This window comes from Protopterus annectens, chromosome 6.part0 (genome assembly GCF_019279795.1).
Source record: "Protopterus annectens isolate FY-2018-M chromosome 6.part0, PAN1.0, whole genome shotgun sequence".
NCBI classification, from domain to species: Eukaryota; Metazoa; Chordata; order Ceratodontiformes; family Protopteridae; genus Protopterus; species Protopterus annectens.
In genome coordinates this window covers 683,736,009-683,808,097 of record NC_056737.1, presented here as the reverse complement: position 1 = coordinate 683,808,097, position 72,089 = coordinate 683,736,009, and positions in this window count along the sequence as shown.

Here is a 72,089-nt window from a genome sequence, read left to right as displayed (position 1 = left end):
CTCTTGTTCAGCATTTATTTCTCAGATGTTAAAGCAAACATGGGAGGGTTGTGGCTGACAAAGTTCGCAGATGACTGCAAACTAGGCGCCATAGTCGATACACCAGCGGACACATACATCCTACAAAAAGGCCTCACAGAAATGGGCAACTGGTGCCGGAGTCATGGCCTTATACTAAATGCCAAAAAATGTATAGTCATCCCCTTTGGGAAAAACAAAGTACCCACAAATTATCACATAAACAGCAACCCACTGAATACGGAAAAAGTAATCAGAGACCTAGGGACCCAAGTCGACAGTGACCTCTCATTTGACTCCCACGTTTACAAAGTGGTTAGAAAAACATTCTACCTTGCACACCTTATCATGAAGGGATTCACATCCAGATCCAAGGATGTCATTGTACCCCTATACTCCTCCCTCATCAGACCCATGATTGAGTACAATGCCCCATTTGGTATGTACCTCACCCGGCATTTGCAACAGCTGGAGAGACCACAAAAGTACTTCACCAAGAGGATCAAGGGTCTCCAACATATGTCTTATTCTGCCAGACTAAAGAAACTCCAGCTCTATTCAGTAGCATACCACCTGCTCAGAGGTGATCTCTGCCTGACGTACAAGGCCATGTCCAATCAGGAACTGATGGACATGCTCCACCTCAAAAAATCCAAATCCATCAGAACCACAAGAGCTAAAGACTTAAACCTCGGCACAAGTATGAATAGGACATGCTGGAGGGATAGATTCATAACCCAGAGGCTTCCCATGCTCTGGAACAAGATCCCAGTTCATGTTAGGCAGAGCCCCTCACTGACTCTTCAAGAGAAATCTTGATGAGCGGATGGGAGATCATAAGTTTACCCCAGGGGTCACATCTGTGTCACTACTAGACAGGGGCACAGTAAACTAATTCTATTATATAAGGGGACCTTCACTGTGTCACTACTAGACAGAGGCACAGTATTCTAAATCTGTTCTGTGCATTTTGTACCATTTTATGGGGTGGCAAAAGCCACATCACTATGGCTAGGTTAACAAATGCCCCAGGGCAGATAGCCTAGTACTAAACTATAAACTATAAGGGCTTTGGCCAATGGCACTGTGTTCAGGAGTTTTTCCTAGCTGCATTCTCTGAAGCTTCCAGATGATGATAAACATGCACATTTACTTCTCCATTGGAAAGAGATTTAGTTTTTGTCCCCTCTGCTGTAGAAGTGATCAAAATGTGTGATGAGAGGGGTTTACATGGTGGCTGCACACTGAGCAACAGCTTAATTTCAGCTCTCACAGTGTGAAAAAAAGAAACTGATAGATAATGGCCAATAATTCTGCTAGATTTAGTAAAATTCAGTTACTGGCTAATAAGTGCATTGCCTGGATGCCAGCAAAGAAGAAACTTTGGGAGCCTAAAAGAGCATCAACTAGAAAAAGTGAAGAGAAACGCTTTATTGACTGGTAGGAATCCTGCAGCTGTTCAGCAAAAAGCATTTCAAACTCCAGCTTTGGTGCACGAGATGGCTTCAAGTAATTTAGAGGAAAAATAAGTCAAATATACTCTGAGTTGATTAAAATAAATGAAACATTAAATGAGTATATCAATTCAAATAACAAAAGGCTGGAAGAAAATTTAAACAGCTATGTAGATGAACTAATAAAACTGCAAAAATCAGAGGTCAAAATGCAGAAAAGGTTGACTTCAGTATGGGACTGCTCAAGAAGAGCTGTTTCAAAAAATGGTAGAGTTAGAGGACAGAGCATGCAGAGAAAATCTGAGATTTTCTGCTGTATTAGAGAAACTAAAAGGAACAGACTGTATTAAGTTTATGAAAGCTCAAACGAATAATAAATGGACTGGTATTCCACAACAGGATTTGTTAACTGAAAGAGTACATTGTGTGCAAGATCCAAACCTGGCCATGGGAAAGCAGACAAGACCTGTATTAGTAAAGATGCTATCATACAAGCAGAAAGAGTCAATCCTTACAAAAATGTGGCAGAAGGGCAAAATATTAAAAATTGGAGACAGTAGAGTGTTTGTGGAAAATAATTATTTGCTGTGCACCAGACAGAAGAGAAGAACTTTATCTCAGCAGTAAGGGATGTTGAAAGCTAGTTGAGAGATTCAAGCTGCTGTATCCGTCTTCAGAATGTTTTCTTTTTCTTTTTTAATTTTTTTTCCTGAAGTATCAAAGGTTAAGGAGGAAATAAAAAAGTTTGTCCAACAAAAAGTGAGCCATCAAACAGAGGGAGACTCTGCTTCACATTCTTCACATAATAAAGCTCATAAAGAGACTTTGCCAGTGAAATCTAAAGGAAAATACTTGAGGAACAGAAAAAAAAGCACATGAGTTGACTAGAAGAATTGGGAGTACCTTGGATTTGAACTGGAGTCAGGGATTGGGAGATGGCGATGAAAAGGAAATGCAGCAACACAAAAATTACTTTCATACTTTATTTCCTTCAGAAAATTAATGTTAACACAAATCCTGTTATTTAAATTACTTTTTAATTTTTTAAGTATAACATTTAAAATCTGTTCCTATTTTGGAGCCTTTGTTCCCTGTTTATTTCAGGCTTTACCCTCATTTCTTGAGCTTAAATGTCGAGAAGTACACAAACCTCTTATCTGCTGTTGCCCGCGTTCCATTGATCTCACTGTCTCTCCCTCTGCCACAGAGACACATACCTCCATACACACCTGTACTTCAGGAAGTGCATGCTAACACAAGTCCTATTATTGCAGCCACTTTGTGATTTTTCAAACAGGAATATGTTCCTGTTTTGAACCTTTGTTCCCCCTTAAGTTAACTGAATAAAACATAAAATAATCTAAGAGGTGACAGGTACAGAACCCTCTTGACTGCTGCCAGTGTTGGATCGCTCTCACTCTTCAGTCTCTGTTTCTTATTTACACACACTTCACTTTCATGCATGCAATCACACATACAGACAGAAACATAAACACACACACAGAAACAGAAACACACACTTTTTTCTGTTATAGTTAGAGTTTACACTCACTAAACAGCAAAAGCACTGCTTTGGAAATGTAAAATAATGGCTTGATCGCTCTTGCTTTCCCCTCACATGCACGCATGCACACACACTTCTGTTTTTCAGTTTTCTTATTTTTTGTTAATATATTTTACACTCGTTAAACAGCTGGAGCATTGCTTAGTAAGCATAAAATAATGGCAACCGTTCATTTTTTGCAGTCCGAGCTCCACGGCACCTTGATATGCTGATGTGTAGCAGTGAACTTGTTTTTCAGCAGGCATTACTTGTACATTAATATCCTGCTGGAGAACATCCATTCTCCAATCAGGGTGCTGATGTACAGTTTGCTCATTTTCTAAGGTTATCTGTGAACGGGGGAGGGGGGGTTGGAACCAGGAACTAAACCTGAAAAAGCTCAGTCAGACTCTGCCACAGCTTGCTGTGAGGGAAAAGTTAGCTTGCTTTATTTCTTGTGTTTTGTATTACTTTATTGCCTTTTTCTGTTTTGTATACTGTTATTTGTTTTCTTTACACTGGGTTTTACTTGTACTCTTTTTTTATTGCATATTAAAACTTGGAAAGAGACCACAGCTGTGTCTCTTGTGAGTCAGATAGAAATTAGAACAGGTCAGTTAAGGAGTCACACAGACATTAGAACAATCAGTTAAGGTTAATTATCTGTGAACTGAGGGAGTGGAGTTAGGAGCTAAACTTTCTATTTAAAGGATAAAACATTTCAAAGCTTTACTGGAAAAGCTCACACAGACTGTCACAGCTTGCTGTGAGGGAAAGGTTAGCTTGCATTTGATTTCTTGTATTTTGTATTAAATCTGAGAAAATGTGAAACCAATGCCAAATAAACACCAAAAAAAAAAAAAACAGTAGCAAAGGTACCAAAGGTCAATGAAGACTGGAAAGTGAAAAGCTTTAGCGTATAAAAAACTTTATTCAGCGCTTTTGTCTCAGCAAGACTTCTTCAGAAAAACAGTACATTCACCAAAAGTGTTGCTTATATATATATATATATATATATATATATATATATATATATATATATATATATATATTGCAAACATCCAATAAAAACAATTAACCAATAGAAACTTGGTGTCAATTAAGAAACCACAAAATTTAAAAATCATACTTTTTCATATAAATCAATACATTTCATGTAGATGTGAACAACTAAATAAAAAATATTAAAAACTAGCATGAACTAATGAATCATTTCATTCAAAATTTCCTAACTATTAGTTTTATATGTTTCAAGAAACATTTGATGTTAATGGCCTCATTTAAGCCAGGTTTTTTATCAGCTCCCAGTTTAACCTGCCATAGTGTTTCTCTGTGCTCTAAATAATTTTTATAATCCCCTCCTCTAGGGTCAGAATTCACAACTTCTAATATAGAGAATAAAAATTGTTTATATTTATTGCACTCCTCAATATGTTTGTAAAGGGCATTATTAACATCTTTATTCCTTATGCTGTAATTATGTTCTCTCATACGTGAATGTACTGTTTTTCTGAAGAAGTTTTGCTGAGATGAAAGCATTGAATAAAGCTTTTTAATACGCTAAAGCTTTTCACTTTCCAGTCTTCATTGACCATCAGTACCTTTGCTCTTGTTTTTTGGTGTTTATTTGGCATTGGTTTCATGTTTTTTGAGGTTTAGTTTGATTTTTGTGATTTCTGATGGCCGAGATGGAAAGTGATCCATTACTGGATATGACTCTACATCCTACACCCTCAGTTGGTGATAGTGGTTGTTTCCTATTTTGCTAACTTCGTTGAGTGAAATACAAAAAAGTTTAAAAGCCTTGGTTACTAAGCAGAATACTACTAGTGAGGTGGCACTTAGCTCGGATGAGGAACAGTCAACAGTTACCGATTTAAATTTACAGAGTGGTTCAGGTGAAAATAGAATGTCTGCTGGGACTAACATGAAACCTCTTCAGTATAATGACATTCAGTCCATATTGGACAATAGGTATGACCCTTTTCTCAAAGCTGAGTATAAAGTAACCAAAGCTAAGACAGACGAATTTAACAACAAATGTGAAAGTTTATGTAAATTATTGAAAAAATTCCGGTCTTTAGATATGGAGATCCGGTATTTTCAAAGATGTATAGAACTGGAAATAGTGCCAAAGGGCTTGAGATTTTTAAATGCCCTAATGACACAACTATTTCCGATCCCTTTTTCGAAGAGCTTACCCATTTCTTCAACAACGCAGGGTTACAATTATTGAAGCTACTTATAGACAATAACAACAAGAAAATGGCTTCATTGAAACAAGAAATAATAAAAACTGATGAAGAAGTTGGTCTCCTGGCAAGGGACTTTGATACAGACAAGTTATTTGACCAAGTTTTGAAAGAAGTTGAGGCACATGAAAATGATGTGATTGAACGTAAACATCACAAACTTCTAAGAGATGTTACTGCTTATGAGGAAGGGACTGCCTTTGTTAACTTTGTTCCAGAGGTACAAAATAGAAATAATGAACAGTTCAAAACTAGTAATAACATCATTAACAGTAATAGGAAGGTCAGAGGGGCTCGCAGGAATGCTTCAAACAAACTGCATTGGGTAGTAGGACCAGGTGGCCAATCACAACTTTCGACTCTGGTGACAAAGTTTTTTAGGGAGGAGAGACAGGTCAATGCCCTTTCCAAGACCGAGAGTGAGACGGTGGAATGAGAAGCTTCTACCAGCAAAGAAAAGGTTGGCAATATGACTAGTTACAAAGTGAATGCTACTGGAGCACATTAAAAAACACTACTTTTTTACCCAAGAGGGAAAACAGAACAGTAAGAACTCAGAGCATAAAGGCGAGGGGCCAAATTACCTCAGAGTCTTCCAACTACGAACAGTAAGATGTTCTAATGATAAATTTAACATTATTAACTTGTCTGGGGTTGTTTTAAACGACACCCAGATTAAAGTTCTTAGTTATGGTTTTAATTTTGTACCAACCAAAAAAGCAGATAATTCTCAGACAGTAACTGATTTTAAGCAGTACATTCGTAAATTGAATTTAAATTACTTGCTTAAACAAATGAAATGTGATACTAATTGTTTGTACAAACCTTCTTGTTTTACTCCAGTGTTAAACCAAACTTTGAAAGTATTTGAAGGAGTTTGTTTACAAGATATTAAAAATTATTTAGATAATGGTATGACTGACAAAACATGGTATGACAATTTAACCTGTTCTGAGTAGAAAGCTTTTTTTGAGTTAACCAATAGATCTGATTTGAGGTATATAAAAAGTGACAAAGGGGGCAATATAGTTGTGATGACTGTTGAACAATATAACACAGCCATGCTGAAGTTGCTCAATAATTCTGATGAATATTCTATGGTAAATGTTAGAGACATGCACAATAATTTTCAGTACATTAATTCCTTTTTACATGAAGTTCTCATGAATCAAGTTATTGATTTAAAAATGTACAACTTTTGTTTGGTAGAAAAAACAAGGGTTGGAATACTATTCGGTATTCCCAAAGTTCATAAGTAACTGCGGTGGTGCTGCTGTGGTAGCATTGTCGCCTCACAGTAAGACGTTGTCCTGTTCGAATGTCAGCTAGAGCGTCTTCTGTGTGGTGACATGTGTGAATGGGCATACCTTCATTGAAGGTTGTGCGTCAGGGCCGGCAACTCGGCATGTAAAAATCTACTGCCAATCATTAGCAAACCAGAGTTCTGCTGTGGCGACCCCTAACCGGGAAAAGCCGAAAGACACAGCAGATTCCCAAAGTTCATAAGTGTATGACTGACCCTCTGCTTAGGCCGATTGTATCTGCACCACACTCTGTTACTGAAGGTTTAGCTTTAGTTATAGAGTCCATGTTAAATCCTATAGTACAAGGTCTAGATTCCTATTTGAAGGATTCATGGGACTTGGATAAAAAGACAATTCTGTTCTACCTTTTCTTTTATTAAGAGTAGGCATATTATTTTGACGATTGATGTGGTGTCATTGTTTACTTGCATACCTCATCAGCAAGGGGTGGATACAGTCAGACAATTTCTTACAACACATTCTAATTTTGATCATAATGAAATTTACTTAGTTTGCAGTTTATTAGAGAATGTATTGGAACACAATTTTTTTATATTTAATGGGCAATTTTATAGACAATGTAAGGGGGTAGCAGTGGTTTCCCCTGCAGTGCCAGCATATGCAAACACTGTTATGGCTTTTTGGGAGGCTACTATTCTCTCAGAAATGAAATTAACATATAATATATTTTTTATGCTAGGTTTGGGGATGATTTGATTTTTGTCATTGAGGGGGACCAAGGAACCAGCGATCAGTTTTTGAGGGATTTAAATATTAAGTCTGGGATTCTGCAATTTGTCAAAAGTGACAGTGGAAGTAAAGTTAACTTTTTAGATGTGTGTATTGAATGGAATGAAACCACTAAGCTCTTTGACAGTAAGATTTATAGGAAGGAAACCTTCACCAATGGGTATTTACATTTTAAGAGTAATCATCCTTCTTTTATTAAAAAGAATATACCCAAGGGACAATACATATGGGCTTGCCGCATGACAACCTCTCTATTGGAATTACAAAGAGAATTCCATAGAATTACTTCTACATTTTTAGATGGGGGTGTGATCAAGGTTATCTTGAGGCCCTTCAGCGAGATATCTGGGAAAAGAGGGAAATTTCATACCTTCCTATACTAAAAGTTCCCTTCATTAGTACCAGAATGGCATTTAGTACAGTTTGTAATTTAGATATGACTATTGACAGTGGTGGTATAAGAGAGATTATCCAGAAAAATTGGAAAATTCTGGAAGGAAATACAGAGTTAATTAATGTTTTGGGAAGTAAACCTAGTTTTGTTTACAGAAATAACCAGAGTCTTAAAAAAGTATTAGAAAAGAGCTCCATTGATAGGTGTAAATCAATGTTTAGTCATAAAACAGGGATGTTTAAATGTGGCCATTGCAGTTTTTGTAGATATATATCGGAGGGACCGTATGTTTTGGTACCCCATATCAAATGTACTTTTAAGGTGCCCGGTTATCTAACATGCAAAACTAAGGGAGTAGTATACATTGGGTTATGTAGTGGATACGAAGCATTCTATGTAGGGATGATTACACTTACCTTGATGGAATGCATGAGAGAACATAATTACAGCTTAAGGAATAAAGATGTTAATAATGCCCTTTACAAACATACTGAGGAGTGCAATAAATATAAAACATTTTTATTCTCTATATTAGAAATTGTGAATTCTGACCCTAGAGGAGGGGATTATAAAAATTATTTGGAGCAGAGAGAAACACTATGGCAGGTTAAACTGGGAGCTGATAAATAAAAACTGGCTTAAATGAGGCTATTAACATCAAATGTTTCTTGAAACATAGAAAATTAATAGGAAAATTTTGAATGAATCGATTCATTAATTCATGCTGGTTTTTAATATTATTTATTTAGTTCACATCTAAATGAAATGTATTGCTTTATATGAAAAAAGTATGTTTTTTAAATTTTGTGATTTCTTAATTGACACCAAGCTTCTATTGGTTAATTGTTTTTTATTGGATGTTTGCAATATATATATATATATATATATATATATATATATATATATATATATATATATAAGCAACACTTTTAGTGAATGTACTGTTTTTCTGAAGAAGTCTTGCTGAGATGAAAGCGTTGAATAAAGCTTTTTATATGCTAAAGCTTTTCACTTTCCAGTCTTCATTGACCATCAGTACCTTTACTATTGTTTTTTTGGTATTTTGTATTACTCTATTGCCTTTTTCTATTTTGTATACTGTGATTGTTTTCTTTACACTGTGTTTTACTTGTATTCTGCTTTTAATTGCAAATTAAAATTTGGAAAGAGACCAAAGCTTTGTCTCTTGTGAGTCACAACAGGATTTTTTCCCAACCTCGCACCCTGTTACTACTATGTTCTTAAACACAACTCTCTTTCTAGTTGCCTGCCTCTTATGTTAATTTGACCACATATCTCCTTCCCTCGCCCCTTTCACTGGCTGGTGTGAGTAAGCACAAAATTATAATTTTGTGAAATCACTCCCCTTCAACTGTTTACATTTATTGGCCATCCCACTGTATTCCATACAACCAGAATACAAAACTGCCCACCCCCTTTCAATCTATCTTCACTTTTAAAATTAGTGGTTCTGCACTGAGTCACTAAAACATAAGTTACCCCCTTTCATGTCTAACTGCTTAGTGGACACTACAGTGCTCAGGATATTAACCCATTTCATTTTACCTTTAAACATCTATTGCAAGACCACCAGTTATTGGAGAGACCACTTTCTGCTTCTCAGTAGTCATCCTGGGATTAGTGCTTCTTTTTTATCCTAATGAGAAGAGGAGCACAGGATATTATTTCCTGGAGACTGCTGATCATCAGAAAGCCTAATAACTGCTTTATAGGTGACAGCTTGGAATTTATGCTTATATTCTGTGCCTGGTGAGAGAAGGAGCAGAGTGCATTAATTCCTGTTTCTGGTTGGACAGTGAGAGCCTGTGCTTAAGGTTCCCAGTTGGTCTGGTTGCTGCTCAAGGCATCTTCCACAGAAAGGCTACACCAAGCCTAAAGACCCGTGGGTCATCTGGGACAAGAGTGTGGATCACCAAACAGGCTGTGGCCTGCTTGCTATCTTGGGATTGATGCTAATGTTTTGCTTCTCGTTAGAGAAGAAACAAAAGAGCATTGTATCCCAGCAGAGTGAAGCTGTAGTGAGACCAGCACTAGTAATAGCCAGGCAGTAGCCATTCATGTGATTCCCCACTTTTCATCATTCTTGACAAGCTAATTCTTTATTTTCAGTAAGCACTGCTTGATTTGTTTCCAGCTTCAGAATATCTGCCTAAATACTTCATCCCTAAATTTTCAGAGTCTGCGTATTAGTTTCCCCTCAAGTGTCTGGCAGTACTCTGTACAGACTCAGACACCTTGAGTGACATTTTTCCTGTAAAAATTTGAAATTTCTCCAATACCTAGTTGCACACAGGACAACTATGCAGTGACAAGCACTGTCCCCATAGTTGCAAACTGGATACAACTGACACTGACTGATATTCTCACTCCAATTGTCTATTCAATAAAAAAGGGTCTGTTGCCATGGATATGAACTTTCCCACTGTCTCCATTATCAGTTTGGTGGATATGGGCATCCTGAGGCAATGTAGAAATTGCCTCATGTTTACTGACAACCTGTTAATTCTCAAACAAACTGGTATGGTGTGTGAGAGATGCATTTACACAATGTCACTGGAGGCAAACTTTCACATAAAAGTACTCCTAATGTCAGTAAGGTTGTCAATAGTATGCACACTTCCCTCATCACACAAGTCAAAGCAGACATATTGACCCACATATGCTGAGGCACTTAAATGTAACTTTCCTAAACCACAGAGACCTCTTAGGCAAAGTACACATAACAAATACCCTCAGCAGCCCCAAATGCCCTCTTTTAAAACCACACCCACATCAATACATTGGGCTACATCTCATGGAACCTCTACCTCTAAGGCCATGAGTAAGGAGAAAGTCATGTTCAGTTGCTTATCATGGACTAGGATCCACCACATTATGCACACACTCAGGTCATTAGACCACAAGTACTGATATGACTCAGCCATAGTCTATGTGGGAGTAAATGACCTGAGACGTACGTCCCTAGACTATATGAAGAGAGACATCATGTTGCTCTTGGAATATACGTCTTAGGCTGTTATGAGCCTAGCATTGAGCAGCATTTTACCTTCTCCAATGATGATCCCACAATATGGACAAAAGATGATTGACTTTAATAATTGGCTTAGTTTCTGGTGTCATTCTAAGGGGGTGCAATATTTCTCAGCATGGAAGGAGATGGTCAACAGATCATGCTGCTTTGCCAGGGATGGTCTTCACCTCTTCCATCTAGGCTTTCAAATATTAGCTAAAACATTATCTTCCTCCATAGTGTCTTTTTTAGGCAATGCCAATGTGAAAGTGCTTCCGACTTAGCAAATCAAAGCCAAGAAAATATAAAGGTATTACTGCTCAATATTAGGAGTCTAAACAAAAAAAACTCCACTCCTTAGAAGCTCTGTTTGCCTTGGAAAATGTTGATGTCTGTGAGGTCATTGAGCCATGATTTAAAGCCACGCAGAGCACACCAACAGTGCAAGGCTATAATGCCTTCCACACATTTAGACCAGCTACTTCACAGGCAGGGACTAAAGGTGGAGGTGTCTCTATTTACATCAATAATAAATATGCTTCAAGGCTGGTCAAACAGGACAATGCACTTGAACTGCTCCATGTTCAAATCACCATAGGTAAAATCCAGTACCACTTCCTTGCAAGCTATTGGTCCTTGTCTATGACCCAGGATACTCATACCATGTATTTAGACATATTAGAAACACTAACCATCCAACCCAATACCATATTCATGAGTGACTTTAATTACCCCACTATTAACTAGGAATCCTGTAAGACAACAAATGTACAGACACAAAGATTCCTGCATTTTGTAAGCACAAACTCCCTGGACCAGATAGTCAGTACACCAACCATGGGTGCAACCATACTGGATCTGGTCCTCACTAATATGGGAGAGTGCTGCACACCACCTACTGTAATGTTGTCCCTGGTAAAGCCAGACCATAAAATGGTCTCCTTTGAAGTAAAAATAAAACCTGGACCCCCAGCTAACCAGGAATATTCATGAACTACTCTAAGGCTAACCTCCTGCTATTAAGTGATAACCTGGCAAAAATTCAAGCCCCCATAAACCCTATGAACACTGCTGCCTATGCAGAACTGTTCACAGAAACCCTGTACAAGCATGTTAATAGCTGCACAGAGAAAGATGTACCCACCAGGAAACATAAAAATTTCATCTAAATGTAAATTAAAGGTCATGTTGCTAAATGCTATGAGTTTAAACATTAAACTGCAGTCATTGCAAGCATTCTTAACCCTGGAAGAAGTTGACATTTGTGCAGTCACGGAAACCTGGTTTAAAGCTGTGGAGAGCATCTATAACAGGTTACTCAGCCTATCGTTCATTCAGACCCCAAGCCGTGGGCAGCAAAACAAAAGGAGGTGGAGTTGCAATATATATAAAAGGCATACACACCTCTAGGCTGGTCAAACAGTATGATGCACAGGAAATACTCCAGGTGCAGTTAACAATTGACAAGACCCCTATTCAAATCATAGCTAGCTATAGGCCTTCAACTGTAACTCAAGATACCCACTCCACCTATCTGGACCTCTTCGAATCGTTCAGGATTCAACCCTTTACCCTGATCCTGGGTGACTTTAACTATCCAACCATAGATTGGAAGAAGTACTCATGCCAAAACACAAATGCCCAGAGATTCCTTGATTTCATCAATGCAAATGCCTTGGACAAAGTGGGTTAACACCCCCACAAGAGGTGAAAATGTCTTGGACTTGGTATTAGCCAACATGAGTAACCACTGCAGCATCCCTACAGTGTCATCATCCCTGGTAAGATCCGACCACAAAGCAGTCACTTTTGAAGTCACCAACCCCCCCTCCCCCCAGCTAGGGTCAAAGCTGATTACAACCTCCTGAGGGAAGGTATAAACAGCTTCATGGACCCCTCCTCCTCCACAGAAACTAGCACATATCTTCAAACTTACACTAAAGTACTATATGAGCATTTGTATAGATGCATGGGATCAGGAATACTAGACAGGAAGAAATCCTCCTCCTCAAGGAAGAATAAACCTGTCTGGTGGACATCTACAATAAATAAACTCTAGAATAAAAGGAAAAAAAATTGCTGTCCAGGAACAAGAAGGAGCAGGTGTCTAATTGGAAGCAATCTCTCCTTAGCCTGACCAAGCAAATAAAAGCACTAGTGAAATCCTCCAAAGCAAACTTCGAGTCCAGACTGACCACATCTACTAAAGACAATCATAAGTCTTTCTTCACATATGTCCGCAATCTCAAGGGAAGCACCCAGATCTGCTTAGAACTGGTGGTCAAGGACACCACCTACACAAATCCTGTAGATATAGCCAACCTGCTGGCAGACAGGTGCAGTGAAAACTTCATTCCTGTGTCCCCCCCCCCCCAATCAGTAAAACAGGACAACCCCAGTACCTGCCCCCCTCCCCTTATCTCTAGGGAGCCAGTCATCACTGCCCTCTCAAAGGCAAATAATACAGCCTCCCTGGGACTCGATAACATCCCAGGCTGCATCCTACATGAACCCAGGAAGGAACTTGCAGCACCATTTGGCACCCTATTCAACCAAATCCTGAGTACTGGCTTCTTCGAAGCTGAGTGGTGGACAGCTACTGTCATCCCTTTGTACAAAGGTGGAGCATCCACCAATCCAGGAAATTATACACCTATCAGCCTAACTAGCCTGATCTGCAAGGCCATGGAGCAGATTATCATGGACATCATCAACAAGGACATTGGCAACCTCCAGACACTTGATCCCACACAGTTTGGTTTTGTCAAGGGGAGGTCATGACTGTTAAATTTGGTCGACTTCTTTGAGACAGTCACCAAGGCCACAGATGAGGGGAAGACGGTGCACACCACCTACCTTGACCTGGCCAAGGCCTTCGATACCATTTCCTACTCAGGTATAATAGATAAACTCTCTCAACTAGGCATCAATCCATATGTTACCAGATGGGTAGCAAACTAGCTCACTGATAGAACCCACCTAGTCAAAATAGGGGAAGCCACGTCAAGTAGTAGACCCGTAACAAGCAGTGTACCCCAAGGATCGGTCTTGAGTCCTGTGCTGTTTGGGATATACTTCTCAGAGGTGCAGGCCAAATCTAGTGGGCTGTGGCTGACCAAGATTGCAGATGACTGCAAGCTGGGTGCTGTCATCAATTCCCCTAATGATGTGGACATCCTCCAAGAGGGTTTCACCCAAACAAATGACAGGTGCCAGAAACATGGCCTCAAACTCAATGCCAAAAATGCATCATAATCATCCCCTTTGGGGAGAATAACGTCCCCACAAATGATCACACTGATAATAAGGCACTAAGCATGCAATCAGTCATGAGGGACTTGGGAACCCAGTTGATAGCAAACTGACTTTTGACCACCATATTGCCTCAGTTGTACAGAAGGATTTCTAAATGGCCCACCTCATTAGTAAGGGTATCTCATCCAGGGACAAGGTGGTCATAACATTCCTGTATTCTTCCCTTACAAGATTGATTATTGAATACAATGCCCCCTTTTGGCATGTACCTTACAAAGCGCATGTATCAGCTGGAGAGACCACAGAGATTCCTCACTCGAAGAATCCAGGGCCTCAAACATCTACCCTACACAGATAGGCTAAAAGCTCCTACAGACTCCTCAGAGGTGACCTCTGTCTGGCATACAAAGCAATCTCAAACCCCACCCTGATGGGACTGCTGCATAGCCGCAAGTCAAGTTCCACTCATGTAACCCATACGCGAGACCTCAACCTGGTCTGTGACATCAGTAGGACTTGTTGGCGGGACAGATTTGTGTCCCAGAGACTCCCCCTTTTGTGAAATAGACTCCCTCTCCACTTAAAACAGAGTACCTCATTAACCCTTTTTAAGCGCAACCTGGAGAACTGGATGTGGAACAGAAAATACAACCCTGGGATTCCAGCTATGTCCCTGCTGGGCAGTGGCATAGGGTGCTGACTTGTTGGAACATGGGCTAAATTCTTGGCTAGGCTTGTAAGGGCCTCAGGGCCACTAGCCTAGTAACTTCCTTTGATCGTATGATCCTAAGAAGTACAGAACTAACTCAAAAAACAAGCTACCATGGTGGAATCACAAATTCAGTAGGCTGTATGACAGAAGGAAGAAAATCTTGGCAACAATCTGGAGGTGCAGCACCCAGCATGATAGAAGCACTCTAATCAAATTAAACAAACAACTGAGAGGACAAATAAAGTCTAGCAAAGCGAAATTGAGGTGAGTATGGCCTCTCAGGCCAAGGACAACCACAAAGCATTCTTTAGCTATGTCTGCAACCTTAAAGGCAATACACAATTGAGTGCAGAGCTCATTGTAAATGAAGCCACCTATACTGAGCCAGAAGATATAGCAAACTTCCTGGCTTAATAATTCAGCTCCAACTTTACCCTTCTCTCCCCCTCAACCTTCCCTCAGGAAATGCCATCAAATATAACTCCCCTTATTATCACTAGGGAACAGGTCCTTAATGCTCTCCCTAAGACCAGGAATGCTGCATCAATGGGCCCAGACAATATACCAGGATGCTTTCTAAATAGCATGAAACATGACCTATCAGGGCCCCTGGAATTACTATTTAACTGTAGCATCCAAACAGACTTTATGACTCATGAATGGAGAACAGTAACAGTCATCGCTCTGCACAAAGGTGGGCCATCTGCAGGCCCTGGAAGCTACAGACCCATAAGTCTCACTAGTTTTATATGTAAAGCCATGGAAAGAATCATCATGGAAATGATCAACAGAGCTATAGTAAACCTCCAGACATGGGACCCAAGCCAGTTTGGTTCCGGCGAAGGCATATCATGCCTACTTAACCTGGTGGACTTCTTTGAGAAGATAACCAAAGCAATGGATGAGGAAAAAATGGTTCACACTGCCTATCTTGATCTGGCCAAGGTATTTTGATACAATACCCCACTCAGGCATCATTGACAAACACAAGAGGTTAGATACAAATTCATATGTCACCCAGTGGATAGCCAACTGGCTCACAGACAGGACCCAGGAAGTTAGAATTGGGGAGTCCACTTCTACAAAGAGGCCAGTCACTAGTGGATTCCTTCAGGGATCAGTCCTTGGACCACTCTTTTTTGGCATTTACTTCTATAAAGTCAAGGCCAATGTCAGTAGTCTCTGGTTGACTAAGTTTGCAGATGATTGCAAAGTAGGAGCTGTTATTGACTCCATCACTTGCACAAATGTTCTCCAGAAGGGGCTAACATAGACAAACAACTGGTGTCAGAGCCATGGACTAAAACTAAATGCCAAGAAATGCATAATAATATCCTTTGGGAAGTTATCCACCCCGGGTAACTATCATATTGACAACGCACTCCTTAGGGTTTATGCAGGAGTGAGGGACTTAGGGGCACACACATATAGTAATCTAGCCTTTGACCATCACGTGTCTACAGTGGTGAGGAAATCATTCTGTGTTGTGCAACTTATAAACAAAGGTATGGCATCTAAGTTTAAGGAAGTCATTGTTCTACTGTATTCAGCATTCATCAGACCTATCATTAAGTATAATGCTGCCTTTGGTATTTACCTAACCAGACATATGCAACAATTGGAATGTCCACAGAGGTTCCTCACTAAAAGAAAACAGGGCATAAGTAAAATGTTGTATGCAGACCGCCTCATTGTCCTATCCCTGTATTCTGTCTCCTACAGGCTTTTGAGGGGCGATTTATGCCTGGCATACAGGGCATTGTCAGACCCCAATCTGATGGACCTCTTGCATATCCACAAAACAAACAGCACCATAATTACCTGTTCTGAAGACTTAAATCTTGTCTGTGATATAAATAGGATCTAGTGGAGAGATAAGTATGTATCCTAGAGACTAACCCTGTCTATGGAACAGGCTCCCCATCCATGTGAAGAAGAGTTCCTCCCTAACCCAATTCAAGCAGAACTTGGACAATTGGATGGGGAACAGGAAATTCACCCCTAGTTTGGCACTAATGTCTCTAATGGACACAGGCAACCTGTAAATGGTTCATCTCCTAGAACCCCTGCATGTAAATGTTTCATCTCCCAAACCCCTACTTACACTCACCAAGGGTATGAGAACTTGTCAGAGATTTGGGATGCATGGCTAGGCTTAAAAAGGCCCTTGTGGTAGTTAGCCTAATAAACACCTATGAACCTAAAAGCACATCAGTCATGGGTTTATTAAAGCTCCTCATATTAAATCATAGTTTATATTATAATTGACAGCACTCCTATGACAAGGTTGAAACTAGAAATAGCTGCAGAGTTTTTCATTGACTTGCTCATTAACTAATTACATCTGAGGGATGGCTCCAGGTGCGTCTGAACTTAACTCCCACTGACGCCTCTAGGCATCAAATATTGCTTGTCCATATTTTTATCAGTAATTCCAAAACCATGCTATGTACAAGGTTTTAAAAGATTTCTTCTTAAACCTTACACAGTGGCAAATTCAACTGCATTAATATTTGACCTCTGTCTAGTGCAAGTAATGAGATATTAACTGTTGTTTTTATGATATTAATTTATATAGATATAATTTTCACATATTTCAACAACTAACACAGACAGAACTCCTTAGCCTCATATGAAAGCCCTCAGCCAGATGAATAAAATGCTTCTGACAGTACGTGTTAACTTGAGTGGTTGCTGAGATATTGTAAGTTGTTTACAAAATATTACAAATGTAATAGTTACTGTGTTTACTTTAACTTATAAAATTCAGTTTAAGACCTAGAACCTAAAGAAATACTACCATTATAAAAATAGTTTCTGCTAAATGATGTGCCATTTATACTTCTTTCATAACTCCTATGGTTCCAGAGATATGAATATTTGTTTGAAATGTTGAGGAGATAATTTGATTCTATCAAAAGACTTAGGCTCCGCCTACTGGAAATTACAATGCAGACTTTTTGAGCTCCATTGGAGTGAATGAGTTAATGTATGGGCACACGTTAATGTGTGACACAAAGCTGGCTTTACATTCCACTGGACGGGTACTGGATAACCTGTTCCTATCGTTTTTAACTAGACTAATTAGGCAAGCTCAGAGGTACATAGCATCCATTCACAACAGCCTTTTAAAGAAGTTTTGCTCTAGGACTCCTTAGGAAAAGGCTTAGATGATGGATGTCTTCTCATTCCCATGGACAGTAATGTTCCTGAATGCTTTTCCAACCTTTCTCCTGATAATCAGAGTTCCTTTAAATATCCCAAAGGACTTCCCAAAAGTGAATCCAGTAATTCCCTTTTGGCCAAGGCAATAATGGTACTTCTAATACTTCCTTATTTTGAAAATGGCCAAGGGCAATTACGACAAGTTGCCCTAAATGATGGATGTACTCACACAGAATAAGGGATCACTAATTCAACCCAACCTACAAATTCTTCATATAACAGTCTGGATGATAGGATTTTAATCCCTCTAAGACATCTATTTTCAGAGGATGTGCAGCAGGTATTGAAGGAGGCTAATTAACCTGCTACTGGAAAATCTTAATTAGACAAAGGGAAGAGATTTTCTTGTTGGTGTCAGTGGAAGAACTGCAATCCTTTTTATCAAATCAGAAGTTACTTTGGTTCTTCAGTACCTTTGTGAATTGCTGAACTTCGCTTTCTTACTTGCCTATTAAGATTCATATTCTACCATTTCTGCCTGTCTTGATTCTCCACTTCCTTCTTTAGCTCAAGAAGACCTTTTCTGAAAGGGGTGTTGCATATTTATCAATCTGGAAAACAAGTGTTTCTTCCTTGGAATCTTAATTGTGTATTGGAAAACCTTGTACTGTCTCCTATCAAACCAGCTCATCAGGCTGACTTAACATTTCTCACATGGAAAACAATGTTACTCACTGCTCTGACTTTGGCATGGAAAGTGTTTGAATTGCAAGCTGCAATTGTTATATAACCTTATCTCACCTTAAAGATAGGGTATCTTTAAGAACCATCATTTCCTTTATGCCTTAAATCCTTCTGTTCATCTCCTTATGTTTTCCCAGATTTGAAGAATAAACAAGAAAGAATTTAGCATGCTCTGGATTTCCACAAGCAACCCAGATAGATAGGACTCATTGATAGGACTAAGGACTTTTGATTATTAAATCAACCCTTCATTTCCTTTGAAAGTAAGAAAAAAAGGGGATCCAGTGTAAAAACAGACTATTTCTAGATGGTCATCCAATGCTTCCCAGTTTTGCTGCTGTCACATAGAAAACCCTTCCTTTGAAAGTCAAAGCTCACTGTACCCAGAACCTTGGCTACTTCTACAGCTTTTTGGAAAGAGGTGGACTCAAAGTATTCTAAAGGCAGCAACTTAGACATCAGTACACACTTTCATGAAACATTATATTTTTATTCCAGAGTAACAGCAGGCTTTATTAGAACTATCCTCTAGGGGCTTCTGGATTCTGACCCTTCCTCCTCATCTACTTCCTAAGCTTTGATAATTGCCCATGTAGCTTAGACTACTGCAACAGTGATATATGGTGAATGTAGTACACTTGTGTAAGTAAGCTTTCCATAACACTAGATTTTTGAATATATCACTGTTGCAGTACTGCATCACAACTGCGGTGGTGCAGCAGTAGCATTGTTGCCTTACAGCAAGAGGTTCTCCCGTTCGATTCTCGGCTGGAGTGCAGGGAGTGCCTTCAGTGTGGAGTCTGCATGTCCACCCCATGGTTGGATGCCATTCGAAAGACATGTGTAAATGGGCGTGCCTTCGTTGAAGGTTGGAAGTCGAGCTGGCACTTCGACGTTCATGAAAATCTACTGCCAGTCATTAGTGGACTGGAGTTCCGCTGTGGCGACCCCTAACCAGGAAAAGCCGAAAGACAAACAACAACTGTTGCAGTACTCCCTTCTCTTCTTCCTTTTCCTGTCCTTCTTAATCTACCTGCTAGAGTGGGGATCCCCATTAATCCTGTCTTTCCTCTTTCTCCCAGCACATAAAACTTTAGGGCTGTAGCCTCCCCTTTTTCTGTGAGGCAAGTAAGCACAAATTTTTGGTGTCTGCACATCTGCATTTATACTGACATGCCTTCCTACCTTTTTGGATTTGCAGGTGAAAGGAAGGTACTCCAAAAGTTTGGATACTGGCCAGATGTCTGCTACTGGAAGATTATGTCCCAGATAGCTTAGGCTACTCCAGCAGTAATCTATTCAGGCATCTACTGTTATGGTAAGTTTACTTACACAACTGTATTTTTAGTTAATTTAGTTTAATTTAATTTTATTCAGTGCAATGTTTGTAGACAGGGGAGAACACTGTTATCTATAACTGTTTACAGGTTTGGCCCAGGGGCAAACAAGCATCAAGAAAATATCCATTCATAAATAAAGACTGAAAACAATGTCTGTGACAGGGGCATGGGAAATGCAAGTTGCAAAATCATGTTAAATCTTGGTGTTTGAGAAGTATTCAGAATGTGTCCATGTGTTTCTGTGAATGAGTGAATGAATGAGGGTGTGTGTGTGCCAACAAGATGCATGAACCTTCAGCAATGATTACTTCAGTAAAAGTGCTTGTTAGCTCTTGCGATAGTCACCAAGTGCTTCAAGGATATGCAGATTAGTCATTAATGAGATCTTTCCTCATTGGTGCTAACATCTTTGAATCTCTGGGTTTCATGATCCCATTAAAGGCCCCTTCTTACCATAGCCGTATTACTTGCAGCAGGGTTCTTTGTGAACCCTGTCCTTAATTTAGAATTGGTTGTGGAACTGGAAAAGTTTAGTACAGATGTTAGAATGTTAGTAGTAAGAGCAGAGAGTGACATAGCACAGGTCATTAAGCCAGTTTGGAAGCAACAGCAGCAAGCTGCATATTTGAATAGGAAGTCATTAAGTTCTTCTCTGAATATTGTGAGAGATGTGGTGTTAAATGTGAAAGCAATACAGTGTGCCCCAGACCATCAGAAAGGCTCAACATTCTATTCTAGACTGTTGTGCCCTTGAAGTATAAAACTTAGGGGTCAGTCTTGTATTCATCAAACTGCAACCAGTTTCTCAAACAAAAAACTTCAAGGTCGTGATGCTGAAGGCATTTCATCCCTATATTATCAAAGGCGTAGAAGTGTATGCCCACATTCTGTATGACCGGTTCATAGAAAATATTACAGTCTCCAAATTACTCAACTCCATTCCATGTCTATCCTGTGCACTGAAATGATTTGTCTGCATACATTAGGAAGCATGAGAACAATGTATTCCATTAACTGGAAGTCTGCTTTATAGTGACACACGCTCAAATCAGTTGATGAAGCAGATACACGCCATTTGAAGTTACCATAAAATACACACACACAAAACAAAATAAAATCATCTCTTTGCATAACACAGACGGTAAATATTTTGGGGGAACCATACAGTCCCACGATAAGGTTTTCCTAAAACAGGAGAAGCAAGCAGAGCTGTAACATCTATTATCAGAACTTTTAATACCACCAGCTGTAACAGCAAGGCAGTACCTAACGCACTGGGATACTTGTCAACATGTGTCATGCTTGTTCCCCTGTATGTGGCTGCATATGAGGTATCCTCACTCAGCACTAAAACATGTTTGGAATTGTCTGAATAACAATTCAAGCTCTCCAGTCTATGAGGAGAGAGTTTATTTAGTGGCAGGTTCCAGTCATCTTGGAGAGAGGGATGTTACTCATAACCTTATATTTTTTTCCTGCATTAGACAGCAATTCCTCAGATTATGTTGGAAGATCTCTCATTCTAAGGTTACTGGACTCTCTAAAAGAGAAAAAGGCAATTTCCAGAGCCCTCACATCTTTCTAAGATAGGTTTATTCTACGAGCACTTAAGATTGACTGAAACATTACTACAGTGCAGGCCTGGATCCAGCATAAGGCGATGTAGGCAGTGCCCAGTGCTGTTGGGGGGCCTGGCCTAGCCATAAAGCATTAATTTAAAAAAGTCCTAGCCCTTTAAAAATCTTCAAACTGTTATTTCCTGGATAAAAATCTCCAAAGTGTTTCCTTGCTGGGACTCTGTAACAGAAATTTCCTGCTAGGCTATTATGTACAGAGTACAGTCAATGCTTTGAACCAATAACAAACTTCCAGCATTGGTGCAATTTTTTGAACTGTCCCAAAGAAATACAGGATACTATCGCAGCAAGAGCACTGTAGGAGAGTTTCTTTAGAAAGAACCCAAACCTTGCTTGCAGCATTAACGAATACAGAGGTTATGGTTATTAGCCAGAGTCATCCACAGTATTTAGCAACGCAATAAACCTGAAACTTACACAGATTCACCAGAAGATGGTGGTCCAGCAGACAGGTACTAGAGTGAGTGAATGAGTGTGTGTGTGTGTGTGTGTGTGTGTGTGTGTGTGTGTGTGTGTGTGTGTGTGTGTGTGTGTGTGAAATGCCCAGTTAGAAGTTAGGGTCATGACAAATCAAACTCTGTACCTTATGTATGGGTAGCAAGAGACGTAATCCTCCACACCAACTACCAGATCTCCTTTTTTTGTTTCTTTTATTTGGTAAATCACTGACATTTGTAGTCAGTCACTGTCAGTCATTACCGTTTCATAGATTTTGTGGCTCACTAAAACATTAAGATACAAAACCTGTTGTTTACATAACTGTTTAAGAGATTTAGAGTACCAGAGTCTCTGATCATGGCTTTCAACCATCTAACTCCAAAATGTAGAACACTACCTCTCATTATGTGAACAAATGGGAAAAATATGGACCAAATGCTAAGAACTTGCAAATAACTTCAGCAAGGAAGTTCACAGTATTTTTATACTTATAAGAAGTCATGTTGATGAATTAACATAATTCAGTCCTATTTGCTATGACTCGTAATGGCATACACTTGAGAGTTGTGTTTCTAACTTTGCTTCATATTTATACTCACCCTTGAGCAAGTCATTTAACCAGGCGGTACTTTGGGGCAACTAGGAATTTGTGCTTGGCTCCTCAGTGGTCACCTGAACTGTAAATCTATTAATTACCCATGCACAAGAGTACTTATTATATAAAGAAGGAAATTGATTATAGTAAACAGGAGCATCATCATATGAGCCATGTTCTTTGGATGTGATCCTTGGTTTTGTTGTTGTGTTGAATGTTGACAGTGTGTTTATTATTTAGTCAGTAGTTTAACCATGAATATATCTTTAATATATCTTGATGTTAAGCAGTGGGCCGGGAATTCCCATTTCTTCGAACGGGAATATGTCTCCCGGAGGAAGAAAGGAGTGATGAGAGTGTCCCTGAGTGTGAGCCAGGGTCAGCAGTCCCAGCAGTCCATCCCTCTCCCTTGAGCACCTTGATCTCTCTTGTGCCTGTCTCTTGCTCTCCCCAGGGCCTCAGGCCCAGGGTTCCCCATTTAGGGATACTACCCTCTTCTGAGGTTTCTCCTGATCCCGCGGGAGAGCTCCTCCCGGAAGGACGTGTAGAAACACACAGACTCCCCTGGTCACACAGATCTGATACCGACTTAGATGAGTCGGGAGGTTCTCTGGTCCCCTCTGGGAGGTCCTCCTTTCTCAGACATCCTTCCTCTCTCAAACAGATTTTATGCAGGCACACAGGCATGAAATACACTGTTTGGGCTACAGTAGTTTGTCTTGCACTTAGCATAGATGAGTAAAGATATGAGCTGTTAAAGAGCTACTTCCCATAGTACAAGATTTGACTCTCTCAGCCTTTATTTGTCTTCTGTGACTCTGGTAAATTACTTCACCAAGCAGTACTCTTGAGCTGCTCCTGAAAAGTGTTCAGTGGGATTTCTCAAGCTGTTAGCAATGTGTTACACATTTGTCTTTTGAATTACTGCACCCTTCACATAAGTACTAATTACTTCTTCTCTATATACTATCTGAGCACAAAACCCTGCATGATCCTTGCAGTTTAATGAGTTGACAGATGCATTTTCTCTAAATGTGAGTTTCAAGGGAAGAGAACTTTACTGTTTTTCATGCTGTCTGTTTTCAGTATGATAGTGTTTTGTTTTGTTGTGAAGATGGTTTTCTGTATTTTTTCTGTAAAAGATGAAATAAAGGTTTTAAATTAAATCCAGATCTCTGTGATAATTATAGAGGTAAAGAAGAATGTAGTATATACACTGACATAATTGTAATGTAAAGAAGTAACTAGTATGTAAATTGACAGGTTTGTACAGTGTTTGTTAACTGAAGAGAGACAGACAAGTAATGGGGTATTGATATGGATGGGGGGCCCAATTCATTACTCTGCACAGGGCCTCATTCCTCCTCCATAATCTGGATCTGTTGACTCTGGAGGTGTATGCTGCAATGATGCAGCATTATTGGCCATTCTAGTATGTCAGATGTGTAATAAGTGATGTCAGAGGATAGAGAGATTTTTGATGACAGTGAAGCCATAGAAAGGTCAAAAGTGAGATGTAGGCATCCTGCAACCATGTAAGCCACCCCCCCCCCCAAAAAAACAGAATGTTGTATGCAGTAATATCTATGATTTTTGTATGACTTCTGGGTTGTTAAATAAAAGCTGGTGCAGAATTTATGCATTCTTTAATTATTTTACTATATTCACTACAATAACAATAATTAATTAATTGATAGGCCTGGATTGTGTAATATAGTTTAAACATGTGGCATTTTAATAATATATTTTACAGTACTTTCTTTACAGCCTTCAGTGACTGCAAAGGGGTTGGCATTTGCCAGGTCATATAGTCTGCATTATTTGGCGTGATGATCATATCTGTCTAATCTTCAGCATCCATTATGTAGTCATTGATGCATATTACTGTAATACAGTCTGCTCTACACGAATGGAGTGTAAAGGGTTTCTACATTTAGATAAAAGCTGTTACTCTGGCAGTTAGCACAGAGCGCTAAATCTCAAACTTGTTATTGGACTGCTTCTTGTGGCAAGGGTGCAAGGTTTGAAGCTTTCCATCTTCATTTACCTGTTGTGTGACATTGAGCAAACTGCTTATTTTTATTTTTTTATTTTATTTTGACATTTGTTGACAGGGTATGTCCAACTGAGCATGAGCCCTATTTCAGCAGAGGCCCAGGGAGAAAAGCTCCAAAACAGAACACATTGAAGATACAAATAACAGTTAAGAAAAACAACCACTTGAAGGCGATGTCCAGTAACACAAGATACCAGGTGTCCTCAATAAAAATGCTTTAATGCAAAGCCAAAATCCACAGCAGCAGCAAATACAATTAGCGAAAAGCAGCATAGCTACAAGAACAAAGTGTTGGATAAGCGCTTTTGTCTGCTACCATAGCAGACTTTATCAAATCTACTGCTGCATTACACAGGTGTAGTTAAATAATCAGTACAATTAACACCTTAAAAAGTTTTAAAGACATAGTACAATCAACATACAAATGGTAAAAAAGAAAAAGAAAAAAACATGTCATAACTTAGCAGCCCTCTCTATTAAAATTGGTTTTAAAGACAAACTGTCATTTAAGCCTGGTGGGTACCAGGCATTTAAATGAAGCTGCCATTTAAGCTCACTTTTATAAATATTGTTAGCCCAATTGCCACCCCTGGCTTTTTTCATCACCACTTCAAGTATACCAAATATGTAGCCAGAAAACGACCCACATGTAAGGGAATGTTTATAAAGGGCATTGTCTGTACACACTCACTTCAATGTTTCCTTGTCCAGCAGGGTCCAATTTTCTGCCCCAACCTTCAACACCCTCACTATTTATCTTATCTAATAAACAATACAATCCTCTTGCCCTTTTAATTAAACATCTCAATCAACAATCCCTTTCCCTTTTCAAAAGGTCAAGCAAATTCTTCTTTCCCTGCCCCTTTTCATTTCAAATTCTCCCCAAATTCCTCTAACATGGTAGAGGTGGTGTTGGTAACAAGAATAAAAGTGTCACAAAGATAAATGACTAAAAAAGCCTCTGTTGTTTGATCCAGTATTAAAGATGTTTTTTACGCTCCACATGGCCATGACAAGGTGTTTAAATGGGGGGGCCCACAAGCCCCCCCCTACACACCCTTGAAATATTGAAATATTCTTCCTCAAATAAATAGTTGTGTTTTGTTGCTCCATTCCATTCCATAATTAAGTTATTGATTTGATTGTTTTTATTTAGTATGTTAGAATAAGGCTTCATGGAACATGGAACAACTCAAACCCTTCATGATTGAACTAAATAAAAAATAAATCTATCAATCATTGAAAAAAAACTAGTGCCAAAGAAAAAAAAACTGGGGAAGCAATCAAATTAATAAAATGGAGATAATAACTTAATAACTTGGTAACTGAACCCAAAACACCCCTTCAACAAAAACACCCAAAAAACACTGAACTGTTCTGTTGAACTGCCTATGAGCCACCATGAGGGGAAATGGACATTTTGGACCTTTGGGATTGGGAAAGCGTGATTATGAGGACAATCAATCTTCATTCAAATTTAAATTAGAAAAATTAATTTAAAATATAACAATTATTCTCTCTAAAAAATAAACTGTCTCCTGTGTGATATACAATTTGGTATATTTGGGAATAAAGTTAAGGACATCTTGTATAAGAACTGGGTTATTTTGGAGTGTAATAACAAATTCACTCAAGCCTTGGGTTTGGGTCCCACATTTTCTTTTAATGTGGGTAATAATTTAAAAACTTTGTTAGAACATCCTGTTACTAGGAGGGACAATAACGGTACCAAACCATGTGGTAGGTGTAATTATTGCCCCTATGTATTGAACACATGAGAGATCACTTTGGGGGACCCAGTCCACAAAGTTAGGTTAGTGGGGGGTAATTGTAACACTGTAGGACTGGTTTATATGTCAGTTTGCACTGGTTGTAAAGCATACTATGCGGGTAAAACGGAAAGAGTCCTGAAGAAGAGGGTGTATGAACACTTGTATGCCATTAACACTCACAACACGAACAATGCCCTTTATAGACATTCCCTTATATGTGGGTCGTTTTCTGGCTACAAATTTGGTATACTTGAAGTGGTGATGAAAAAAGCCAGGGGTGGCAATTGGGCTAACAATATTTATAAAAGTGAGCTTAAATGGCAGCTTCGTTTAAATGCCTGGTACCCACCAACTTTAAATGACAGTTTGTCTTTAAAACCAATTTTAATAGAGAGGGCTGCTAAGTTATGACGTTTTTTTCTTTTTCTTTTTTACCATTTGTATGTTGATTGTACTATGTCTTTAAAACTTTTTAAGGTGTTAATTGTACTGATTATTTAACTACACCTGTGTAATGCAGCAGTAGATTTGATAAAGTCTGCTATGGTAGCAGACGAAAGCGCTTATCCAACATTCTGTTCTTGCAGCTGTGCTGGTTTTCGCTAATTGTATTTGTTGCTGCTGTGGATTTTGGCTTTGCATTAAGCATTTTTATTGAGAGCACCTGGTATCTTGTGTTACTGGACATCGCCTTCAAGTGGCTGTTTTTCTACAGTTCCTTGGTTCCACTTGTTTACCCACAACAATTAAGACTATACAAACGTTGAAAACAGTCATTAATCTAAATACAGAAGTAGCTATCTATGCAATCTAAAATTCTAAGTACAGTACAATTTGGATAAATCAGCAGCAGTGGAGTTAATGAGTACAAGGAAAAAGGGTCTATATCATACAAGTGAATTGCACAAATTGCGAATGCTCATAATATTGAACATACCGGACCTCGAAGTGCTTTTTCTGAGATCGTGGTACAGTGAAGAATGGGATATTTGCCCTTTCCTCACTGTAGTGCGATCTCGGAGTTGGAATATATATTTAGCAGGGGGGGGGCACAGCCCCCCACAATAGGAAGTTCGAGGTCTGGTATATTCGATATTATGAGTGTTTGCAATTTGTGCGATTCGCTCATATGATATAGACCCAAGCAAAAACAATGGTAGTTATTGTAGTAGATAGAAGAACACGTAAACAAGGTCAGGGATATATAAGTAAGAGAAATAGTACATCCCAGGGGAGTGGGCTTAACTAGAAAGTGTTTTGAAGTGATTGGAAATTTGGGCTAGGTTCCTTAAAGGTATCTAGGATTAAATGCCAATTAACTGATCTCTTGTTGCTTGCCAGCCATTCCCTATAGCATATCTGATCTAGTTCAGGAAATTCTATAGCAATATCACCAGCACACCAATTTTAATGCAACATAGGCAATTTATTCTTCAAGGGAAACAGGCACTGCACTTGTAGATGAAGCACTGAAATGCAAAGTTGTTTGCCAGTAGCAACCTTTGCATTAGTAACAGTTCGCTTTAATGTGGAATTAGTCAGAGATCATTTTTACTTCTGCAGAGATTATGTATATTGACTTAGGTTATGTTATCATGTGGTTAATATTTCTTATGCTATTAAATTCTCTTCTATTTAACCTGCTACACATATGGCTGAATCTTATGGTCGATGCCAGCAGTCTTTATGCAGCTTCATGTTATTCATCCAAAGCTGTCAATAAAATACATTTAATTTTTTTCTTCACATCAGTAAGGTGTACACAGTCCACAAAGTGGATGAAACTCCTGGGGGGGGGGGGGTGCTCTCTGTGGATGAAAGTACCTTATGCTCTTATCATTTGGTTATTTTTAAGCAGTCTTTAATCTGGCTTTGCAGAACTAGTATGCACACGTGTGTGTGACTTAAGCTGGAATACTTTGACTACTGTGTGTTTGTGTGAAACAAATTTTTAATACGTGACTTTACTCATTATTATTATTATTATTATTATTATTAATATTTTGACAAGAGCATCTAAAAGAATACACTCAATGATGTAGCTATAATTGCTGGGTTTGGGAAATGTCCATGGATAAAATGACTAACATGTTAAGCTGATAAAAAGTCAATAGCCTGCCTTTACAGGAAAAGTGTGCATTTGTGTAAAGCAAATTGGAATTATTTATTGAGGCTACTCAATACATGACATGTAAGGTCTACTCAGTCAGTGAAGTGGCTGAAACTATTGAGTACAGCTGTGAATGAATTATAATGACAGCAGTTTGAGTGTCCTTTTATGATTGAAATGCTCTGAAATAAATACTTTTGTCATCATTGGATCATATGTTTTGTTTCATTACTTGCTAGAAAAAATATTCAAAAATACAAATTTATAATAACACTCAACAAATGTTGCTGTATTAAATGAGAAATATAATTTAAAACAGCCAGGAAGGTAAGTCAAAGAACATACACATTTATGCATATTCCTAAAATGTGTGTATGGGGGGGGGTCCATGATTTCAAAACAACTGGGTGCCAAGGTGCACTTAATCCAGTGCTGGCCAGATGCACTTTCAGTGAATGTCAGCTTCAATGTATTTTCAACAAACGTGAGATTCAAGGGAAGATAACATTAACTGTTGCTCATATTGTTGGCTGTTGGCATAATGGTTAAAGTGTCCACCTTATATACACAATGTGCAGGGTTTGATTCTCACATCAGGTAATTGCCCTGGCTTAAAATGGCTCACAAGAGTATTTAGCCTAGTACTAATGTATGAACTTATGCCAAGTCTGTTGTGAGACTTTTTTTTTTTTTTTTTAGCAAATGGCCATCAGTGTTTTTGTGTTCTAAAAAATTTCAGATAAAAGTTTTAAATTAAATTTAAATCTCTGTAATTGTTGTGAAAATAATGTGCACATTGACAGAACAGTGTTTATGGTAATTGGGGAGAGACAGCCAAGCAGTGGTACACTGGAATGTGTGTGTGTGGGGGGCTTATCCATTAATCTGCCTGGGGGGCCCATTTCACCACAGTCTAGCTTTGCCACAGTGATGTCATACTTTGACAATCAAGAGGTACCATATCCTTGCAGCTGTCTTACAAAAATCTACAGCTCTGGGATTAGGTACTTCAATGGTATATTCTGCTTCCTGAAGTATATTTTCTGGTTCATCAGAACATATTAATGGATAACATAAGCAGATATTTGTTCTTAGCTCACAAGTGGAAAGTGGAGCCAGCAGTTTTCAGAAAATAGTGAACAGTTTGAGATTGGAAAGGTGGACATTTTTATCTGTCACTTAAACATTCAGCTTCCAGCATCTTGCTTCATTATTCATTACTGCAAAGCCTGGAAGATGGACTCCACATTTTCTCTTTGACTTAAAATGTAATGCTTCATGTACTTTAGAAAATAAAACAGTGCAAAGAAAACCTAATTTTAATAGTTCCAACCTGATCAGGACATTTGCAGTTTTCTCTCTGGATGCAGCTCACTTTATCCACCTTTGCAGTTAACTGTGCCCAATGGAGTTTTTCCAGAATAAAGAATACAGCAAACATAAAAGTAAAACTATAGTATCCAAAAAAGAAAATTACAAATGTGGAGGAAAGTCTTGCCATACTTGGTAGAGTTAGTTGTCTCCACGGGTTGTTTTTTGAAGTTAGATAATCAAAAACTGCAAATGTATAAAATAAAAGCAATTGATTAAATGATGTTTTCAGTGGGTTGAGGTGTGATGGTGGTTTTACAGGATGATGATAGAGAACATGGAGTGTGTGGTTGAAGGTTTGCATTTTGGAGATGAAGAGTCTTCAGTAGGATAGGGTAGCCATGCTGATTTGCAAACACTACCAAAGAAAAATGGTACGGTTAATCTTAAAGTTGACACATATTGGGGAAGCCATAAGAAATGAATTGTGGAATTTGATTAGAATCAGAATCACATTTAATGGCCAAGTATGGACACATACAAGGAATTTGACTATGGTTTCAGTGATTGTCCAAGTGTGAATTACATAAACAACATACACATAACTATTAAAAACAAGACAAAAAAATGTAAATATACATATATGTATACATACAAGTTGCAAAGTGCAACTCAGTGCAAGAAATACTGAAATAAACTCTGAAAGAAACAAGTATTAACAATACGTAAACAATATTGCAGAACCGTCGGAGGCTTGGGAAAAATTAACCATTTATGAACTTGATGGCCAGTGGAAAAAAACAATGTCCTTCTATTCCTATGTTGCAGTATTCTAGGTGTGGGATTTCCTGCCCTCAGGTGACTAGTACGTCAGCTTCTACACAAAAGCTTTAGCTTGGCTGCTGTAGTCTGTGTGGGACATCACACTTAGGGCCATAAACCAAGGAGCCTTAAATGTGACATCTGCACGCACAATCCTCTGAACTTTTCAGCTGTAGATGACATTCGCAGCATACGATCGCTTCTTCGCAGAAGTTGCATCTTAAAGATAAGTAACCCGTTGGGTTTCAAATTTTCTTATTTTTGACTATTGTTTTAGCTAATGCTTGGCTGTTGTAACCTTAGCTGATGTCAGGAAAAAAGGGAAAGTGCCAATGCGGGTGCCAGATACCCCATAAGGACGCCCATGACAGGTGTGTTTTTTGCCTAGGCCGGGAATACGATTATTCCTGCGCTGTTTGTCAATCATTTGTGCCTAAGACCTTGCTCAGCCATCTAGCCACGTTAAATCTCTACCTCGAGAACCAACGCCTCAAACGGTTAGCCCTTAGGCTGCATCCTGCATCGGAGGTCGCTCCTGAACCTTTGGGCAAGAAGACCAAGGTTCCTAGGCCTTCTTCGCCTACCGCTCCAGTTCCCGATGCAATGCTAAATGCTGATCTAGGGGTTGGGGCACGCTCAGTGGATCCGTCGACTGCAGCGACATGCCTGGAGGAAGCCATTTCACAGCCAGTGACTGGCACATCCTCAGAGCTCACTCAGACATCGACACCCATCAAGGTCGAGGGGGAACCAGTTTCGGGGGTACCTCCAGCAGGGATCCAGACTTTGGATGTGCTAATCTCCAGACCTGACGCCAGGCCACTCTCTACTTCCTTTCCGGCCAAAAAGAAGCAGAAAACTAGACATACCTCCTCTTCTCCAGAAGTCACACCGGATTGGCAGGCCTTCACTTCCTCTCTCATGCAGGCCTTCAGCCTCACCCACTTCCACCCTGCCTCTTCTGAGCCCTAGGCCTGTCTCTGCTTCTTCCCTCCCATCCATAACCCCCCTGGTCAGGGAAGAAGAACATGACTCTTATTTCTCTTCATCAGAGGAGTCCATTTCTTATGTTTCCCAGATTGCCTCCCCCCAGGAATATTACTCTCCAGATGAGGAATCTGTGGAGGGGGACTCTTCCCCCGAGGACATTACTTTTGGTGAGACTATCACCAAAATGAAGGATTCATTAAATGGGACACTTTCCAAATGACTGACACTCAAAAAAGGTACTTTGAACTGCTGCAAGTGGAATCACTCTCCCCTTCAGCAGTTCCCCCTGTTCTGCCAGCTTACTTGGATGCCTTCAATGCGGCCACTAAGGCCCCTGACTCCCAGCACTGGCCCCTAAGCATCCTGACCGCTTCTATAAAGTACCAGAGGACCACAAATTCTTAGTTAAACCACCCTTGGTGGACCTAGCTGTTTTTGCTACCACAGCAGATAAGCAATCTAGACTGCTGCCCTCTGCCTCCCTACTACCCACTGGCAAAGACAGTAAGTACATGGATAGAATGGGGAAGAAGGTGTACACTTCTTCTACTTTGGCTTTCAGAGCCATAAATTATCAGACCCACATGACCAAGTATGCATTAGACTTGGTCTCTCAAGCCTCATCCATGCTGGCTTACTTGCCTGACAGTCCCAGCAAGACGGACATCTCATCTAAACTTTCCTTGGCCCAACAGGTAGCCAGACACTCCATAAGGTTCAGCTATGATTCTGCAGAAGCATCCACCAGGTCTGCAGCATCTGCTTCAGCCCTCAGGAGGTGTTTATGGCTAAGACTCCAGAACCTCCACGAGGACTTCAAGGCTAAAATCCTGGATGCCCCTCTGGACCACAATGTGATGTTCGGAAAACAATCTGCTGACCTTTTTAAAAATCTACAAGAAAAAAGCAAAGAACTCCAGGACATTAAGCACCTCCTGGTGTCACCCATACCCAAGTATTATAGGAACTGCCCTGCTAAAGCCACCTTTGTAAGACGTACTCTACAGCCTTCCTCCTCCAGGTCTAGGAGAGGGGCCAGAAGACTTACTAACTCCAGATCCTCTGCTCCACCACAGCAACTCAGACAGCCCTTTCAGGACAGATTAGGCCCCAGTAATGTGGGACTGCCTTGCCCACCTCCCCCTCTCAGCCCATCTTTCCCACTGTCTCCCCCTTTGGCAATCCATCACTTCAGACCAGTGGGTTTTAAACATAATCCATAAAGGGTACTTCCTATCCTGGAAAGAAAAGCCACCCAGAAGAGGCATCCCTTCCCTCCCCAAAAACCAGGACCATCTCATGCCAGAAGTTCTGTCAGATCTTCTACAGCTAGGCACCATAGAGTCTGTTCCTCCAGGACATGAAGGAAAAGGGTTTTACTCCTGTCTCTTCCTGGTACCCAAAAAAGATGGCCCCTGGAGGCTCATCTTAGATCTGTCCTTTCTAAACCTAAATCTTCAGGTATCCTCCTTTAAATGCTCTCTCTCCCCACCTTGCTGCCTCTCATTCCAGCCAAGGGCTTCATGATCACCCTAGACCTAAAGGAAGCCTACCTGCACATACCCATCAGGAGTTCTCAAAGACAATTCAGTGTTTCTCTGGTCCTTCCTCTCATTTCCAGTTTGCTGCCTTGCCCTTTGGTTTATCCACAGCCCACAGGTTCTTTACAAAGTGCCTAGCCCCAGCCATTGCCTTCTGCAGAACTCAAGGGATAGAAATTTACTGTTATCTGGACAACATCCTGATTCTGGCAGAGTCCAGGGATGCTCTATTACAGCAGCTACATTTCACCATGTCCCTTCTGCAGAACCTAGGATTCACTATCAACCTCTCCAAATCCTCTCTGATCCCAAGCCAGGACAAGGTTTTCCTTGGCTGCAGAATCAGAACAGACACAACGAAAGCCTTTCTACCTCAGGAGAAGGTTCGGTCTTTAACGTCCCACTTCCAGGAAGCTCTACTATCCTGAAAGGTAACGGCAAGGCATTTTCTTCGTCCCCTGGTTTTGATGGCAGCAACCATCCCCATGCTACCTCTGGCAACAATGCACATGCGCAAGCTGCAGTGGTTCCTGAAGAACACCTGGTTCCAGCACCTACATCCCCCTAGAGCAGGCCGTCCCCCTCCTTCCCTGTCTGAAAACAGAAATCAACTGATGGATCCCGCAAGTGAAATTGAACCCAGGGCTCCCACTACTGACCCCCCACCCCAACCCAAGTTATGCATACAGATGCCTCAGATTCAGATTGTGGAGCAACTCTGGCCTCTTACAAGATTCAGGAAAAATGGAATCCCTCTCTTCAAGCTAAACACATCAATGTCAGGGAAATGACAGCAGTCTTCTTAGCTCTACAGACTTTCACCCCCCCTTCTGATTCCAGGGGTGCAACAAATTGTCACTGACAACAGAATGGTGATGTGGTACCTCAACAAGCAGGGAGGAACAAAGGCCTATCAGCTGTGCAGTCTATCCCTGCTGATGTGGGACTTAGCCTCCCAGCTCAACTTAGTCCTGCAGGTGGTCTACATCCCCTCACAGGGCAAGCACCAAGCAGATTTCTTGAGCAGGACCTTCTCGCCTCAACACAAATGGATGCTGATCAGGGAGGTCTTCTTAGACATAGTCCACCAATGGGGTGCTCCACAAGTAGACCTGTTTGCCTCCCCCCAGAACAGGGAACTGCAGAACTTCTGCACAAAAACCCACTCCCCTCTTGCATGGAGAGTGGACGCTTTCAGCATCTCTTGGGAGGGGAAGTTCCTTTATGCCTTCCCCCCATTCCCACTAATTCAGAAAGTCCTCCCGAAAATTCAGAAGGACAAACCAAAAATCTTGTTAGTGGCTCCCTACTGGCCAAGGCAGCACTGGTTCCCCCTACTACACAAATTAGTCAAGGGCAATCACTTCAAGTTACCCTACAAGGTGGATCTGCTGTCACAAGACAAAGGAATTCTCTTACACTCACAGGTACAGATGTTGTCTCTGACTCTGTGGGTGATAAACTTTTGATTCCTTTCAGACACCACTACTCAGAGGATGTGCTTTCAGTCCTAAGTGAGGCAAGGAAACCTACTACCAGAAATTCTTACCTGGCTAAATGGGAAAGATTTGCAAAATGGTGTCTGCAAAAGGGAAGGGACCCCATCTCTGCCAAGGTTTCCTTTGTTCTAAACTACTTGTGTCAATTGATAAAAAGTGATCTTTCCTATTCTTCTGTGAATATACACCTCTCAGCCATATCAGCCTACCTGCCCCTGGAAACCCCCTTGATGGCCAGACTCGACGTAAGGCTCTTCCTTAAAGGGGTCTTGCATATGAGACCACCTAGGAAACCTATCCCTCCACCTTGTGACCTTAACTACATCTTAGAGAAATTAACCCAACATCCCTTTGAACCTGCCGTCCCTTCCTCCTTACAGATGTGTACATGGAAGACAGTCCTTCTGGTGGCAATCCCTTCAGCCAGAAGAGTGTCAGAACTGCAGGCTGTAATGGCCTATCCCCCCTAAACCATCTTCCATAAAGACAAGGTGTACTTGCAAACCAACCCCTCCTTTATGCCTAAAGTGGTCAATGATCTGTCTCTTAACCAATCCATTAATCTGCCCATCTTTTATCCGTCACCCACTAACGAAGGGGAGAGGATACTGCACTCCCTGGACGTGCACAGACAACTTAGATTCTACCTGGCAAGACCAAGACCATCAGAAAGACTACCAGCTTTTTGTCTCCTTCCACCCCAGAGCCCTGAGCAAGGCAGTCTCCAAGCAAACCATTGCATGCTGGATCAGGAAAGCTATTTGCTTCTGCTGCTCTCACCACAGTAAGGACCCTCCAAGGGGAATCAAGGCCTATTCCACTAGAGCTGTGGCCACCTCAAGGGCCTTCATGAAAAGCCTAGATACAGCATCCATTTTGGAAGCAGCCACCTGGGCCACTATCCACACCTTCACCAAGCATTACAAATTGGACCAAGTTTCCAGAGCCAGGACAGGATTCGCCAGGGAAATCCTGCAGGTCTTGTAGAACCCTCTGCATCTACCACCACCTTTTCATCCTCTTAAGCTGTGGTATGCTCCCACACCTAGAATACTGCAACATAGGAATAGAAGGACATAGAATAGTTGTGTAAAATCTTACCATAACCATAGATGTCCTTCTCTTCCATGTTGCAGTATTTCTTTCTGCCCACCAGTCACCTCAGGTCTTATACCTTCCTTTACTACCTACATTTCAGCAGGTCTCCAAGTCATACACCTATAAACAGCTGGCACCCCTCCTGCTGGGCCTTATTCTCTGCCTGCTGGCCTTCAAGTTCTGAGGATTGTGCGTGCAGATGTCACATTTAAGGCCCCTTGGTTTATGGCCCTACGTGTGACGTCCCACGCAGACTACAGCAGCCAAGCTGTAGCTTCTGTATAGAAGCCGACATACTAGTCACCTGAGGGCAGGAAATCCCATACCTAGAATACTGCAACATGGAAGAGAAGGACATCTATGGTTATGGTAAGATTTTACACAACTATTCTTTCTTGTATCTGTTTGTTTTGGTGTGTATTAATCTATAATGCCTCGCTGATGGTAATAGTTCAACAAGATAGTGGCCTGGATGTGATGGGTCGATGATGATTTTTCCTGCCCATTTCATGACTCTAGAATAGTACAGGCCCTGTAAGGAGGAAAAACTAGCACTAATGATATTTTCAGCAGACGTGACTATTCAATGTAAGTTATTTTTGTCGTGATTAGACAGAGATCCAAACCACACTATTATGGATGAGCTGAGAACGGACTCAATGACTGCTATGTAAAACTTCATCAGCAGCTGCTGTAGGAGGTTGAACTCCATCAGTTATCTCATAAAGTACATTCGCTGTTGTGACTTTTTTATGATGGACCCTACACTGGTCTCCTACTTTAAGTCCCGAAAGATTATAGATCCCAAAAACTTGAAGGTTTCCACAACTAACACAGCAGTAGTAAATATAAAGAGGGGGTGATAATATTATAGCACCACTCCTAATGTCCACTATTTACTACTATAATCTACTGATTAGATTATTTTTCACATATCTATAATGGAAGAGGCTGGGGTGGATGCTGTAGAATTCCTGCATGATGAGCAAGTTGCCATGGGACCCACTAATTTTCAGATTCAGAATAAGGCAGTGGGGATAGAGAAACAGGCTGAACAGGTATAACAGCAACTGATTGGAATGGAGGACAAATGATGAGGCAAAATCTGAGATTATTTTCTGATTTTTGAAAGGTGACGAAGGGGCACATCAAATGGACTATGTGAAATCCAAAGTAACAGAATGGATTGAATTTGCAAAAGATTTGTTGGGGTTGCTTATGCCAGAGTACAAAGTGAGGTGTGAGTGCATATGTACTGTAATTTGGATGCTGTATAGTAATAAGAATAGTGTCCTCTGAAATGAGTAATAAAGTACATATTAATTTTATACTGAAAAGTTAAATAAATAGCTGGATAATTTAAATGTAAAGGACACTGATCTAAACAGAGTGAGGTAAGGAAGATATCTAGGCAGAGAGAAGATTTATATAAAAAGTGAGGAGTGATTTGAAGAGCATGGGTAGAGTTTTTGGCACAAACTTGCCCTAAGATAATTTGATGGGTATGATTGTCCCTTTGCTGAATGGAGATTTTTAGGAGAGAGGCTAGGCAGCACTGCATTCATGAGTAAAGTGACATGGTGAAAAACAAGATATAATAAAGATAGAGAAGAGGAATTATGAATGATTACATTTATTGGTAAAAGAGTGATGAACTTGTAATAATTAATTTATGGAAGTTTATGAAGAAAGGGGGTTTAAAGGGGGCTAATCGAAATAACCGTATATCCAGCTTTCTTTCACTCCTGAAAAAAATGCGTGTTAAATTAAGAGAAGTATATAAGCTGGCCTACTGGCATAGTCTCCTTAATAATGAGAAAGTTGTAGAGGTACTAAGAAACATACAGAGGTACGTAATTAATATGTTAAAGGAAAAGTGCTTAAAGATAAAAGCTGTTTGGGTATGGATTTGGAGTAATGAGTGTATGAAACTGCATGGAGCTGTTTCACTATGCTTCTTTATGAGGATGTACATTTTGTAAGTAAGTCTGTGTTTGCTAACATTAAAAAGTGATTTTTGTATATACAGGCCAGGATATTTTTTTTTTTTTGTAGGGAAGCACTCCCTCCATTCATTCCCATCCCTCTATTACTTAAAAATTATTTTATTTATTTTTATTTTTATTGGATGGTCTGACTGTGTAGGTGCCCATTTTTAGCAGAGGCCCAGGAAGAGAAACTCCAGAGATAAATAACATTTTACATAGTATAACATCACGTTAACAGATTCGATTCTAAAAAAATTCTTTATACTTACAGGCAAAATATTTACAGAGAATGTAAAACAGTCAAGATTGAAGCCATGTACAATAATTATATATATACAAATGCATGCATTCCTTACAGAGCAGTATGAGGCAGAGGTGATTGAAAATTCCAGGGTCACATAACCATGGAGGAAGGGACGATATCATACCCAGACTCTGCCACAACCTGCTGTGAGGGCAATGTTAGTTTGTTTTTGCTTTCTTGTGTTTTGTATTACTTTATTGCCTTCTTCTATTTTGTATACTGTGATTTATTTTCTTTACACTGTGTTTTACTTGTATTCTGCTTTTAATTGCATATAAAATTTTGGAAAAAGACCACAGCTGTGCCTCTTGTGAGCCACACAGCAATTAGAACAGGTCAGTTAAGGAGTCACACAGAAGTTAGAACAGGCCAGTTAAGGTTAATTATCTGTGAACTGGGGGGGGGGGTGGAGCTAAGAACTAAACCTTTTATTTAAGGAGTAAACTAAAACATTTCAAAGCTTTACTGGAAAAGCTCACCCAGACTCTGTCACAACTTGCTATGAGGGAAAGGTTAGTTTGCTTTTGCTTTCTTGTATTTTATATTACTTTATTGTCTTCTTCTATTTTGTATACAGTGATTTGTTTTCTTTACACTATGTTTACTTGTATTCTGCTTTTAATTGCATATTAAAACTTTGGAAAGAGACCACAGCTTTGTCTCTTGTGAGTCACACAAAGATTTTTTTCCCACCTTCGCACCTTGTTGCTACTGTGTTCTTAAACGCAACTGTCTTTCTAGTTGCCTGCCCATGTTAATTTGACCACATATCTCCTTCTCCCTCCCTTTTCACTGGCTGCTGTGAGTAAGCACAAAATTATTATTTTGTGAAATCACTCCCCTTCAACTATTTAAATTTATTGGCCATCCCACTGTATTCCATAGAACCAGAATACAATTGTGCCTCCCCCTTTCAATCTATATTGCTCTTTTAAAATTAGTGCCTCTCTACTTAGACAACTAAAACTTAAGTTACCCCCCACCTTTTCATATCTAACTGATTAGTGCATACTGCAATGCGTAGGATATTAACCCATTTTTTTCATATTACCTTTAAACATCTATTGCAAGTCCACCAGTTATTGAGGAGCCCACATTCTGCTTCTCAGTAGTCATCCTGGGATTAGTACTTCTGTTTTCTCCTGGTGAGAGAAGGAACACAGGGACATTATTTCATGGAGACTGCTGATCACCAGAAAACCAAGTAACTGCTTCATAGGTGACAGCTTGGACTTTGTGCTTATATTCTACTCCTAAGTAGGAGGAGGAGCAGAGTACATTGATTCCTGACTGTTTCTGGTTGGGCAGTGAGTGTCTGTGCTTAATGTTCATGATTGGTCTGGTTGCTGTTCAAAGCATCTACCAGAAAAAGGCTACAACAAGCCTACCGACCATTGCATCATCTGGGACAAGAATGTGGCTCATCAAACAGACTGTGGCCTGCTTCTCATCTTGGGATTGGTGCTAATGTTTTGTTTTTGGTGAGAGAAGAAGCAAAGGAGGATTGTATCCCAGCAGATTGAAGCTGTGGTGAGTCCAGCACTAGTAGTAGCCAGACAGTAGCCATTCATGCGACTCCCCTCTTTTCATCATTCTTGACAAGTTATTTCTTTGCTTTCAGTAAGTACTGATTGATTTGTTTCTAACATCAGAATATCTATCTAAACACTTCATCCTTAAATTTTCAGGGGGTATGTATTAGATTCCCCTTAATTGTTTGTCAGTGCCCTGTACAGACCCAGACACCTCGAGTGCCATTTTTCCTATAAAAGCACAATTGAAATTTCACCAGTACCCAGTCGCACATAAGACAGCTAGTTTGCAGTGACAAGCACTGTCCCAAGAGTTACAAACCGGATACTCCTGACACTACTTTATATCCTCACACCAACTATCTAATCAGTAAAAAAAGAGTCTGTTGCCATGGATATGAACTTTCCCACTTTCTCCATTACCATCTTGGTGGATATAGACATCCTGAGGCAATGTAAAAATTGCCTCATGTTTACTGACAACCAGTTAATTCTCAAAAAAACTGATATGGTATGTGAGAGACCTATTCACAATGTCACTAGAGGCAAAGCTCTCACATAAAAGTAATCCTAATGTCAATGAAGTTGTCAGTAATACATGTGCTGCACCTATCACACACAATTCAAAGCAGACTTATAGACCTGCATATGCTGAGACACTTAAATGGAACCTTCCTAAACCCCAAATACCTCCTAGACAAGGTACACATAACAAATAGCCTCAGCAGCCCCAAATGCACACTTTCAAAACAACACCTGCATCAGCACATAGAGCCACATCTCATGGACCCTCTACCTCTAAGCTCATAAGGCAAGCCACCACACAGTCCAACATTCTGGTCATTGGAGACTCCATCATGAGACACAATGATGTCCCTCTCACTAGGCTGAGTAAAGAGAAAGTCACAGCCAGCTGCTTATCAGGGGCTAGGATCCGCCACATTACATACACACTCATGTCATTGGACCACAAGTTCCAGTATGACTCAGTCACAGTCCATGTGGGAGTAAATGACCTGAGATGTACCTCCCTAGACTATATGAAGAGAAACATCATGGATCTCTTGGAATGTGTGTTACAAGCTGGTATGAACCTAGCGCTGTGCAGCATTTTACCTTCTCCAAGGATGATGCCACAACACAAAGAAAAGATGTCTGACTGTAATAATCAGCTTAGTTTCTGGTGTCATTCTGTTGGGGTGCAATATTTATCAGCATTGAAGGAGATGGGCAACAGACCTCTCTGCTTTGCCAGGAATGGTCTGCACCTCTCCCATCTAAGCTTTTGAATATTAGCTAAAACATTGTCTTCCCCCGTAGTGCCTTTTATTTCAGCAATGCCAAACTGAAAGTACTTCCAACATATCAAATCAAAACCAAGAAAATCTGAAGGTATTACTGCTCAATGCTAAGAGTTTAAACAAAAACAACTCCACTCCCTAGAAGCTCTCTTCACCCTAGAGAATGCTGATGTTGTGTGGTCAATGAGACATGGCAACAGAGAGCACACCAGCAGTGCAAGGTTATAATGCCTTCCACATATTTAGACCAGCTACTAAACAGACGGGTACTAAAGGTGGGAGTGTATCTATTTACTTCAAAAATAAATATACCTCAAGGCTGGTCAAACAAGACAATGCACTTGAGCTGTTCCATCTTCAAATCACCATGGGTAAAATCCAGTACTACTTCCTTATAAGGTGTAGATCCCCCTTTATGACCCAGGAAAGCTGTACCATGTATTTAAACTTATTAGAAACACTCACCATCCAAACTGATACTATACTCATGGGCAACTTTAATTACCCCAGTATTAACTGGGAATCCTATATGACACCATATGTGCAGGCACAGATATTCCTGAATTTTGTAAACACAAACTCCCTGGATCAGATAGTCAATGTACCAACCGGGGTGCAACCATACTGAATTTGGTCCTCACTAATATGGAAGAGTGCTGCACACCCCCTGGTAAGGTCAGACCATAAAATGGTCTTAGTTTGAAGTGAAAATAAAACCTAGATTCCAGCTAAACCTGGAATACTCAGGAACTGTAAAGCTGACCTCCTGCTATTAAGTGATAACCTGGCAAAATTTCAAGCCACTATAAACCCAGAGAACACTGCTGCCTATGCAGAACTGTTCACAGAAACCCTGAACAAGTATGTTAATAGCTGCATAGAGGCAATTGTATTCGACAGGAAGAAGTACAGAACTAACTCAAAAAGCAAGCTACACTGATGGAATCACAGAATCAGTAGGCTGTATAACAGAAGTAAGAAAGTCATGGCAAAAATTAGGACATGCAGAAGCAATCTAGTCAAACTAAACATACAACTGAGAGGACAAATAAAGTCTACCAAAGCCAAATTTGAGTTAAGTTTCGCCTCCCAGGCCAAGGACCACCACAAGGCATTCTTTAGCTATGTCCGCAACCTCAAAGGCAATTACAAAATTGGGTGCAGAGCTCATTGTAAATGGAGCCATCTATAGTGAGTCAGAAGATATAGCAAACCTACTGGCTGATAAATTCAGCTCCAACTTTACCCTCTCTCCCCCTCAACCTTCCCTCAGGAAATACCATCAAATATAAGTCCCCCTGTTATCACTAGGGAACAGGTCCTTAATGGCTCTCTAAGGCCAAGAACACTGCATGAGTGGGCCTAGACAATATCTCAGGATGCCTTCTAAATAGCATGAAACATGACCTATCAGGCTGCCTGGAATTTCTGTTTAACTGTAGCCTTCAAGCAGGCTTTATACTTCCTGAATGGAGAACATCAAAAGTCATCCCTCTGCACAAAGGTGGGCCATCTACAGACCCTGAAAATTACAGCCCTATAAGTCTCAGTAGTCTTATAAGTATAGCCATGGAAAGAATTATCATGGAAATGAACAATAGTGATATAGTAAACCTCCAGACACTGGACCCAACCCAGTTTGGTTTCGTCTAAGGCAGGTCATGTTAACTCATCCTTCTGGACTTCTTTGAGAAATGGATAAAAATGATTCACACTGCCTAACTTGACCTAGCCAAGGCATTTGACACAATACCTCACTCAGGCATTGTTGACAAACTCAAGAGGTTATGTACAAACCTGTATGTCACCCATTGGATAGCCAACGTGCTCACAGACAGGACCCTGGAAGTTAGAATTGGGGAATCCACCTCTTCAAAGAGGCCAACCACAAGTGTATTCTCTCAGGGATCAGTCCTTGGACCTGTCCTTTTTGGCATTTACCTCTCTGAAGTTAAAGCCAATGTCAGTGGTCTCTGGTTGACTAAATTTGCAGATGATTGCAAATTAGGAGCTGCCATTGAATCCCACACTGACACAAATGTTCTACAGGAAGGGCTGACACTGACAAACAACTGGTATCAGAGCCATGGACTAAAACTAAATGCCAAGAAATGCATAATGGTATTCTTCGGGAAGTCTTCCACTCCTGGTAACTATTATGTTGACAACACACCCCTTAAAGTTGACCTAATAGTTAAGGACTTAGGGAAACACATAGTCAGTAATCTAGCCTTTGACCATCACGTGTTTACAGTAGTGAGGAAATCATTATATGTTGCAGAACTTATAAACAAACGTATGGCATCTAAGTCCAAGGATGTCATTGTTCCACTGTATTTGGCATTCATCAAATCTATCATTGAGTACAATGCCCACTTTGGTTTGTAGCTAACCAGGCATATCCAACAAATGGAATGTCCACAGAGGTTCTTCATGAAAAGAATACAAGGGGTGAGTAAAATGTCCTTTGCAGAATGTCTCAATGCCCTATCCCTACATTCTGTCTCCTTCAGGCTTTTGAGGGGAGATCTATGCCTGGCATACAGGACATTGTCACACCCCACTCTGATGGACCTCCTACATATGCACAAAACAAACAGTACCAGAACTGTCAATTCTAAAGATTAAACCTTTCTTGTGATATAAATAGGATCTGCTGGAGACAGAGGTATGTATCCCAGAGGGTCTATATTATTTCAGTGAATGCTTAAAATAGCGAATGCTGTTTAATCGACCCAATAAAGTTAAAATCCTTAAATCCTGAACACACGGAACAGTGATTTTTTTCCCAGGGAAAAAACCTCTGATCCGTTAAAAAAAAAAATCCAAACACAAAATAAAATGGAGGCCCCCCCCCACACACACACACACACTTAAATATATCAACTCCGGGATCGCACTATAGTGGAGGAAATGGCAACGTCCAGAACATGGCCTAGTGATTTTTTTCCTTGGGAAAAAAAAAATCACTGTTCCATGTGTTCAGGATTTAGGGATTTTGACTTTATTGGGTGATTAAAATAATAAAAAGGTCCAGGCCACCAATGAAGGCAAAAAAACTTTTATATATTAACGCTTTCGTCTTGACACAAGGCTTCTTCAGATATACACCACAAATGCTACACAGTGCTTATAAAGCTCTCACAATTACAGACAATTAAAATTTAAAGAACCACAGACAAATAAAAATGTAATGGTCTGAATAAATATACTATACATGACAAATAGCTCATATCTACCATACCTACAGCTATTTACTTGTCAGAGATCTGGGATGCATGGCTGGGCTTAAAAAGGGCCTTGTGGTCATTATCCTAGTAAAATGTATGAACCTATTTACCTGTGTTTCTATACCCCACATGCTTCTCTTCACTACTGCAAACAACAAACCAGACTGCCTCTGCTACTCAAAACACTAACACAATCCACAAACTAGCCATTTCAGAAACAATAATCCATATATAGGAACACAAATACTTCATGCGACATTAATATCAAAATTGAACTACAAAGTGTAGAATGCAAATCACATCAAACTCAGGCAACTACACAAAACTGGATTTCAAGAATACTTTTTCAACTGTATTGGTGCCAGTGAAACTGCCTTGCCATGGCATCTACCACCTAACCATTAGGGCACAGTATTACGTCTATTTTTTGAATCTTTCAACTTGAACTATAGAGTCCATACTATTACCCTGTACTTGGTCGAATGTAAAGTGGACATGATTTAAACATGTTGAGGAGTTCAATTTGCTGGTGTTGAATTCCCTGACTATTGTTTGCTATAGAGAGTCACTGCCATTATGGTTTATGTTTACACTGAATCTGTTTGTGTGGTCTAATGTCTCTGTAGTTGTGTGATCATGAAATTAGTATATTTAAGTAAGAGAATATGTGAGGTGAAGCCCTAACATTAGGAATGTTGGCAGGTTTGTCCTTCTGCAAAACTTCCTTTTTATAATTGTTTCATTGAGCCAAACAGAGCTTTGACTGATGGTTTTCTTGCAATTGAAGCCTCAGGACATTGATGAAAATGGTAGAAGTGAATCTTAACAGATTTCAGAGATGGTTGTTTTCTAAAAATGATTAAACATCTTCAGAGAAATCAAGACTACTGTATGAGAAAGCTGTAACTTCTGAAGTGGAAAATGATTAGTACTTTTGTTATCCTGTAAAACAAGGAGCCCTTCATCTGCCTGGCTTCAAAACTACCAAACTGCTTTAGTCATCATTTTGAAGATGAACTGTTATAGCTTTATTTAGATCTGCATAATCTTACATTATCCAGTCTATCCACTTCAACAGCTGCAGTCGCAAGTCGGTCACCACTTTTGACACTCTGCCAGGCTCAAACTCCTCCTATTGTTTCCATAATGCTGCACATATCCCCATGTTCTCCATAACTCATTTACTGCAAAATGACTAGCATTGAGAGGCAGTCCCAGACTTAGTTTTTTGAATGTTTTGAAGTCTTTTGGTCGGTCATTTTCTGACTTTTCATAGGTTCATAAATTTATATTAGGCTAATGACCACCAGGGTCTTTACAAGTCTAGTCTTGCAGCCCAACCCAGTTTTGACCCTGAGTTCATTGGATGTTTTGTTATGTTATGTATGTGAGAGTATGTTAGTTGGGGCTTTATTTACTTACTGTCGACCTCTATCCATCAGAGATGTGGGGGCCAGACCGGGGGTGAATTTGGGATTTCCCATCCAGTGATCAAGGTTTCTTTTGAATAGGGTCACAGATGAACTCTGCTGCATGTAGATCTGGAGCTTATTCCATAGTGCAGGGATCCTTTGAGAGACACATTGGTCTCTCCAGCATGTTCTGTTTATGTCACAGGCAAAGCTCAGGTCCTTTGATCTAGTGTTTCTGGTGCTATTTGTTTTATGGATGAGAAAGAGTCCTGTCAGAGCTAGATTTGAGGATGGCTTATATGCTAGGCATATATCACCTCTTAGTAACCTGTATGAGGCTGAGTACAGAGCTAGGGCCTTAAGGTGATCTCTGTAAAACAAGGTATTTATATCCTGAATTCTCCTAGTAGGAATCTTTGAGGGTGTTCCAGCTATTACAAGTGCCTGGTTAGGTACATGCCAGTGTTCAATGATGGGTCTGATAAGGGCTGAGTAGAGTGGTACTATAACTTCCTTGGACCTGAATGCCATACCCTTTCTTATGAGTTGGGTGACATAGAATGATTTTCTTACTATCTTGGCTACATGTTGGTTGAAAGCCAGATTACTGTCTACATATGTTCCCAGATACCTATTAGGTCAACTCTTAGGGTTGTTTTATAGATGGGGTAATTAGCTTGAGTGGTTGATTTCCCAAAGGGCACTATAATGCATTTCTTCACATTGAGTTTTAATCTGTGGCTTTGGTACCAGACATTTTTTTTGTGTTAGACTGTCTTGTAGGAATATACTGTTGTGGGGGGAATTTATGATAGCTCCCAATTTACAGTCATCTGAACTTGCTAAGCCAGAGGCCTTTGACATTAACCTTTACTTCTGAGAAGTAGATGTCAAATAGGAGCAAGTCCAACACAAAGCCCTGGGGTACTCTGCTGGTGACCTGTCTGCTGGTGGAGGTGGTCTCACTGATCCTGACTTTGTGGGTTCTGTCTGTGAACCAATCAGAAATCCATCAAGTTATGTAGGGATTTATGCCATGTTCTGAGAATTTGTCAAAAATACCTGAGTAGGGTATTATATTGACCACATTGGCCACCATTTTCACCTCATCTATAGCCTTGGTGACCTTCTCAAAGATAGTAACCCACGAAGTTCAGCATGTGAATGTGCAGCCAAAGCAAAAACTGCAAAACCAAATATCAGCTCATGTAGTACCGAAAAAGCAAAATTAATGTAAAAGTTAAAAATTAATGGATACCCAAAAATAAGCTGTGATAAGGATTTACTTATATATTTAAATACAGGTTACCTTTTACTTATGTATTTAAATACAGGTTAGCCATTTACTTATGTATTTAAATACATGTTAATGATTTGTTTAATGGTTCTGATGAAGTCCTGCACTTTTGGGATGAAAATGCTTAACCATGCATTTTCTTTGGTTGTATGTACATGACTCAATATTAAACATTGAATTTATCTAAGGAAGGTGTCCTTATCAAAGCTTATTTTAGGCTTCCATTAATTTCTATCTTTCAGACATTAATTTTGTTGTTTCGGCACTATGCGAAACAATATTTGGTCTTGGACCCTCTCAAATATGTATACCAGGTTGAGTGGGCAAGTCATTCCCTTGTTGATCATTTCCATGATAATCCATTTTGCAGCTTTGCATATCAGACTTGTCAGACTGATGGACCTGTAGTTCCCACTGTCAGTTGATGACCCACCCTTGTAAAGAGGGATGATAGTTGCTGCCTTCTATTCACCTGGACCTAGGACCTAGGACCAATATGTTTAATCATCTGGTTGGAGTGTACACTATATGGCCCAGGGTGTTTTTAATAACATTCAGGAAAAGGTGTGCCTGTGAGTTAGAGGCAGTTAATCTTTTCCAGACTATAGTGGGGTAGTTAAAGTCTCCAATGAAGAGGGAATTTGGTTGGATGGTGAGCACCTCTAGTAGGTCTAGGTATGAATTGTGAGCTTTGTGGGTCATAGAGGGTGAACTGTAGCTGCCAAGACATGGAAGGGTACCTTGTTAATGGAGACCTGGACATGGATTACCTCCAGGGCATCAATCTGTTTAACCAGCCTGAAGTTGTATTTGTTGCTAATGTAGATTGAGATACCTCCACCTTTAGACCCTGTCTGTGCTGCTGTTAGTCTAAATGTGTGGAAGGCACTGTAGCCTTTTCACAAGAAAAATAATGAAAGCACTGTGGCCTTTTCACAAGAAAAATAATGGATGTTGAAGTTAAATTTTTGTCTTTTTCTTTTTGACCACTAGTTCTAGGTTGCAAACCTGATATGTAGATACACTGGTGATTTCCTTTCTCCCAAGTCAGGTTTAAGTCATTGTGTATTTTAGGAGCCTTTTGTCTATTTACTTTATTTACTGGTGAATTTATTTGTATTTTTTTTCTTTATTAATATTTTTCTTTTGTTGACTTAGTTGGCCCAGTGAGCAGACCAGTGGCCTCTTTTCAGGAGAGAATTGAGGTGGTATTTGTACTATTGGGAGAAATTTAGACAGGACATTGGGGAACTTTCCCTATTCTTCTTGATAGGTGCCTGGGCTGCCAACAAATCAAGCAGATGGATTCTTGGTGCAACATCTCATCCAAAAGACAGCACATTCAGGAGTGTAGCGCCCCCATTATGTTGCAGTACAACATCAGCAGTCCAACTTCCTGGTGAGAGAATAGGACCCACAGCCTTCCACACCAAAGGTGATTATGCTACCCATTGCACCACTGACACTATTTGTTCAAATTCTGGTATCAACTAGCGCTGGATAATTGTGTGTGTGTGTGTGTGTGTGTATGTGTATGTGCTGAGCTGCTGAACATTAGTCTGAGGCTTTCTTGGTGGTATTTGTGTTTAGCTAATATGGACAAGGTCAAGATCTCAGGTTTCAAAAACATTCTAAATGTAGACACAAGATTCCTTTCAATGGATACACATTCCTTATACATAGTTTGTTTGGAGTTAGAACACTTGGATGCTTCATTTGAAATATATGAGTATTTTGCCTCCAGAATTTTACAGGAAAGACAAAATAAGCTTATTAAGAGTATGTTGCAGGTGAGGCTTCTTCTTCATATCATCATCATCTTCTTCTTTTTCTCCTCCTTATTCTTATTTTTCTAAGCGGAAGAAGAAGAAAGGAAAACGAGGAAAATGAAAAATGAGGAAAATGGAGACTCAAATCTTGTCCTGTACCCAAAGTGAAATGTAAAGATTTCTTCTCCTCTTAGCAGTGCTGGGCTGAGAGTTAATTCTAATTAAGCTTCCATGTTGGAGATCCTCCAACCTGAAGTTAGTGTGGAACAGGATCACCCTCAGAAAGAGGTTAAGCATTTACTTTTAGACCCTCATCCTTTCTTCTGTTTGTTCCTTCCAGTGTCTCCACACTCCCTCCTGTACTTTGAATATGGACTAAGACATGATGATGATGATGATGATGATGAGGGAACTGGTCAGTGCACAAACTGAGATGAATGCTCTTTCTTACTCTTGTATTTTTAGTGTGGCAAGAAAATAGACATTATCCCTCTTCTTCTTCAGTAGCTCCATCCTCTAGCCTGGGTTTGTTACCAGATGAGTCAGAAATGATGAAACCATTTCAGAGTTCTGCCTCAGCACAGATTTTAACCATTTGTTCTGTACCTTTGTTTCCTTCTGTATAGGTAACCTCAATACTGTGCATCCTGGTTATTAGGATTGCTGTAGCACAAGCTTATGGCACTAATGGGGTGGCATGGATTTTGACTCCAGCACCCTTGAGGACACTGTCTGCGTGAATGGTCAGAGATGGTTCACATGCAACCTCAAGAGCTGCTAAAGTTTCTCAGAGAGTCTGCATTGACTTTGACTCTACCCCATGATGCTTCACATTATGAGGTCTTGGACACCCTATCCCTATCCCAGAGAAGCAAAAAGCCAAAGCAGTGACAGGTTACCTGTATCCAGATAAGTTTCCTGTCTTTCTCACTTGGATAACACCTGTCTCAGTGTTCCCATTAAGAGTGATGTTGATGGAAGTAACTGAACTCCTCTTCAGAATTTCTCACCCTAGTTACCAATCTGGATGAAGGGGAGGCTTCATCAGTATCCCCTTTATGATGCCAGATGGAGAAGATCCTAGAGATGATGTATCAGAGTTGGTCTTGGCCAGGCAGTTTCATTTCCCTTGAATAGGAGATTCTGCAGGAGGCTTTCCAGGATGCTTTCTGCTGTATTCCCACCTTCTCCTTGGATAGTTCTTCCTGAAAACAGCATGACATCTCTTGCTGTGCAGAGGGTTTAGCAAGAACCCAACATCACAGTACCTATTGCATGAACATGATCTGTCAGTTACCAAAGACAGTGATTGATGGAGTAAGGTTCCACTAAACTACTTACTACTTATAACTAAACAACTCCATTGTAGTGGCTGCTGCCCTAAACAAGGAGTCCTCTGCTTAATAGTCCATACTCTTGGAAAGACTCTCACTGCCCACTCTCAGCATGATTTGCTGGAATGAATGTTCAAAACACCTAAGAAAAAGCTACAGGGAAATCTGTATTAAAAACTGGAATCCCGCATGGCAAATATGGCAAATGTCTCTACCCTAGCCATATGACTGACACTTAATGCAGCAGCTTGTACAGAAGGATCTGACGTTTCCCTTTTCATTATGCCTGACTAAGACATTGCAACTTTGCAGACAACTTTATTCACTAGTGTCTGTTATTATGGCAGCTTTCTTTTTGTGCCAGGAGAAGGATAAACTGTAGAAAAGCAAGCATGAAAGTAAAGCACTTACTGTAGTTAGTGTAAAGTTCTCCACTTGTCAGAGGATTTTTGCATGCAGGTAGAAGAGTCCACTCAACCTGTGGTTTAGGAAAAACCAGCAGCACATTTTTAAGTTGCTTTCTGATAGAAACAAATGTAGAAGCAGAAGTTTTATGATCAGATGCCACCCCAGAGGCATAGGTGGTCCACTAATTCATGGGTTTCATAGTCCTCCCACCAGAAATCAACTGCAGAGTTTCTGAGGGTTTGTCTGACTGTTCCACTGTGGAGTAATTTGGGGGTGAACTCTTTATTCACCTTACTGCTTGCAGGCCACTCATGCAGGACAGATGTATATAAGTATAACAAGTATATTCAGACCAACCCCTTGGCATACAAGCTCAACTTGTATTTTCTGAAGCCACAGAAGTGGTCCCCTTGTGAACTGTGCAAGTGTGATCTTTCACAGCTGGTGCAAGTCTTGCTGTCATTTCTTCACATCCCTAGCCAATTACAAAGGTGGCAGCATTTTCTCCCTAATCAACCCTTATGGGCAGACATGGGTCATCCCTTTGTTTTTCCCCTATTTTCCCCTTAGGATGAAGTTTCTGAAGAAAGCCAAATTGAGCAAGACTATGGTGATCCTCACCACATCATTCTGGCTCAGAAAGTTTGATTCCCTCTGCCTTTGCTGTATCTTCTGCAGAAGCCTCCTCTTTGATCATTCTGGTATTTCCTATCCCTCCCATTCAGGAAGTCTCACCTAGACCTTCAATTCCTCAAACTGACTTCAATAATTTCTCCAACTCTACTGCTGGGCAGGGACCCTATTTATATTACCAGTGAAATTCAAATACTTACAATTTCCTAGAATCTCTCTACTAGAAAGATTTACAGAAGCAAGTGGACACCATTTCATTTTGAGAAACTGATTAGCAGTTTGATCCCTTTTGAGCTTCAATCTCTGCAGTTCTCCAGTTCATAACAGATATATTCAATCAAGGCTTCTGCTACTCCACTGTTAAAGTGAATTTTGGTACAATCCATAACTTCTGTAAGTGGCTAAATGTTTGTTTCTGAGCATCTTTGAAGGTTTGCAAAGTCTTGTTGAAACATTTGCCTCTGCAAACCTCTACTTCCAAAGGACCATACATTAATGGTGAAAAAAAACATGATTCCTCATTTTCTGTCAATGATCAGAGATGACATTAAGATTTTGATTTGGAGATACATTTTTCTAGTGTTAGTTTCAGCAAGAAAGATATTAGAACTCAAGGTAATGTTCTGTAAGCCCAGAAATACATCTTAGCCTGCCTGTCTATCTATGTTTATTGCTTAGTAGTCAAACAAAGGAGGATATTTGCTACATTGTCTATATTTTTTATCATCAATCACAATTTTGTACAGACAGAATGAAAGATAAGAGGAAAGATGACATCTGATGTTGTCTTTTTTGTTGTTTCTGCAATTGATGGGTCTCAGATCTGACCTCATATCTAACTTCATCCACTTCTAAAAACTTGGCTCTGTAGCTGAAACTCCTCCCCTTTACTCTTAAACATCCTGTCTGTCTAGAACTGCCTCAAATCTTGTTTACCGATCCAGCAAATGGAAGTGGTCTACTGTAGCTTGGGCGATTAGTGGAAAGGATAAGTGCTTTTTGTCAAATACCTTATTAGTATCCTATCTTATTCTTGTTATATCTGCCTCCTCTTTTTCTGTTCGTTAATATAATTATGCAAAAAAAGAAAAGGTGTTTTACTTCTGTCCTCCCTTTTGAATTTTAACCATTATGCATGATGTTAGCATGAAGTGTTACCTATTGTAAGAAGTACTTAGTTATCATTGTTGGTATTTATGCTGTAATTTGTTACCATTGTAGGCAGGCTACTCTCCCTTTTCTATCTGTTTCTTTAGGTCCTTCTCTTCTTAGCCATGTCTGATAAGCCGACCAGTTTCTAAAAATGCACCTCCTGTGGGCACAGTATCCTGAATTCTGATGCCCACCATGTGTGTTTATTGTCTGAGCTCAGCCCATTTAGATGTTGAATGTGAAATTTGTGCAGGGTTCAACCACTGGGCTTTTGTTGAACACCACATCAAGCTAGTTCTCAAGAGTTTATTACCCTCTTCATCTTCTGCGTCTTCTACTGGAGCTCCCCCCCTTTCTAAGAATTCTTCTGAGAAGACAAAGGAGGATTCATCAACTAAGGGCAAAGAAACTGTGAAATGATCCCCTGATCACTCTCTTTCCTCTGTTTTGGGTTTGGCTGTACCCAAAAAGGCCTCCAAATCTTTGGATCCATCTGGCTCTTCGAATCCGTCAAGATCTAAATCAGAATCTCTGGCTCACCACTCCTGCATCTTCACCCCTGAGCCAGTACCTTCTCGGTTCCATTCTCCTACAGGAGACCCCACGAAGGACTTCCAGAACATCCTTTACCTTGTCATCTCTCTGGTCATCTAGGAGCTTAACCAAAGCATATGTGGACAGGATTATGAGCTGAGATTAGAGAGGTTCCATGATTTTCTATGTGAATGTACTGCATTTGACAACAGTATGGTCAATGTTTTAGTATTGTGTATGGAATTAGTTTTGAAATATAATTATGTGTACCTTGAAGGTCAGTATTTTAGACAAATAAAAGGGGTAGTGATGGGGGGGGTGATTGTGCCCCCATCTTTGCTAACATCATCTTGTTACAATGGGAGAGGCACATTCTTTTCCCACATTTTGAGGTTAAACCATGGAGACTGTATATCCGGTTTTTGGATGATATTTTTATAGTGTGGGATAGAACTGTTGGTGAAATTGGGGGGTTTATCAAATTTTTGAACTCTTCCACTTCCTTCTTGAGGGTTACACTTCAATATGACTCTTTTTCCATCAATTATTTGAACATCACCATTTCTAAACATCTAGTCAATAAGAATTGGGTTAGTACTATCTATCGAAAACCCACATATAGTAATAGTATTCTACACTATGAGAGTAACCATCCCTCTCATCAAAAGTTTGGGATAGTCAAAGGTCAGTACATTCAATTAGCCCATATGGTGTCTAATTGGGAGCAATTTTTACAAGAGTGTGAAAAACTTGGTACCATGTTTTTTTGTAGGGGATACCCAGTAGGATTGGTGTTGCAAGTGGTTGAAGACATCAAAACAAGGAGGCCAAATGGGGATATTCTTCCCCTTATTAGTTCTCTTATGGCCTCTGGTGAGGATGTATTCAGAAGGAAAAAGAAAAATGGTAGTCTGGATTTGCAGGGAGCCTTAATAACTCAGTACTGTAATGAGGTATTTCAAATTAAGGAAATTTTATTCAAGTATTGGAACATTTTTCCCTTTTCAAGGACATGGCCAGCATAGCAGGTGACAGACCCTGTGTAGTTTTTAGGAGAGGAAAAACCCTACAAAACTTCCTGGAACATGCCACCATGGACTGTGGTCCTAATGTTACCAACAAAAACTGGGGAAAGTACAAGTGTGGGAGTTGCACACAGTGTAAGGTGGTTTTGGAAGGGGACCGGATTAAGGTGAACCATTATAATATTCGGTCAAAGGCCCATAGCAATTGTAATTCCATTGGGGTCATGTATTTAGCTAAGTTTCTGAAATGTGAGCATTTTATGTGGGAAAAACCAAGAGGAAGTTTAGAGAACGCTTGTATGAACACGGGTTGGATATAAAGAAAGGGGACATGAGAAATGCCTTGGCCAAACATGTCAGTGAAAATAGAGATCATAGTTTTGGCTTTTTTGTTCTAGAACGAGTGCAGAAGGATCTTAGGGGGGACCATGGGAAGATGTATTGGAGGCAAGAGATCTAAGATGGCAACTTAGACTCAATGCCACTATTCCCACTGACCTTAATGAAAGTGTATCCATCACCTGTGTTTTAAAATTAAAGTCATACATAGTGTAGAGGGGGCCCCTGAGTTTTAACAGAAAGGTAGTGTAGGTTTTTAGATTTTTAGATTATAAGATGTGTTTATTACACAGTGAGGTTTAAATGTACAAACGTTTTGTCACTGTTTTTTATATTATATTTCATATTTTATTTCAACATTCAGTTAATTACTATATGATATTTGATACATATTTTTGTGTTACTTAATTTTTTTGAAAATGGAAGTGCAGGATGATTCTGATTAAGTTTTTTATGAAAGCGCTAAATCATTGGTTTGTGGCTAATAAATTTTAACCTTCTACTCCAGTGTGGTTTTGGATGTAATTCCTGGACTGGACAGCTGCCTTGGTTTGGACAGCCTTTTAAATATATTCATGTGCTGTAAAAGCCACCACTGCAACATATCTGCAGATACTACACTATGGAAAGATTTCCATGCACATAATTAAATTAATAATTCCCCCAAGTAAAGAAGGTGTAGAACTCCATGTAACTTACTCAGTCCAGTTAGTAAATCAATCTTGGCAGTCATAAGTTTCATAGGTACTACCCTTACATGGCTGCATGGGTTGGACACGCTGATGTCACACACTGTTATCTCCTGACCTGCACCTAAATCCTTCATTTTATCACTGGCAAATTACAATAAGGCATCTGTGAAAGCCCATGCTCGAGCCTCAACCTGGTCTGAGACAGAGAACAAGATCCTTTTCTACTTATTGCAGGAGACACACCTGCAGAAACATGAGCAGGCTGTGGCCATCATGGAGTAGAAAACAATAGATATCTGGCAGGAGTTAAGGCAGAATCTGTCATTCCTTACAGGTATCCGCAGTCTGGGCAGCAACATCAGCACAGGTATGATGTCTTGCAGAGGGGCACCAGCTAGCATGGTGGATATCTCAGGTCCAGGAGAAGGCCAGAATTCTGAGTTCTGCAGTTTTTTTCTTGCAATGTAAAAAGAATGATGCAGGTAAAATGGTTTAAGTGTGCAGTTATAACTAGGTAAACACAATGCAGGTATATGTATATATGAATGACTGCACTAATATTAATGTTTATATGTGCATATAGACAGTGGGGATTTGTAAGAATTGTTTAATCTTTTAAAATAATGCTAAATTCATTTCAAGGGGTTAATTCAAGGGGCAAGTAAGGTCTTGCTGTTTTCTTGATGTGCAAACTGAATATTTTCCTAAAGTATGTAACTTCTTTAAAGAATAGTTGCTGCACATACAAAACGTACATTGAGGGTGGAGGACCTGCATATCATTTGTTGCATGCTGTATTTGTTCAATTTGTTTTGCAACTAACTAGGAATTGTATGCCTTACAGACAACTGAGTGTTTATTAACTCGGACTGACACAAATAAGTTCTGCATATTATAATGCAGATTATGTTGGTGAAACATAGGTTCTTGTTAAAGTTAGACAAAGAAATGTATAAAGCAAAATCAAATCAAAGGAATATAGTACATTCTATAATAATTTATTACACCCATAAAATGAAGAAGTCAGGAAATCAAATGAAATATCATTGGGGAATAAGCAGAGCATTCTTCACTGTTACCACTTTGCATTAATAAAGCAAAGCCTACTGTAGTGTTAAAATACATTAAGCATCCGTTGTATCTCATGTAGTTGAAGAAACTGTGTTGAAAAAAAGTATTCCACAGGTATGCACATAGAAGTAGCACAGTTAAACAAATATGCACTGCTTTTCTTATTTCTATAGCTGATGAGCAGGGAGCTTATAATAAAGATCTGGCGCAGAGGATGCTTAAAAGGCTCACCCAAGTTATGCATGAAAATTACTCTTTTCATTAGACAAGTATAAAAAACATCATTCTTGATCTGTTTCATTGTATAAACAAAACAAAAAATGATGTTTTAGAATCGGTGCTGAACTGCTTGAAATATATCTCCATAAAACTGGGAAGGTGGCCTAATGGTCAAGGTGTTTGCCTTACAAACACAAGGTACCGAGTTTGAGCCTCACAAGGGATAATTGGCTAGGCTTAAAATGGCTTGCAAGGGCAGTTAGCCTAGTACTAACCTATGAACCTAATAACGTTAAGTAACCTTTCACCAAAGTGAATAGTAGTATTACTTGGCAGTATTATTCATGAATGTAATATGTAACAGAATTTCATGCAGTAAAACTGCCCAATAAATGTTTAATATGCACTGTGAATAAAATACTGCAACAACAACTTATGATCCCTTCTTGTCTACACGTTTGTGTGTTTTTTTTTCTCTCTCTCATTGTCTCTATCTCATTTATTTATTCATTCACTCATTCGTTGATTCATTCATTCATTCATTCATTCATTCATTCATTCATTCATTCATTCATTTCCTTTTTTCTTTCTCTCCCTTTTGTGTTCCCTTTTTCTACAGGTCCAGACATTGCAAGGCAGCCCATCCTCTTACTTCCCAGGTCAGGGAACACTCACCATCTCCCTTTGTCTACATGGGCATATCCTCTTAGGGCCATGGGGGGGGGCTGCAGTTCTCTGGGCATCCTGTCACAGTGTAGCCTGGAAAGCCACAAAGGGCACAAGTTTTGAGACCTCTTAAAGAATGCAGTTGAGCGGGTAGCAGAGAGAGGCCTTCAACCAATGCAAGACTCACTGAACTGGTCATCTCTGTCCATTGAGCCACTGGAGACCTCGACCCCCACTGCAGTTAAATTAGGCAGTAGGGATTTTTTAGGTCCTCCAGATTGGGTTGAGACCTGATTTGACACCTCCTCACCCTTCCGTTTGTGTCTGTCTGTTATCAATATATTTTTCAGCTCCCACCAATGACAACCCACCACAGTGTTCTTGTCTGTCTTGGCTGTCTTTTATGTTGCTTCCATTCCTTAACTCCTTCCTAAGCTTCTCTCCTATAACATCTTCCCTTATTCCTTCCCCAGCTTCTCTCTTGCATAAAAAAAATTGGAAAATGGAGGGGATCTGTTCCCTGCCAAAACATAGTACCACCTTCTCCAGCACAACCCTTTTGATGACTTCCTTATATGTGCACCTTGTCCTCCCTCTCCCTTACTTCTAGCTGTCATACTTTTCCCTTTTCAACCTTATAAAGTCTCAGTCAGGGCGTACACATAAGGACACCTATGCATTCAGTTCAGAATGCCTTATATCTTTCTAAAACTTATACTTAGCTGAGTCGAGCCTTCCTTTTCTTAGAGTTCAAGTAATATATGCGGGCTTTCACAAGCCTAAGCTCACCTCCCATTGCTGAAAATAGCTGAAAGTAGTTGCCACTAAATAGTTACATTCACATATAACCACACTAATCTGTATGCATTTTAAAAACTTACAAGCAGCCCAAAAGCTGTTAACTGGCACTGAGCATATTTGCATAAAGGCACAGTGGGACTCTGCCAATTTGCTTTGTCAACATATATTAACCCTGGAACTATGAAGACTACCCTTAACCTCACTTCATAGTCAACATGGCAGAGGTATCGCAGGGAAGTCAGTAATAATCTGAGCAGTAGGAAGTCAGAAGATCTGGTAGACTGTTAGCACAGTAGTAATGTATGCAGAAAAAATGAAGTTGTAGCACAGAGAGCAAATTCATGTGCAAGTGGTTTTATCACTACATGAATTTTTCTGAAGAGTAGTGGTCAACAGACAGAACCATGTGGACATTTGGCAGGCAAATGGAGCACAGCTGATTTTCTAACAGTGCCCTAACAAATATCCTGTGATTTAACTACTTTAATAGTTTTCACTATACAGGACTGATATGGATCAGAGTATGTGCAGATTAGAATCAAAACATTCTGCAGTAGGTAGTAGAAACTCTCATACACCTGCACTCAACCTTTCTCATCAAATATCAAAATCAGATCTGGAAAAATACTTTAATTTCTGCCAAGAACAATGTCACTGTTTGAAACATTAGGCAGGAATTACTTCTAGCAAATCTTGGCACAAGACAGACAAACATGGCACGCCTGTCTAAATGTTTTGAAGGCAGCTTACAGAATATTTTGGTGCAAACACACAGGATTCTTTGTTATGATACAATAAGCACCGTATTTTGTGTAGCTTTGTCAACAATTCACTAAGCTGCATGACAGTCTCCAAAGATGGATGTGTAGTGCACAGCTGTTTAAAATCTTCTTATGTGTAATTTTTAAAGATACTGACATGCCTGCAGATTTTAAAGATCAGAGTCTGCCTTTATGTATTTGGGGTAAATTAAATCATATTTCATGGGACCTTCTTTCTTTAAATGTGGAAGTTTTTCAATATTCATTAGACAGTTCAATGTCCTGTCTTTTATTCCTAGCTTTTAAATAATTTTTAAATAATTGCATTTGCGTGTAATTTAAAAATAAAACTGTAATAACATTATATCAAGAAATATCGGCAAATCTACTTATAAAGAATGTATACATAACTAAAAACTGAATGGGTGTTTGGGTACTGCCTTTTATGTTTGTCTTTAAGGATTCATTTTATCCTAAAAAATACTCTGATGTACACAGTTCTAATCTGAATTCTAAACATTCTGAAAGTTCTTGACCCTCTTTCAGGAGCAGTTAATGTCCTTACCGCTTCATATACAGCATATGTTGTTTCCATGTACCCCTAGATTGTGTGAGATATTTTTATGTGGATGCTTACATTTTAGTGCTCACAGTAGTTCTATAGTGTGTTTATTGTTCCTGTAGATGTTGCATACAAACAAAACATATAGTAAAAAAACAACAAAAATGTGTCATTGTTATTTCTCTTAAGATTCTACAGCATCATTGTCTGAGCTCAGATTAGTGTTGACAAAGTGAGTCAGTGTAAATGGAAAAATATGATCACTTTTTAACATTAAACAACTTCATAATTAGAATATGTAATCTGTATTTTAACTGTTTTAGAACTGTGAGCAGTGAAAATATTAGAGTTGCCTTGTTGCTTGTGCAAAGGATGTGAAAGTTCACAATACCAACTGAATTTCTTTAACACTGCAAGTTATTCTGACCTTGAATGACATTACAAGAAACAAGTGCCTTTGAAGTCATCAGAATGAATAAGGGTGAAAATGTATCCAAGCACTGCCTGTATTGCATAGTTGCATACTTATTAAATTTAGCCTGTTTATTAGCTGTTAATTAAATGTGTGGTGTTAACCATTTGTAAGTAACATCTATAGAACATACTGCTAGTTTGCCAGACTCATTCTGCTGTCTTTAACTGTTATTGAAATGGAAGAATGTAAAACTTACCAACTGGTCTGTTTAATTATGGAATTTGCACTACAACAGCTGCTTGGGAGAAAGAAGGATAGCGACATGTGTAGCATGGGTAGTTTTACATTGAGAGAATAAACCATTTATTCTTGTTAGCATGTGGAACACAGAGGTTTTATTTCAGCTGCATGTGTTTTTACTAGCTGCATTGTGTGTGTGTTTTATGGGTAACATTTTTCCCAAGCTGATCAGACCTAGTGAGTAATTTCAGTATCAGATGGTGTACATGTTCATCTTATAATTGCAGTTTGTCGAAGGTTCTGAGTGCCATGCTGACTATAAATTCCTGACTTATTAGACAAAGATACAAAGGTACTGTACCCATACTTTTTTTACAGTGTCATATTCCCAAGTGAATGGATTTATGATACAAACCAAACTCTTGTACAGGAACAGCACAGCACGTTACAAATTATCACCTTTTTGTTGGATATAAATTAGTATTTATGTGTATATCAAATGAGTTATTTGTGTAATTTATGAAATGTTAAGTATGCAACAGATTAATGTATGCTCTCGTATACTTTCAAAAGTGTATGGTGGCAGCCAGCATTACTGTTAGCTACTGCCTGCCATGGTGACAGACTTTGCTGTTCGTTATTTTTTTATTGATTTTCTTCTACAGTCATTAAACATTGCCACGGTGGTGCAGTGCTTAGCGTTACCGCCTCACAGCAAGAGGTTCTAAAGTTTGATTCTCGGCTGGGGTGCCTTCTGTGCGGAGTCTGCATGTCCTCCCTGTGGCCGCGTGGGTTTCCTCCGGGTGCTTCGGTTTCCTCCCAAAGACATGCTGTAGGTGGAGTGGACACTCTGAAATCGGCCCTAGGCATGAGTGTGTGTGTGTGTGTGCCTTCCATGGAAGGTTGGGCATCGGGCTGGCAACTCAACATCGTAAAACTCCACTGCCAATCATGAGCAGACAGGTGATCCGCTGTGGCGGCCCCTAACTGGGAAAAGCCGAAAGAAGAAGAAGATTCCTATCTGAACAACTGCACCCATTTTTCTGCTTGTAAACCATTTACTCCCAACATCTTTCATTCACGCTGGCACTCCTTTAATACTTGCTTGCTCTTAACATCTCTTTCCTTCCCCTCCTCACTCCCTTTTTCCTCCTGTATTGCTCTATCTCATCTCCTTCCTGCATCCCCTCTTCCCTTGCTTCAACCCTTTTTGTAGACTACATCAGTCACTTCCCCCATATAGCTTTAATCCTGCCCTCTGAGCTCTTTTCTGTAACTGTTTTAACTCAATTCCATGTGTGTCTAATGATGTTCTACAGTTGCATTTAGGCTACATGGGTTGTGTCCAGCTCAGGAGATAACAACTGGCCAGCTTCCAACAGCTCTGGCTCCCTCTCACACTTTCACTCTGAATACTGATTGGGCAGCCCAGTACAGGCAAATCATCAGTCAGAGTGAAGCCTTTTTCAGTACTTTCCTGCTTTCTCATGAGCAAGCAGCTCAGAGGTTTCTCAAGAGTAGTAGCCAGTTTTTATATTTGTTTCTGGCAGATAAGCCCCCATTGGGGAACCCTTTCATACAGATTTATTTAAGACACAAACAATTCTTTGAAATTAGGACTTTAAGCAGTGTTTCCTCTTTAAGAAACTAATATTATTTTGAATATCGGAAGTATCCTGTCAGGGATCACTATTTTTAGCTCTAAATTATTTGGGGGCTATTTTTGCTATAAAATGTACTGTTTGTGTAAATTTTCTGAGTAATAGTTTTTTTTTTTTGTTTATCAAAGTACAGAGTTGGGAAGTGATTTGAATGGGCAGGGATTATTACAGGGCATGTTAGTTAATGCTTGTGTACACATGACAATGTGCCTCTTAGTCTACATTTCTTGCTAAAAGGGATTCTGTTATGCTGTGTGTGCGTGTGTGTGTGTGTGTGTGTACTAGTACTGAGGAAATGTAATTTTCCAGCCTTAATGGTAGTAAACAGTCTCCTCAAGGAAGAACAAACCAAAGAAAAAGAGAAAACCAGTTGTACAGGAACAATAACAACATATGACATGCTCAATTAAACTGCTGTCATAAATACTAATGTAAGATCTTTGTTAAAGATCATCTTGCATTCTTATTAACAACAGGATTCAAGCTGGTATTGCTTGTTTAACCCACAGTTTATTAAATAAAAACAAAAGATGAGCACTTTCATTCTTATCAGAGCTTCATCAGATCTGTTATGCATGTAAATAACAAGTAATACATAATTTTCAGTTTACCATAAAAAGCAAAGTAAATTACACTGAAGGCAATAATCTAAGAGCATATAAACAGATCACATTCAGTGACAGTGATTGGAACACTGGTACTTACTGAGTTTTGCATTTTATTGTGATTGGTGCTGTATACTTAAGTAAGTACAAAATCACTGTGTATCAGTTAGCGTGATGGGTGTGGTGACAACAATGCAAATATCTAGCCTTGTACTTATGTTATATTACTGTAGTAAATAATAATCAATCAGATGGTGAGATTCACTTCTGTGTGAAATGTTGTGATGCTAGAGGGGAGGGGAGGGGTATGGGGGGGGGGGTATCTGAACCCAAAAAGGAATTATGCTGCTAAGGACAGAGGTGTAATTAGAAACAAACAACTGTGCTTGAGCTAGGAACTATTTGAGGAAAAAGAATAAATTAAATTACCCTTAGAGGTGATACCAAGACAATCTATTATGTATATGCATAATAGATGCGCGCACACACACACACACACACACACACACACACACACATATATATATATATATATATATATATATATATACATATGTGTGTGTGTGTGTGTGTGTGTGTGTATATATATATATATATATATATATATATATGTGTGTGTGTGTGTGTGTGTGTGTGTATATATATATATATATATATATATATATATATATATATATATATATATATATATATATATATATGTGTATATATATATATATATATATATATATATATATATATATATATACACACACACACACACACACACACACACACACACACACACATATGGGTCTAGTTTTAAAGCTCAAACTTTCAAAACTTCAAATTTCTTATGGTCGAGACCATAAGATCGAAGTTTGAAACTTCGAACTGTTTAAAAGGAGATCACTGTTCAGCGCGGCATGGGACATTTACAGTTTTCCTTGCTGTAGTGCGATCTTGGAGTTGGTATATTTAATTAGCAGCAGGTGTGGTGGGGTGCAGGGGCAAGAGCATCAAAATAAAGTTGTTTTTATTTTTTTTTCGAGGTTTCAAAACTTCCATCTTATAGTCTTGACCATAAGAAATTCAAAGTCTTGAAACTTTGAGCTTTAAAAGTAGATCATTATGTGTATATGTATGTAGAAGAAGGTGGGGGCAGGACCTAATATTTGGCTGAGTTCGATGGTTTCAATAACTATGTCCCACTTTTTCTCAATTACATGTCTGAGACTGTGCCCAGCGATATGGGTAGTGGGAAATGGTAAGGGGGGGGTCTGTAACAGTTTTGCCTTTGGCAGTAAAACCAAATTGGAGAATGGGTTGGTATTTTGTTTGTCTATTGATGTTCTTCGTGTTTCATTGTTGTAGTCATCACACTTGGGTTATCTGCCTGCAGGTAGCCCTCAGTCGGCCTGAATACCAGAGTGTTGGGATTTCTGAGTCGGATGCTGTCGCGTCTTCCATAAAGTCAGGTCGTCAGGGGTATAAAACATGCAGCCAACGCCATTACATCAGCTTTTCTTGCTGTGTGGGAGCTCGAAGCAGAAGCAGTTCACAGGTGCCGGTCGGCCGCTACCTGAAATTTTCGTTTTTCGAGTTTCAAATCTGAAGTCTTCTAAAGCTAAGTACCCCATTGGGGATCCCTTTTTCTTGCTCTATCCTATGTCAGAAAAAGTTAATTGTCTTGCCTGTTGAAAGCAAATACCTCACAGAGATTTTCATTCTTACTGCATCACCTGTTTAGGCCCAGAGCACCACGTCCCTCGCTGTCAGTTTTGTGCCTTGTTCAACGTCTGAACTATTCGTCGTCGGGCTATCTTTGTCACCAAATTCTTGCTCTCATTCTCCATATTCTGAAATGGCTTTGATAAGCCATCCAACTACCAATCTTCCAAAAAAAAACGTAAGGATAAAGACAGAGACCGACTGCATAGGTCCAAAACTGCCGATGACACTTCCATTAAGCTAGTCACCAGTCCGCCGGTACTCAGAGAGGCGCTTTCACAGCTCCTGATACCCACTTCTACAGATTCTCAGGCCTCTACTGAGACCCTTTCGGAGTCTGGTATGCCGCAAAATGCTTCTTCAACTATGGAACCTGTGGATGTCTCTATCATGGATGGGTCCGGAGTCGCTGTGCAGGCACCGGCTTCTGTGGGTTTATTCAGACCTTCCGATGTTCGTATTAAACCACCTACTTCATTTCTGAATAAAACTCCCGAATTTCTCAGACCCAGAGTTTGCACTACGCCTAGGAAACCAACAACCAAAGCGCATTCTCAAGCTGCCATGCCACAGAAACAAATGCTTAGAATGGCTGAAGACCTTATTACTTTAATTAGGAGAAGCCAGCCTTCTCCCTGTAAAAGACAAAGAATTGATTTTCCTTCTGAGTCTACAGACCATGAGTCTGACGACTCTGACCCCTCTGATTAAAAGGATATACCCTTATCTACCTATGAGGATTCAGATGCAGAGGATTCCATTCCCTCTGCCTTCCCCCCAGCGGACTTTTCTTTTGGTGAAACCTTGCATACCTAAGAGAGCATTTCCACTGGGAATGCCAGGACTACCCACAATCCAAAAAGATTCTCAGGAAATTTTTAAACTTGCCTCAGCACAGGCCTCTAGCAATGCCCCCTGTCCTAGATATTGTAGATGATGTCTTCATGGAGTCCAGTCTTACCCCTGCTACTTTACCACCAGCTCATAGAAAGCCTGACAGGTACTACAGAGTTAATGAGAAAAAAATACACAATAACAGTTCTGTGGTAGAGGAAAAACTCCGCTCGGCTACAGGACGCCAAATATTAACAAAAAATGGATGAGTATAAGTTCCAAAATTGAAGTGGATGATCCAATGCAAAGGTTGGTGAATCCAATAAATTCTTTTATTTTATTGTAACCAGTTAAGCGCTTTCGGCTGTACCCCAGCCTTCATCAGAACAACTAAAACACATAAGCAACGTGGTATTTATACACACCCACATCCAATTAACAGCTTCTCATGGAATTTAATTAAATGGTAATCATAATAAAAACATTAAAATAGGCGCCAAATATTTTAAAAGGCACAGTACTCAATAGTATGTAAACATTCCCCTACACTAATGAAACACTAGATTTATAAAAAACTATAAATAATTATAAATGTGTATGTATGTATATATATGAATTTAAAAATGAAATAAAATAAATGATGAACTTGAATGAACCTCAGCTGGTCCCTATAATACATATAAGTTTCCATATAAAATGTACCAAATATTTTAAATAATGTATATATATATAAAATCATCCTACCATAACAGCAATATTCTAAATGAGAGTTACTCTAAAGCTAAGAAGGGTTTTATGCTGATGAAATCATTGAGACCAGGTGGTCTCGTCGAATCTGTTAAAATTTGCCATTTACTTTCGCACGATGACAATTTCATTTTCCAATCCCCTCCAAGGACAGTAGTATCCACCTGTTCTATAACTGAAAATAAAAAGCTGTGGTCATCACCCTTTTCCATAATGTGCTTGCACAATGCATTTTTGTTATCATGCTTCCTTATTCTGTATAGATGTTCGTAGATGCGTCTATTAAGCTGCCTCTCTGTTTTACCCACGTAATGGGCATTGCATTTACTACAGACAGCCAAGTACACCACCTGTTTGGTTTTACAGTTTCCCCTTATACATTTAATGGTGGTGTGACAGACGTCATCTAATCTTATACTTTTATTGTTGTTAATATATTTACATTGTTTGCAATTGCCACATTTCACCGTACCTGTAAAAGTGGCTGAATTGGTTTGCATATGATTACCCTTCTCTAATAGAGCTTTCAAATTAGGAGCTGTTTTGTATACACATCTCGGTTTGTTACCTAAGATCTGATCTTTATCTATAACACTCAATGTATGCCAATATCTTTCCAAGATATCTTTGATGATGTGTATACTAGGGGAATACATGAGAACACATACCCTACCCAGTGGTGATTCATGTGTACCCTCTCTAGTAGATGGTTTGTAAGTGCCTAATAGCGGAGGATATTTTTTGCCCCATTGTTTATAAACGTAATTTATGACCTCGTTAACCATGTTTTCAGGGTAAGATCTTTTATTGAACATATCTCTGATTATTCCAAGCTCTGTTTCCAGGATGTGTATGTTAGACGACATCCTAGCCACACGAATGCATTGTCCCTTTAACACATTGTGAAAAACGTGTGGTGGATGATTACTGCTGTAATGTACGTAGTCATTCGAAAAAGTTGGTTTTCTGTATGTACTGGAGGTAAATCCACTTTCATTCTTCCTCAGAAGTACGTCTAGATATGAAATTTCTCGATGACTATACTCGTACGTAAATTGTAAAAACTCCACTGTCTGATTGAGGTATATCATAAATTCCTTCAATCTCTCTACAGATGCTTTCCACAAGATAAAAATATCGTCAAGGTACCTGACGTATAGGGCAATGTCCTTGAAATACGAACTCTTAAAAACACTTTCAGATTCCCACTCGGCCATGACCAAGTTAGCAAAGATGGGAGCACATGCTGCTCCCATCGCCACTCCCCTGGTCTGCCTGAAATATTCTCCTTGGGATAAGATGTAATTATGGTCCAACACGAGTGACATCATGTCACATATGAGACTGATTTTCTCCCATGAATAGTCCGTAAATTTCTTAAGACTTCTTTCAAAATATTCTAAGCCTTCAGTCCTAGGTATGCATGAGAACAAATCTACGACATCTACTGTCAAAAATATCAAATTGGTGTCCCACACATCCTGAGTGATGACCCCCAAAAATCTCCAAGAATCTTTAATGATGTGGGGAATGTTGTCGTAAACCATCTTGAGCCATCCATCAATAAGTTGACCAATTTTAAAGGATTTGGACCTTGAACCTGATACAATGGGGCGGAAGGGTGGTTGTTCAAGTGATTTGTGTATCTTGGGGATACCCACCATTTTGGCCAACACTGGATGATCTACCTTTAAAAAAGAATAAGTCTCGTTAGAGATCCTATTGTCTATGAGGTACTCCTCAATGATGAGGTCAATACGCCTGTGGCCAATGTTGACCTGATTCAAGGAAATGTGTTCATAGTTTCCTGAATTGTGTAAGATGTTATGTATCTCCAAATTGTATTCATCTGTGGAGAATACAACAGCCCCTCCACCCTTGTCAGGTTTCATGACTCTGATGCTCTTGTTGTTAATGAGGTCTAGGAGGCACTGTCTCTCCAAATTGGTTAGATTATCGGGGTCACTATGTCTCTTATGGACCTTGTTATGATATGTCCAATAAATATCGTTACAAACCAGTTGTTCATAATTCTGCACATGTGGATTAGAAGCTGGTATAAAGGTGCTTTTTTTGGTGAGAGCGGTACCTGCTATGCCCTTCGCCATATTCTTTGTGTCAGGATGCTTGTCAAATAATAATGCCAAATTCAACTTCCTACAAAATTTCTTGATTTCTTTAATACAGTCCAATAAATTCCATCCCTTCGTCGGTATAAATTTCATACCTTTACTTAGCAGTTCTGCACACGTGTGGTTGATGTCCGTACCCGAATAATTGAAAACCTTGAACCCATCATGTATAATGATCCTAGGATGGGTATCATGATCATGTGATGTCGTCAAGTTTCCATAGTGTTGGGGAAAATCACTAATAACTGACGGTGTAACGTTTTCAACTAGAGGGATAATGTGTGACTCACATGTGTTCAATACCTTTGTTTTGTGTCCCTCCATGCCGGATAAAACCTTCCCCCCTGAAAATTTTCTTCCTTGTGTAATTTGTTCGCTTCGTTTCTCCTAAGTGGAGGCCTATTGTGTGTGACCATATTCTTCTGTCTTGGCCATACATATGCTCTGTCATTCTTATAAGCATCCTTGTCCCGTTGTAATTTTTTCTCCTTCCTGTCCACAATATTTAACACACTATTTTCTGCATAATGAAACTGTTTCACATACAAATCCTTAAAACTGCTAAAATCGGAATGCTGTGTAATGGTGATATTGATGTTTTCTAATTCATCAGCTAACAAACTCAATTTAACATCCAAATGTTTGATAAACAATTTCATGTAGTCCTGTCCAAAACATTCAAATAGCTTATTAAAGTCATTCTCTACTTCAGACGTGTACTTTATCCCCAACGGTAGCTTAAAAAATCTCAAGCCTTTTGGTACAATATTGAGTGCAATACATTTTGTTAAATAACTACGGTCTATTTTGGTATTCTTATATGCAATAAGCTTTTTACCATAGTCTAAAATACACTCTTTTAAAGACATGTGATTAATGTCCTTCTTGCCATCAATCTCATTCGTAACTCTCATGTCCCTGTCAAAATACTCATAACCATCACATAAAAACTTTTCAAATATGTCCTTTCCATAACTAGTATATCCCTTTGTTGTATGACCATCTTCGTGGTGGGCCAAATCTATTTGTTCAAGTACGTGAAATTTGTTATAACTCATGGGGATGCTCCCCAAGTTTGTAATTACAGTACCTGAATTGTCCGTAGCAGTCCCTGCTCGATGGTTGCTATTTTTATGAATTTTCGGGCGGGCCCCTCCAAACTGATGGTCTAAGCGCTTCTTACACAAGCTGAAATCAAAGGTGCAGTCCTGTTCAGCAAACTCATGGCGTTCGCTTAATAGGAAATCGTCCTCGTTATGTGCTAAATCCAAATTGCGTGGTTTGGCAGCTCGACAAGCTGCCTGAGTCCCCGCTATATGCTGCATCTCCGGAGGTTGATCAAAAGCTTCATCCGTGTCCTCAAAAGCTTTTGGGAAGCCACAATCTGGTGTGCTGACCTCGTTACAAGCTTGTAGTCTCTGCCCAAAATTCCGCTTATGCGTAGTATGTTCATTACGTATCGCGAGACCGTCAGCTTCGTCCTCCAAGGTAGTGTGTATGAGTTGTGCTTGAACCAGCTCCATAGAGTCCCCACGTTGCATCTCCTCTTTAGGTTTGCCGATGTTAGATGTTAATTCACTAAATAAGGTCACAAGCTTGTGTACCTCTACCTGCAGGGCAGTGAGATCGGATCGTAGTTCCTGGATGGCGTCCTTAGACAATGAAGCTGTGAGTTGGGATTCCTCTGCCATCTCGAAACTCACAATTAATGAGAAAAAAATACACAATAACAGTTCTGTGGTAGAGGAAAAACTCCGCTCGGCTACAGGACGCCAAATATTAACAAAAAATGGATGAGTATAAGTTCCAAAATTGAAGTGGATGATCCAATACAAAGGTTGGTGAATCCAATAAATTCTTTTATTTTATTGTAACCAGTTAAGCGCTTTCGACTGTACCCCAGCCTTCATCAGAACAACTAAAACACATAAGCAACGTGGTATTTATACACACCCACATCCAATTAACAGCTTCGCATGGAATTTAATTAAATGGTAATCATAATAAAAACGTTAAAATAGGCGCCAAATATTTTAAAAGGCACAGTACTCAATAGTATGTAAACATTCCCCTACACTAATGAAACACTAGATTTATAAAAAACTATAAATAATTATAAATGTGTATGTATGTATATATATGAATTTAAAAATGAAATAAAATAAATGATGAACTTGAATGAACCTCAGCTGGTCCCTATAATACATATAAGTTTCCATATAAAATGTACCAAATATTTTAAATAATGTATATATATATATAAAATCATCCTACCATAACAGCAATATTTTAAATGAGAGTTACTCTAAAGCTAAGAAGGGTTTTATGCTGATGAAATCATTGAGACCAGGTGGTCTCGTCGAATCTGTTAAAATTTGCCATTTACTTTCGCACGATGACAATTTCATTTTCCAATCCCCTCGTATTAAACCACCTACTTCATTTCTGAATAAAACTCCCGAATTTCTCAGACCCAGAGTTTGCACTACGCCTAGGAAACCAACAACCAAAGCGCATTCTCAAGCTGCCATGCCACAGAAACAAATGCTTAGAATGGCTGAAGACCTTATTACTTTAATTAGGAGAAGCCAGCCTTCTCCCTGTAAAAGACAAAGAATTGATTTTCCTTCTGAGTCTACAGACCATGAGTCTGACGACTCTGACCCCTCTGATTAAAAGGATATACCCTTATCTACCTATGAGGATTCAGATGCAGAGGATTCCATTCCCTCTGCCTTCCCCCCAGCGGACTTTTCTTTTGGTGAAACCTTGCATACCTAAGAGAGCATTTCCACTGGGAATGCCAGGACTACCCACAATCCAAAAAGATTCTCAGGAAATTTTTAAACTTGCCTCAGCACAGGCCTCTAGCAATGCCCCCTGTCCTAGATATTGTAGATGATGTCTTCATGGAGTCCAGTCTTACCCCTGCTACTTTACCACCAGCTCATAGAAAGCCTGACAGGTACTACAGAGTACCTGACTCTCACAAATTTCTCTTTAAAAATCCCACTGTGGATTCAGAGACCATTTCCCAGGGACCTAAAGGTATTAAAGCTACTACAGCCAAAAACCCTACCCCTTTGGACAGGGATTCTAGGGCTTTAGACAAATTTCTTCAAACTACTGACCACCCAAACCCAGCTATCTGCAAGAAAAATACTGCAAGCCCTAGGGTTCATGGCCTCATGCATTCTCCTAATTCCATATGTAAGACTGTACATGAGGAAACTTCAATGGTAACTCACATATTTTCTCAAACAAAAATAGTGTGTTATGCACAATTCAGTATTCACAATTAGCAATTCACCTCAGGCTTTGTCCCTACTGAATGGCGCACTGTTGTAGTCATCCCTCTCCACAAAGGAGGAGCAACTATAGACCCTGGGAACTATCACCCATTAGCCTGACAAGTCTGATATTCAAAGCTATGGAGCGCATCATCATGGACCTAATAAACAAGGATATAGTGAATCTCCAAACTCTGGATCCCACACAGTTTGGTTTTGTGAAGGGTAGATCATGCCTGCTCAACTTGTTCAACTTCTTTGAGTCAGTCACCAGAGCTGTGGATAAAGGCAAGGTGGTTCATACAGCCTACCTTGATCTGGCCAAGGCCTTTGATACCATTCCCCACTCAGGAATCATAGAAAAACTCACTAAGCTAGGCATAAACCCCTATGACATTAGGTGGGTTGCAAACTGGCTCACAGATAGAACCCACAGTGTGAAAGTAGCTGACTCCAAGTCAAACTGCTGACCAGTCATGAGTGGAGTCCCACAGGGTTTGGTCCTGGGTCCTCTCCTGTTTGGTATCTACTTCTCTGAAGTCCAAGGCAACACAAAGGGACTCTGGCTCACAAGGTTCGCAGACAATTGCAAGTTGGGAGCTATTATTAACTCCTCAAGTGATGTTGACATCCTACAGAATGGCCTCACTGAATAACTTTAATAATGAAGAAGTTGATAGTGATAATGTCAGGAGAAGTGAAAGGCTGAGAACACGCAACAACAACAATACTAATGAAACAAGAAGTATTCAATAGGCGTCCACATGCAATACTAAACAGGGTTTTCCAAGACGAAATCAAAAGAAGCAATGGAACAAGAGGAGAAATTACAACAACAGACGACAACAATGACTAACCAACAATGTAAAGCATGTGATGTGATTAAAAATGAACAGGGGGATTTTTCTGTATTCAACATCTCTTCTTTCCATGTTTCTGGACAATTGGTGGATTTACTGTCAAAAGGCTTAACCTTCGTTCCTGCATGTAAAATGAATTTGGCACAAACAATTTGTGATTTAAAATAATTTGTGAGTAAATTGAATTTAAAACAACTATTAAGTGGTCAAGTTATAATTAATGTCCCATTAAGGGTCCCTAGTTGCTTTAACCCACCATTGCATAACACACTATTTTGTTTGAGAAAATATGTGAGTTAGATTTGAGGAAATTGAGTGAAACAAAATCAGACTATAAATACAATTTGAGTAAAGAGGAAAAAGAGAATTTGGAAGTGTTACTAGCAGCAGATGTGAGGGTGATGAACCCAGATAAAGGAGGGGGGTTTGGTGGTGATGGATACACCGGACTATAATAGGAAAATTAAGGAAATTTTAACCACTGACACTTATGAAGAATCATCCATTAACGAATATAATAAATCAAATCAATTTATCAAAAACTTCTTAAATGAATTATTCATCGAAGCAAGAATAGATCTACATATGTACAACTATTTAGTTATTGAGTCACCAAGAGCACCTTATATGTTCGGTGTTCCAAAAATTCATAAAAAATGTTTTTGACCCCCCTTTTAGACAAATAGTGGATGGGAGAAGGTCAGCCACATATGCCTGTGCCAAACTGGCAGATG